At 32.4% G+C, this 72089-nt stretch overlaps 3 protein-coding genes across 3 annotated transcripts; 1 reads left to right on the top strand and 2 right to left on the bottom strand.

The window, feature by feature from the left end:
- Positions 1-29368: 29368 nt before the first annotated feature.
- On the top strand, positions 29369-29791 carry LOC139853647 (protein GLUTAMINE DUMPER 5-like). Its single transcript, XM_071843024.1, has one exon. The coding sequence runs from the start codon at positions 29369-29371 to the stop codon at positions 29789-29791; it is 423 nt and encodes a 140-aa protein (XP_071699125.1).
- Positions 29792-33083: 3292 nt separating this feature from the next.
- On the bottom strand, positions 33084-36500 carry LOC139852749 (ADP-ribosylation factor 1). Its single transcript, XM_071842082.1, has 9 exons — positions 36352-36500; positions 35989-36194; positions 35837-35875; positions 35661-35723; positions 34207-34225; positions 33847-33958; positions 33709-33756; positions 33479-33609; positions 33084-33391 (listed from the first exon to the last, which is right to left on the bottom strand). Exons 2-9 carry the CDS (start codon positions 36089-36091, stop codon positions 33358-33360), a joined length of 549 nt encoding a protein of 182 aa, XP_071698183.1. The 5' UTR covers positions 36092-36194; positions 36352-36500; the 3' UTR covers positions 33084-33357.
- Positions 36501-40568: 4068 nt separating this feature from the next.
- On the bottom strand, positions 40569-55113 carry LOC139852748 (chlorophyllase-2-like). Its single transcript, XM_071842081.1, has 4 exons — positions 54800-55113; positions 52592-53351; positions 41343-41370; positions 40569-40637 (listed from the first exon to the last, which is right to left on the bottom strand). The coding sequence occupies exons 1-2, from the start codon at positions 55046-55048 to the stop codon at positions 52674-52676; spliced, it is 927 nt and encodes a 308-aa protein (XP_071698182.1). The 5' UTR covers positions 55049-55113; the 3' UTR covers positions 40569-40637; positions 41343-41370; positions 52592-52673.
- Between the last annotated feature and the right edge of the window lie 16976 nt (positions 55114-72089).

Below are 72089 nucleotides of genomic sequence, written 5' to 3'. Positions count from 1 at the left end.
TTGTAATTTTAGCTCCGTTGCATTGTGCGTTGATAGTTGGTTCATGTCCCGGTTCCGAATTTTCGAACGTCCTTGCGTACTATTTAATATCTTGTACTTTGCGTTTTGCGACTTGTACTTTTGTAATTTTGAGACGTTTCTCATCAATAAATTAAACCACTTGAATTATATCTTGTTCATTTGAGCTTTTTGGTCATTTGCGTCTTCAAATCGTCATTTTCTTCTTTTGTCTTCGCACTTATTTATTTAAACGAATATCACATAAAAATAGAACAATTGCAACTAAAATCTTTACATATTGGAAGGATATTGTGCCTAAATATATGTTCATTTTGAGCACTATCAATGCCACTTGTTGGATTCTGGTAAGTCAAAATCCAAATATGAAATTGAATGAAAATGGTTATTCAGTGGTGAACGGATTCATATATCTGTGGATGTAAGTAGGATAGTAAATGACTGTTGAATCAGATTCGAAGAATGTATAGTGTAACTTATTAATGTGAAATCTAAATATTCCTCGGGTATTACCTACCCGTTAAAATATTTTCATCATTAATAGTTTGTACAAAAGAATTTTTAATTACAATCTTTATGAAAACATATATACACATATATTTTCTTCAGATGTAATACAGATTTAATGAGATAATATAATATTAATCTCATTTGTTTTACCGTTAGAACTAGAATACATAATCTCTAAAACATTAGAGATTACATAATCATCATGAAGAACGAAGATAACCGATGTAGAACAAGATGTAGAACGAAGATTATGCTCGAGGTATAGATTGCGGTGTTGAGGCGTGTGATGTTGAGGCTTATGTTATTAATGGTACTAGTGTTGCCGATGATGTTGCTGAAGCAGGTTGGTTTTGCACCATATTTTCCAAATTGATTACTCGAGAGCAAAGCTCGTTGACTTCTTTGATTACTCCGGGATGATTGTCGGTAGGAACGAGCGGATGAATAAGGTTTAGAATTTTAGATAGAATATAATCGTGACGAGATATCCTGGAAATAAGGGTGAAAATGGTGTTTCGGACTGATTCGCCGGTAAGTGTTTCACGTTCTTCACCAAGAGGTGAATTTGGTTGGTGGAAGGGATCGCCTTCTTCGCGTCTCCATTGATTAAGTCGACTACGAACCTATCAGATGAATTGGGGATGGCTGATTGGTTGATTCATTCTGGTGACGTTGCTTCCGGAGCTTAGATGAACATCTATGTCGGAATAGCTGTCGGAATCAGAGGAATTCGAACTGGTTGAGAGATCCATCTCGTACGATCAGATGGAGAATTTTCGATATGAATTAGATTATAGGATGTAGATTAGTATCCTGCAATACATAATTTACATGTGGATATATAATACTAAAATCCCATAAGTTACGGAGGAATCTACGAAAGCTGTCGGGCAAAATCTATAGTAACAGATACGCTAAGATATGAATTTTGTCTGTACACCATCGATGCACTAACTGCAGTAAGATGTGTCTAGACTAGAATGATAGGCAGGTAATTTCTTAAGGATGATAAGTAGGTAATTTTTGACACGAAATGATAAGCAAAACTTTTGACATGCAGACACGGTCGAAGTCCAGACTCACTAATGCATCTAAACAACTATCAGTTAGACACACTAATGCAAGACCTGATTCGCTAAGACCACCGCTCTGATACCAACTGAAAGGACCCGTTCATATCGATTATAAACAATTCACAATAGTTGATTACATCGCGAGGTTCTGACCTCTATATGATACATTTTACAAACATTGCATTCGTTTTTAAAGGACAAACTTTCATTACATCGAAAGTTGACAGGCATGCATATCATTTCATAATATATCAAATTATAAATGACTTAATAATAATCTTGTTGAACTCAACGACTCGAATGCAATGTCTTTTGAAATATGTCATGATCGACTCCAAGTAATATCTCTAAAATGAGCAAATGCACAGCGAAAGATTTCTTTCATACCTGAGAATAAACATGCTTTAAAGTGTCAACCAAAAGGCTGGCGAGTTCATTAGTTTATCATAATCGATCATTTTCATCATTTTAATAGACCACAAGATTTTCATTTCCATTTCTCATAAATATACGCCCCATGCATAGAGACAAAAATAATCATTCATATGGATTGAACACCTGGTAGCCGACATTAACAAGATGCATATAAGAATATCCCCATCATTTCGGGACATCCATCGGACATGATAAAATAACATCAAAGTACTAAAGCATCCGCTACAACGGATGAGGTTTGTTAGGCCCAATAGATCTATCTTTAGGATTCGCGTCAATTAGTAGACTGGTTTACTAATTCTTAGGTTACCAAGCAAAAGGGGCATATTCGGCTTCGATCATTCTACCATATAATGTAGTTTTGATTACTTGTGTCTATTTCGTAAAACATTTATAAAAGCGCATGTATTCTCAATCCCAAAAATATATATTGCAAAAGCATTTAAAAAGGGAGCAAATGAAACTCACTCTACAATATTTTATAGTAAAAATATTCATACGACGATACTGAACAAATGCAGGGTTGGCCTTGGATTCACGAACCTATATCATTTATATATACATTAACACATATACTCATAATCGAACAAGTTATGTATTAATATATATATTATTTCAATTGGTTATATTTTTATATCTATATATTTTTATATATGTTTTATATAAGTATTTTAATAACAAATTTTATTGTAATAATAATAATAATAATAATAATAATAATAATAATAATAATAATAATAATAATAATAATAATAATATTAATGTTAAAAGTTATAATAATAATAATAATAATAATAATAATAATAATAATAATAATGATAAAATAATACTAATTTTGATAAACTCATGATAATTCTTAATAATAATAGTAATAATAATTTCAATAGTAAATTGATAATTTTGATAAAAATATTAATTTCAATGGTGATACTAATTTTAACAAACATTGTAACTTTAAAAATAATGATACATTTAGTAATAATGATAATAATAATAATAATAATCCCATTACTTTTATTAATAATAATAATAATACATATATTAGTAATACTAATAATAATAATTATTATTATTATTATAATACTTATGATGATAATAATAATAGTAATAGTCATGATACTGATAACTGTGATAATAATAATAATTATAATACTAATAATAATAATAATAATAATTATTATTATTATTATTATTATTATAATACTTATGATGATAATAATAATATTAATAGTCATGATACTGATAACTGTGATAATAATAATAATTACATTACCAATTATAATACTAGTAATAATAATAATAATAATACTTGTAACAATAACAATAATCAATACTAATAATGATAATTTTAATAACCTTAATACTTATCATACTTAATAATAATACTAACAATGATGATAATACTTACTAATACTTAATTGTAATAATAATAATAATAATAGTTATAATTGTAAATATAATATTAATAATAATAATATTTGATATTATATACATTTATTAGTAATGATAATATTAATATTAGTTATAATACAAATAATAATAATAATAATAATAATAATAATAATAATAATAATAATAATAATAATAATAATAATAATAATTAAAATCATAATAATGATAATGATAATTATAAAAATAATAATTATACTCATAATAATAACATTAATCATAATAATAACAATAATAAGCATAATAATAATAATAATAATAATAATAATAATAATAATAATAATAATAATAATAATAATAATAATAATAATAATAATAATAATAATAATAATAATAATAATAATAAAAGAAAAGAAATCTACCTTAGAAATAAAAAGAATGCAACAAGCAAGGATCGAACCCGAGACCTCACGCTAACTCGACACTCTCCCTAACCATTCGTCTGCCATCAATCTTTCTGATTTATCCCACACCCAATATTATTTAATCCCTTTCTGTTTAATTCCCTTATCCTTCATCTTCTCAAAAAAAAAAAATTAAAGTCGACCAGGAAATAAAAAAAAATAAACAGAGACTTAATTTGTTTATTTTAGAATGTGAAATCGATTCATAAATGTTTTATAATTGAGATACAGAATTAACGAACGCAAAAAGAAAAAAAAAATCATGAACAGCAAGAACTGGTTCACGTAAAAAAAATTAAATTCCAATATCAAACTTGATTTTCAAGAACGTTTTAGATAAAAGTTACTACATGAAATAGTTTGTAAATGACTCCTAGAAACTTTCTCGATCATCAATTGCATCAGAATCATCAATATGATTATGAATTTTTATGAAGAACAAAAGGTTGACTTTTCTAAATTTAAACTTTGACCTTGAAATTCATCCTAGTTTTATCGAATTAAAATCTGAAATTGAGCGTACACATTCATGATAGGAATAATAAAAGATTTGCATTCTTACTTTTCTTCAATTTGATCCGAATCAGATAAAATGTTAAATGGTTTTTGCGATTTTTTTTTTGACAGGAAGAAAAAATAAATATAAAGACTCTGCTTTCTTTATCAATTCGCAGAGTAGATTATATGATGCGGTTTGATTGATTGTTTCCACTATAATAATTGATCAATGTCATATGGTAGGGTCGATGAACGTCAACAGCTTCACGGGTTTAACAGAAATACAGTTAAGTTTAAGGAAATATTGAATCTGGAGGTGATATCTAATTATGCGTATAAATCTGTACTATATATAAATAACTGGATTTTCTTTTATATTTGTTTAGATATTTATTTATATAGCTATATTATATATATATATATATATATATATATATATATATATATATATATATATATATATATATATATATATATATATATATATATATATATATATATATATATATATATATCTGTTTATGTATATATCTATTTTATTAAATTTCATAATATTAGTTATTAATATAATTCTATTAGTAATTTTAATAAGAATTCTAATAATAATAGAAATTTAATGTTGATAATATTAATAATAATAATAGATAATAATAAAGATAATAAATATTATAAGAAATGAATTTATTGATGAATATAATAACTTTTAAATAAAAATGATTGTTTCTAGTAATAATATTAATAATAAACATAATAACCAAAATTATAATTTTTACTACTAATTATAAAAATAATGATATTAATAATAATAATCTTGATAAAGTTAATAATAATAATACATAATCATTTGTAGTAACTAAAATTGTAATCTTACAACTAATTACGATATGAATAATGATAACAACAATACTAATAATACTAATAATAATAATAATAATAGTAGTTATATAACAATTCCATTATATCAAATTTCATATTTATATATTATACAAATTAATAATAGTAACATTGTTATTAATATTAGATACATATTCTAATAATAGTAATGAAAGTAATAATAATCTTATTATAACAACTATATTTTAATTTATTAATATATTATTAATTATGTAATATTTAATAATCATATAATATTTTATATGGTAACTCTTATTGATTCTTTATTATTTAATTTTTATATATATTATTATACATAGATCTCATATGTCTTTATATATATATTCATTTCAAATTGTACTTAATTATTTTGTAACTCATTTTACATATCTAGTTCCAATGTTTACATTATTTTTATAATTTCAAATTACTACATATATTTACATTTATATATATACATATTTATTTACAAATAATTGTTCGTGAATCGTCAAGAACAGTCGAAGGTCAAATGGATATATGATACAGTTCAAAAATTTTACGACTCAACATTACAGACTTTGCTTATCGTATCGAAATCATTTAAAGATAAAGTTTAAATTTGATCGTATATTTTCGGGTCGTCACAATATAATCAAAAAAGTTAATATCATCTCATTAGATCGAAATGTATACAAACTAATTCATTATGCCCACCGACTCTAACACGTCATCTACGAAAACAAAGTTTAAAACCTAACACCAACATAAAACCAACAAATCAGGCAAGATATAATTTGGAATTTACTTCACAAACTTAGTGAAATGAAATGTGATAAAGAATTTAATACCTATTTAGCAACAAAAAATCAAATGTGATGAATTCATGGCAACTTGTAGAGTTACTTAAGATTCAACTTCAACTAAACATTATAAATAATATAAATAATATAAATAACAGGCATTAAGGTTTTGCGTACACTAACCTGGGAAAAATCAATATTTGATGAATGAATAAATTACGCAACGCCATGGTATCCACTTAAGACTTAGAAGCTGGAAGTAAGTGATGCTCCAAGTGATGCACTAAGAGATGAGCAAAGTCAGCACCGATAATGATAGGATAATCCATGTATAGTGGTATAATGTAACTACATTTCTCACAAATAATTCATCGACCACATTTTATGCATATTGATTTTCATGTAAGTAAGTTTACAGCATATTAAAACAATCACGAGATTCAAAACAATACATAAGTAAAAAAAACATAACATCATACCTATTCATCCATCACCACAATCACGAGATTCAAGTTTGACAATCCACAATTTATGGATTGTAAAGCCTATAAAAGTCGATACATATTCAACAATTAACAAATAACCAAAACAGTAGATAGATATCAAGCCTGAGATGCTGTAACAAAAACAGATCTAAAAATTAAACTTACTAAACAAATAAAATGAACATCGGTAATCTAATTCAAAAATCAAGTGAAAACTAATTGTTGATTATATACCGAATCTAAATAACATGTGCTTTATAGTGTAATGTATTGTAGCAGTAGCAGTAACAATTGATCTACCAATTGTTTGACACTTTTTTAAGAGCATGTGCTATAGTGTAAATGTATAGTGCAATGTTTGACACACATCAAAAGTTTAATATTATAAATTTTTTTACCCTGTTTGACTTGTAATATAGTTTAAGCCAAAATGAGTTGATTTTGGTTTCAAGTTTAATTTGGATTGACCCAGTTTGACTTGTAGGACCTATAATGACTTTTTTGGACATAGTTTGACTTGTAAACTGCTCAAAAGTTGAAGCTACAAATATCAACAGTTTAATAGTAAACAAATGTCAAATGATAGTCAACCTATGTGAAATTAGTAGATTTTAGGTTAAAATGTGTTAACAGTGAACAGATGTCATTAATGAAATATATGTTATTCAGAAACTTGCCTCATATTTGTGTTTGTCTGTAAGTCAGCTGCGCCATTGGAAGTCGGTACCATCCCAAATTCGGCATTGCCCTTCATAAGACAAAAACAAAGCCAAAACTAATACAACTTATTAGATACCGCTTCATGACATACTGTGTAGAACTTAATAATCGAATTTGTTATTCAATAAAAACCAATGAAGCAAAGGATTCATGTACAGCCTGCTGTTCTAAATATAAAAAAAACAACATAATCAACCCAAAACTCATATAAGAAGGCAACTTTGACCCAAATCATCTTTCAGCCATAAATTATGAACCAAACCCTATTGCAGCAGTAACCTTGACCCAAACTAATATAGCAGTGATCATTTTGACCCAATATATCAACACGGATGTAAAAAATACCCAAATCAGAAATGCAGAAGTAACATTGACCTAATCTCAGTACACTATAGTAATTATAACCCATAATAATACTATAGTGATATTTATCACCGAATATAACACCAGTAAGTAATAGTATAATTAATAAATCTAACCCAATAATACTATAGTGTACTATTTTCGTTACCTGAAAGCAGGGGTTTGAGGCTCTAAAGTAACAGTTCCACTGCTTATATTGCTACATGAAGTTGATTCATCCGATATTGAAGTTCTTATGTTCGCGTAAACAGGAGGAAATTTGCATTTAAAAGTAGGTACTTGCATATTTTCCATTGAAAAAGGATATGATCTCTTCACGCCAACCATCTGTTAGTTCATATGCGAATTTAAAACAATTTGTTTCAAAAGTTGTAAGCTTTAGATAATGACCAACATAACATAAAAATTTAAAACTTACCTCTGGCAAACTGGTGAATACCTTTTGCTACAATAGCTTTGGTTTGAAAAGGGCTCCATTTGAAAATTCACCTGCATAGAATTCAAAAAAGTTATAGTTTTTATATACTTTTAACTATATAGCCATAAAATATATAATAAATCAATATATTATACACAAACGAAGTGAAAAACTATAGAGGTATAATATGACTGTTAACTGTATGAAACACAATACAAAATAAAAAACAAAAATATTGATACATGTTCTTCAAAGTTACATATCAAGAGACGGTGATAATCCACAATTGAAATTCGTTCATCTCCCATTTCTTTAATCAAAGCTAACCTGTCAAACAAATGCAAACACCTTAAGGTAGATACTCTGTAAATGGCAAAAGACATATGACCACCAGCAACTCTACATTTAATATAAATCGAAAATAGAAACAAAACAATTCGAAACTTATATCATATATACCATCGCTGCCACATGAAGATTTTTTGATAACTTAAAAACAACAAAAACCCTAACTTGATGTCGAAGATGACTTTTTACCGAGCCTAAGTTTATCGACATATGAACATAGATATTAAAATCGAATTTACCTGCAATCGTCTTGACTAATTCAAACCCTAAATGAATTGATTACCTTATCTAATCGTCTTGACTTGTTCATGGTTTAAGTATTGATTTTCTCTTGTAAAAATTGAAATTAAAGAGTAGAATCTGTATCCGTTCATTGGTAATATATCCCTAAAACAACTTGATTAATAGTAGAAAGATATATAATGAAAAAACTAAAGCAACTTGATTAATAGTAGAAAGATATATAATGAAAAAACTTATAAATACTTAACCTGAAGCATAAATACTTAACCTGAAACATACTTATTAGCAGCTTGACGCATGCACGCACACACAGAAAGACACACACACACACATATCAAAACATACCTCAAAGCCAAGAACATGCACTGAGATACAGTCAGGGTAGTTTTCAATTGATCATTAGGTTCCTGTTCATTAAAAATGTCATAACTGGTAACTATATGGTTCAAGAAATAAACCTCTACTTTTATATTACTATATCTATGCTTTTACATAATTGGCAACAAATAATGTTATTATATACAAACCTATGATTTTACATCAACAACCTGCAAACAACGCAATTTGGGACGAAAATTGACCTACCCATCGCCCCCAAACCTCGATAAATATTAACATTATATTTATTGATGAATATTAACATTGTATATATTGTTTGCTTATGAATCTTTTTAGATGTATTTCTTTTTTGCGTTATGTTGTGTCATAAGAAAACAATATATACAATGTTAATATTCATCAATAAATACAATGTTAATATTTATCGAGGTTCGGGGGCGATAAATGGATGATGAAGGACCTGCTAAGGTACATATTTATATTTCATATGTTTTAAACAAAATATTTTTGTCATAGTCGTATGAAAAATTCTTAATTAAGCATGATAGTACAAACCTCAGGCCTCTGGTCGATCTCTATCCATTCAAACATAGAAAAATCCGTTACCCACAAGATAGAATGCTTGGACTACAAATCACACAACAATAAAATACAGTCCTTTAAAATTCTCACTGACATTAAATCGAACACCTTGAGTGCAACAAAAAAGCTTCAAAAATCTCAAAATAATTGATTAGAACAATTTACCTGACTAAACCGAAACACAAGAATCCTTACACCTTCAAATCATTCACACTTGAATCTACAACAAATTCAGGTCGCATAAAATTGTATCAAATTTAATCGAATGAATGATGTGTCGATGAATGTACCTGGATGAAAATAGAGGTTTACGTGTGGAGCTAGTTGTTGATGGATGACCTAGATAGCAATAAATTCAAGCTACAACCTAATTCGAACTAAAAACCTGAATCACCATTAAACCTTTGGTAGAAGGTTACTTTATCTCTCTGTTTTGAAGCTGCAACAATTTCTTCAATATTTGGATACTACAAAAATCAAACACAAACTATAAGATCATATATTTTGAAACCTTCTGTGTGATAAAGACATTCATTCATTAATTTATTATTGATATAGCTTCGATACTAAACAAAAATATACCTTTGATGGACATTCCATATATGTAACCAGATGCTTACCAGACATCTAAGAAAGTAAGAAACCATCTAACTGAGAATCAATTATTCAAAACAACCATATTGAATCTAACTCGTGAAACCCTAATAAATCTCCCAATAAATCAAAATATATTAAATACTTTAATATAGAACGAAATCAATTAAAACTGTAAAAAAATCAAATACTGGAAACACTTACCTTTTCATTTTCGAAGCGTTTCAATGGTCAAAACGAATGAACCCTAGAATATGCCGTTGTTTTCTTTTAACGGATGGAAAAATTAAATTCCAAATTTTAATTGTTCTTATCCATTTCAGTGTGATTGCATTTCAAATTTCGTCGACGATTTGGGGGAGATGTAGGGTTTTTTGAAGAGTACATGTACACAAACGAATAGAATACGAAAACCTTAAACGAAGAGAATACAAAAAGAAAATGAGAGATTGATCGAAGCAAAATATGAATCACAGAACCTAAAAATCTAAACAAAAAAGATGAAATACTCACCCGTGCGATTGATTTGTGTCGATTGAATCTGTGGTATGAGCAGAAAATAACCCCTAATTTTTGGTCTGGAAGCCGTGTGTTTTTTCTACTTAGGGCTAATTTCGTCTGATTAGATCCTAATCCTAAGGATTGTCACGTGATTAAGGGAGGAATTAGAAATGGATGGCTAGGATTAGAGGTAGTCAACAAATTGGATGGTTAGGATTTAATATTTTTAAAAATTGTCACTCAATTGTGTGTTTACTTTAATATATAGAGAGATTTATTTATTTTTTAAAAGGAAATGCCCCCATGCAATGTTGTAAAAAATCCTATTACTTTCCGATTAATCTTTGATTACTCATTTTTAAGAGTAATTTCTTTCAATTTTTGAAAATGCATTTAATTAATCGGTCAATATCGATTGATGAGTCAAAATTGAATTTGGTAATCAAAGTCAGTCAAAGTCAAAATTGGTCAACATTTTGATATGAATTTAAACTAAAACTTTAGAGTTTTTGAACAAAATGATAAATTTTAGGCAACTATGTTAAAATTTATGTTTATATTTATGATTTTTTTTTCTGAATTTACACATATAATTAATTTACACATATAATTTTTGATATTTAATATATAATTTTTTAAAGTACAATCCGATTAATCCCCGAATTACCGATTAATACTTTCAAAGACCCGATCGATTGACCCTCGAATAATGAATTTTGCAACCGTGCCCCATGTGTAGTTAATGGGAGATAATAAAAAGTAGTTTGAAATCTTTTTATATCCATAATATAATATTAACTAGAAAAAGGAGCTCGCGCGATGCCGCGGGGCCTTTGGCTTTTCATAGTTAACGGAACGTATTATAGGTGTGTGTATATGTATTGAATATAGTCCGAGGTATTGAGCATTTATTTTAAGTACCCTTTTCGCGTATAGTTAGTCCCGATGTGTTCGTAAGATTTTTTTGAGTTGAACGGTGGGCTCGAAAAAATTTAACTCGCACCGAGCGAGAAGATAGGACCCGCTAAAAATTCGGGTGGAGTTATTTTCTTTTATTTTAATAAAATTGTATATTTACACTTTTTACCTCTGAAAAATTGTAAACTTGAAGGGTCGTTGTGTAAATTGAGGCAAAGGTGAGGGGCCGATTGCAGTGTGAACGCAAATTTAAAGCGTAAAATAATTGAAACTACAAGAAAATTGGTGGGTTTTAGCATGTAGGTGTAATTAATATATAATATTAATTTCTGGTTATGCCAAATTGTTCAGAAATGGAGTGTAACAAGAGGGTGCGCATAATTCGCAATTCACCCTGTACCATTTGTCGCGCTCGAGTGGCTTGATTACCTGAGCTTTACCCTCTATGGGGAGACAATGTGCTCGTTGGGGGTTTCCTCGCTAATCGAAAAAAAATAAAAAAATAAAAAAGTAAAAGGATAAAATTGTAAATTAAATAATAAATACAGTGTAATAATGTAATATTTTACACCGGATATTTTTGTTCGGAAATAATTAAAGTGAGACCAAAAGATACAGTGTAACAGTGTATTTTATACGGAGTTATTTGCCCTTTTATATATGCCATCACGTCGCCACAAATCATGCTTTAGTGTCATTCTGGTTTTTCCTTAGGTGACAACATCCAAACCCCACTCTTCTATTCCCTTTCCCTCGAATATAATACATTTCACAACGAATTTCATTTATTCTTTTTCTTTATAATTCCAAACTGTGAAATGTAAAAAATTCAAACCTAAAACTAAAGAACGATGTAAATTTTAAATAATTTAATATATTTTTACATCTGTCTCAAGAGGTTGAAGATAAAAAGACGATAACATATGAAACAAGGTACAATTAAAATGTACCAAAAGGTGATTAGCATTAAAATAAGTGTTAGTGGGATTTGGTTTAGATTTGTATCTCAAGTTTTGTGGTCTAAATTAAAATAGAAAATTGCATGAAAAAATATAATAATGATTGAAGTGAAGTTAAGTAACAAAAAGGCAAAAGGAAAACAAAAAAACAAAAGAAAGAGAAAATGAAAGCTTCAAAATGAAAAAAACAAAACAAAAAAAAAAAAAAAAAAAAAAAAAAAAAAAAACAGACCAAAAAGTGGCATGCACAAGGGAAACCTAACAAAGAAAACTAACCCGAGTGTCAGAGTATTAGAAGACATGCAAGACGTAATCACGTGAACATGGCTATTATCACTTACTTGAAGGAAAAGTTGTTTTTTTGAATAGTGTAGATATTGTTTTAATAATGTGTTATTATAATTTCTGTATTTATCTGTAATTTGTATCTATAAATACTGCAATATATCGAACCCTCTAATTGTGAAGAATTATTTTCTAATATGGGTATAAGAGCTGGAAACCCCGAGACCGAGTTAGACCCTCACGTGTGCCGTCGACTCTACACCGCCGACAGCTTTCCACCATCGTCGTCTCTTATTATTCTTTAATATGCTATTTCTTACCAGGTAAGACCACCATGGCAGCGCCTTCCTAACCTCTGATGTGCTCGGTTTGTCTACCACCTATATCATTAGGATACCCTTAGAAGAAGCACCATACGTCGTGCTCGGTTTGCTCATCACTCATGAAGTTTGGACAGTCTTAGAAGAAGCACTATCAAGAGCCTGCCTAATCCGATATTTTGAATCGTTTGGAGACAAGCTTCGTGTTGGACTGTCATATCTTCGCGGGGGGTTAGAGTATTAGAAGATAGGCATGACGTAATCACGTGATCATGGCTATGATCACATACTTGGAAGACAAGTTGTATTTTGAATCGTGTAGATCTTGTTTTCATATTGTATTATTTAGTTTCTGTATTTATTTGTAAACTGTATCCATAAATAGTGCAATATATCAAACCCTTCGAAGTGTGGAGAATAATTTTCTAATACGGAGGAAACGCTTTCAGCAACGAAACCATCCATTAAAAAGCCAATCTTGCTCAAATACGTCGCTTAATAAGTTTACCTTCACTTGAGCCAACCGAAGGACTTTACCTTATTTACACGAAAACAAGAACTCTTTAACTGATCCATTTGAAGAATTTATCATTAAGCCAAAACAGTTAATAACATCTCTTATGAAATTAGCAATAGTATGAGTTCTACTTTCATGTTTATTTATGAGTATTTAGACTTAGAAAAACACATTTATCTTATTAACTTCAAAATTTGATTTGTTAATCCATATAAAGCTAGGAAAATGGTTGTTTGGCAAAACATAGTATTTTATTTGAGAATATAGCAAAGGTTGAAAGTTTAAAATTGACAAATGACATAAATAAATGATAAATTGTAACGACCCTGGATTTTCCAACGTTTATTTATTAATAATTATTATTATTAATACCTATGATTTATTGAATGTATGTTATTACATTTACTCGTTACTGTGATTGATCATACATGACTTTGAATGCTCGAAACGTCTTTGTGAGACACGAAACTTTCACGAATAATATTTTTAGAGTATTATTTACATTCATGATTGATTTTATTAATCATTTTAATTAACTATGGTTATTAGTTAGTTACTTGGGCTTTAATTGGATTAACTTGTTAATTACATACATAATTGGGCTTTTAATTGTACATGGGCTTAGAAGCCCACCCCACTCACTTTAATGGACTTAATTAGCCCAACCTACTTCTTTAATGAACTAGTTTGTAATATCCCGCGTTTTTCCGTTAAATTTATTTTTAACACTATTTTTTTTTTTAAATAAAATCTTTCGTTATTTAAATTCGTAGTTTCCGTTGACCAACGTTCTTAATTTTTCCCGTTATTTAATTATAACATCACTCGTTTACTCGAGCGTTTTTAAAATATTCGTTTGGTTAATTCCCGCACCCGCTTTGAAACTTGAGGGACCGAGGTTGCCAAGTGGGCAAACTAGTTGACTAGGTCAGCTAGTCAACCCACCTTATCCATCCATTCATTTCACCTCCCACCTTCTTCCTCTTTTCTCTCTACTTCCCTTTCATGAACTCAAACACCCATCCTCACAAATTCATCATCTAAATCCGATTGGAGAAGCAAACATCAAAACAAATTACTTTTTCGTGATCCTCTCTTCATCCTCTACATTTTGGTACCAATTTCATCAAGTTTGGGTAACATTTCTAAAACTCTAGATTTTCTCTAAATTCGTGTTTTTATACTTGAAATGGTGTTAGTTAGTGTCTATGGCTCGTGTGTAACATGAATATATATTTTGTTTGCTCGATTTGTTGTTTTGAGTAACTAGTTTGAACATTTGAAATGGGTTTGCTTAATCTTGCATTTTGGAAGATTAAATGTTGTTTGATTGTTAAAGTTCATGTTTTAATTGTGTTACTAGTATCACTAGCTTCGTTTTGATGCGTAGGTTGATTAAGAAAACTTCAAACACATGATTATTGATTTTTGTGAAATTTGGTTAGGGTTTGATAGACTTTGAAATGAACTTTTGATGCGTTGAATGCTTGTTAATGTTGTTAGTAAGTGTTTAGATGCAATGTATGCTTAATTACCTTCGAAGCGGCATATCGTATGTGTAAATTGAATTCCCGAATCATAAAATACGTTTTACGAACTTGAAACTTTGAAAATAAACCTTTCTTGATCAATTGACGAGTTTTCGGTTATTGTAATTGATGTTTTTGCTTGGTGAAAGGTAGTTAATTGTATTCCTTGTCAAAAGAGCTTTCCAATGATATAAGATGCGTATTCTAAGTGTTTACGGTTTGCGTTTTGTGCTAAATTGAATTTTGGATCAAGACTTAAACTTTTGAAACTGACCAGGTACCAGGCCACGCCTAATGTCGCGGCGCGACACCTCTGGCCGCGGCGCGGCAATAGCCGTGTTTGGGTTCTGACCTACTTTGTCAAATTTCGAAAAATGTTTGCTATGCTACGCACCTCTGATTCACATGTAACTTGTTCTAACATGCTTATATATGAATAAAAACCTCAGAAAAATAGTTCGGGACCCGACCCGACCCCGTTGACTTTTTCGTTGACTTTGACCAAGTTTGACTTTTAGTCAAACTTAACAAAACACTTATACAATCGTTCTAATCTTATTTTATACTTGATTCTTGCATGAAACTTGACAACGTGATTCACATGCTATATAATCGAGTCGTAATGAGCCATAGGACTAATCGAACACATTTCGCCCGACCTTGTGTCGTAACCGGTTAATTGATACAACTTACTTGTTTAGGTCAAGACTAAGCAACTTTCATGCACACGTTTACTTTGTGAAGTACATTTATACTCGTGCACTCGAGGTGAGATCATAGTCCCATCTTTCAACAACTTTTATACTTTTAAATTATGGGATGAGAAACATATACAGTTTTATACTACATACTTTTATACTTTGAACACAAGTACAAGGAAACAAACATTTCACAGCGAGTTAGAACAAAAATCCTCAATTCGATTATCATTAGTTACACTTGCAGGGTGTAAGCGAGAACTTATATTGTGTGGCCATACGGGTTTGACAAACCCTCATTACGGACGGTTCGCTACCGTCTACGGATGAAATATATTTTCGAGAAACAGTGTATGTTCTAACACTATTGTGATGGGGTTCTATGGGAGGAAACGTTAAGTCTTGATAATTGGGTGCTCGCGAACAATACTTTTGGAATGCAAACGATTTTGATAATCAACTATGGGAATACTAAATCTTGTGGTTCAAAAACAACGTTTACAAATACACCTATGATTTCACCAACGTTTTTCGTTGACAGTTTTCTATATGTTTCTCAGGTTCATACATGGCTATTTGATACATGCTTCCGCGTACACTCATACTTGCTTGGGGTCAAGCATACATACATGCATACGCTAGTGATAGCACCTTTGGATTCAAACATGTTGTTTACATACTTACGCTATTTATAGCAAACCGTGACTTTCAACTTATATTATGTCGCAAGTTATTTCATTTATACTTTACAACTTTTGTAAACTTAAACTTGTTGTCGAACCGTTTGGTAAACTAAACTTTGTAAGTTTTGTACATTTCAAATGAATGCGACATAATTTTGGTCAAATGAGTCTCATATAGGGACTACGACCACGTAACGGGACCTAAGTTAGCGGCGCCGTCAATGACGATTTTGTCGGGTCGCTACAGATGGTATCAGAGCTGGTTTAACCTTAGCCGTAAAGGTAGTCACGCGCGCCGGCTGTTAGGCCGGGCACCCATACTGACTATGCTTTTTGGCGGGTTAATCGTAGAGGGGGTTCTCACAATGTTACCTGTGACGAAGCATTGGCTCTTACCCCTTGCGATCCCTTGGAATTTGAGGGTTGGCAGTTTGGCAGAAATGCGGGCCGTAAAATCAGTGTCTGAGGTACACTCAGTGGTCACCAAGCGGTTAGCTGGAAAGGCACTGGGTGGGTTTCTACCCCATCTGTAGCTACTTGCAGGGTCGCTACAGATGGTATCAGAGCGTTGGTTGTAGGGAACTAGGATATGCATTAGTGTGTCTGACAGAGTCGTTAGGACGCATTAGTGAATCTAGACTACAACTGGATAGTTAACCATTGCATTCTGACATACGTTTGCTATAGATAGCACTTACTTGACTACTTGTGCATTATACTTGAATCATTCTTAGGCAAACTTCTTAATGGTACCAAACTTTCATCATACGAATCGGTATTCTACCACTTTCTGGTAACCCACGTTAATTTCAAGATTCATACACGAAAGGATGACAACGACTTCATTAGTCACACTTGTTCGGGAACTCTGTCTTCCAGATTGTTATTTCGCCACCGTTTCAACTTACTATCGGTGCCACACCGGTGTTTCCTTACTATCTACCACTTCTTGTTACTACCATCACTACTCTAGGTGAGTATCGTCATCACTATTTATCACTACGGTTGCGTACTATTCGTTATCATGATTCGTTACATTTCTCATACCGGAATACATTATTGTTTGACTTGAACCGCATTAACGTGAACAATCATTTATACACTTCCCTCGGGGAACGCTTGTTTAGAGTTGCACTAATTCTTTCGATTCAATACGAGTCACGTTAGAGATGCCGTTACACTTTGTTCATATTAGATCTTCACGGTTACACGAACTCGAATCTATGGAGTGATGTGGGAATGGAGGTATGAGTTAGCGTAATATAACGACACTCGATCAACGTGGTTATATTACGGTAATTCATACCAAAGTTCTAATGACACGTGATGGTGGTTGGACTCGATCAACCTAATCACCACCATGTGCCATGTACATGACTTCATTTTCCTTGTTTGAACACCCGAAAACTCCGAGAATACTGATAACAACCATACCCGGGACACATCGTCGATTATTATCGAACCATACTTATGCTTCCGAATGAATGACGAATTCTTTCAACTTCAAACATGTGTTATACGCGTATACTATCTCGTTTTCTTACGATTTTATCGACGAACTACAATATGCTTGTTATGCTCACATCGAGGCGGAAACCTCTCTCGCTTTACACTCGCACTTTCGTATAAGGAAATCTTTATTCTAAATTCTCAATGGAGGGAGAGACTCCTCACGTTATACTAGTATTCGCCTCGAGGGTGAATATTCCTAACGAACGTTTTCGGAAACCGATAAATCTTTCGCGGCGCGAAATTTCTTGAGAAGCTTGTTCTAACTAACGTTTTGGAGTCCTAACGAACTTGTTCAATATACCTTAAAGAGATGTACCTCGTTTCGGATCGAGATCCTCGTTTCACTTCTAGATTTTGGAGTGCCTCACAAAAAGTCTCGGGACCACGTTTAGACATGAGTACCGCACATCAACCACAACCCGACGGACCGAGCAAACATACGATTCAAACCTTGGAAACCGTAATACGAATTTGTGTTATCAACTTCAAATTTACTTGAGAAAAGTTTTTGCCTTTAACCAAATTCTCTTACAACGATGGTTATCATTCAAGTCTTAACGCCATACCCTTCGAGAACTCATATAGCCATAATTGTCGTTTTCTTAATCGTTGAACCGAAGTAGGTGACAAGCAAACCACCGGACCCGAACTCATTCATAAAGTAACCATTAAAATCGTTCCAATCAAAGAAAGGCTCGAGACGGCCCGTAGTCGCCCAAGGAGATATGCCAATGTTAGACGTAAACCTTTCGAATTCCATGTGGGAAATCGCGTAACGTTTAAAGTCGCGCCTTGAAAAGGTGTAATCCGTGTCGAACACGTAGAAAGCTAAATTCGCGATATTTTGATCCTTTTAAAATCTTGGGGCGTTTTGTACCCGTTGCTTACCGTTTCGAACTTCCGACTCAAACAAATTCCGTTCACCCTACATTCTGTGTATCAAACTTAAAGGCGTGTCTTGCGAAACAAGAACTTATTATCCTCTTCGACGAACTTACTATCAACGATAAACTTCACTTCCTAGGAGGACCGGTTGAAACTATAAATCGTGAAGCCAAACTTTAAACCAACGTAAAATTCCGATTGTCAAGGTTCGTTGAAATGCCCGAGGAAGTACCTTCACGTAACCGTAGAATTTGCAACGCAAGGTGTCAAAGAAGAAACAACAACCACTACTTCCAACTAAATTTCGGGACAAAATTTCTTTTAAGGTGTAGGTAATGTAACATCCCGCGTTTTTCCGTTAAATTTATTTTTAACACTATTTTTTTTTAAATAAAATCTTTCGTTATTTAAATTCGTAGTTTCCGTTAACCAACGTTCTTAATTTTTCCCGTTATTTAATTATAACATCACTCGTTTACTCGAGCGTTTTTAAAATATTCGTTTGGTTAATTCCCGCACCCGCTTTGAAACTTGAGGGACCGAGGTTGCCAAGTGGGCAAACTAGTTGACTAGGTCAACTAGTCAACCCACCTTATCCATCCATTCATTTCACCTCCCACCTTCTCCCTCTTTTCTCTCTACTTCCCTTTCATGAAATCAAACACCCATCCTCACAAATTCATCATCTAAATCCGATTGGAGAAGCAAACATCAAAACAAATTACTTTTTCGTGATCCTCTCTTCATCCTCTACATTTTGGTACCAATTTCATCAAGTTTGGGTAACATTTCTAAAACTCTAGATTTTCTCTAAATTCGTGTTTTTATACTTGAAATGGTGTTAGTTAGTGTCTATGGCTCGTGTGTAACATGAATATATATTTTGTTTGCTCGATTTGTTGTTTTGAGTAACTAGTTTGAACATTTGAAATGAGTTTGCTTAATCTTGCATTTTGGAAGATTAAATGTTGTTTGATTGTTAAAGTTCATGTTTTAATTGTGTTACTAGTATCACTAGCTTCGTTTTGATGCGTAGGTTGATTAAGAAAACTTCAAACACATGATTATTGATTTTTGTGAATTTTGGTTAGGGTTTGATAGACTTTGAAATGAACTTTTGATGTGTTGAATGCTTGTTAATGTTGTTAGTAAGTGTTTAGATGCAATGTATGCTTAATTACCTTCGAAGCGGCATATCGTATGTGTAAATTGGATTCCCGAATCATAAAATACGTTTTACGAACTTGAAACTTTGAAAATAAACCTTTCTTGATCAATTGACGAGTTTTCGGTTATTGTAATTGATGTTTTTGCTTGGTGAAAGGTAGTTAATTGTATTCCTTGTCAAAAGAGCTTTCCAATGATATAAGATGCGTATTCTAAGTGTTTACGGTTTGCGTTTTGTGCTAAATTGAAGTTTGGATCAAGACTTGAACTTTTGAAACTGACCAGGTACCAGGCCACGCCTAATGTCGCGGCGCGACACCTCTGGCCGCGGCGCGACAATAGCCATGTTTGGGTTCTGACCTACTTTGTCAAATTTCGAAAAATGTTTGCTATGCTACGCACCTCCGATTCACATGTAACTTGTTCTAACATGCTTATATATGAATAAAAACCTTAGAAAAATAGTTCGGGACGCGACCCGACCCCGTTGACTTTTTCGTTGACTTTGACCAAGTTTGACTTTTAGTCAAACTTAACAAAACACTTATACAATCGTTCTAATCTTATTTTATACTTGATTCTTGCATGAAACTTGACAACGTGATTCACATGCTATATAATCGAGTCGTAATGAGCCATAGGACTAATCGAACACATTTCGCCCGACCTTGTGTCGTAACCGGTTAATTGATACAACTTACTTGTTTAGGTCAAGACTAAGCAACTTTCATGCACACGTTTACTTTGTGAAGTACATTTATACTCGTGCACTCGAGGTGAGATCATAGTCCCATCTTTCAACAACTTTTATACTTTTAAATTATGGGATGAGAAACATATACAGTTTTATACTACATACTTTTATACTTTGAACACAAGTACAAGGAAACAAACATTCCACAGCGAGTTAGAACAAAAATCCTCAATTCGATTATCATTAGTTACACTTGCAGGGTGTAAGCGAGAACTTATATTGTGTGGCCATACGGGTTTGACAAACCCTCATTACGGACGGTTCGCCACCGTCTACGGATGAAATATATTTTCGAGAAACAGTGTATGTTCTAACACTATTGTGATGGGGTTCTATGGGAGGAAACGTTAAGTCTTGATAATTGGGTGCTCGCGAACAATACTTTTGGAATGCAAACGATTTTGATAATCAACTATGGGAATACTAAATCTTGTGGTTCAAAAACAACGTTTACAAATACACCTATGATTTCACCAACGTTTTTCGTTGACAGTTTTCTATATGTTTCTCAGGTTCATACATGGCTATTTGATACATGCTTCCGCGTACACTCATACTTGCTTGGGGTCAAGCATACATACATGCATACGCTAGTGATAGCACCTTTGGATTCAAACATGTTGTTTACATACTTACGCTATTTATAGCAAACCGTGACTTTCAACTTATATTATGTCGCAAGTTATTTCATTTATACTTTACAACTTTTGTAAACTTAAACTTGTTGTCGAACCGTTTGGTAAACTAAACTTTGTAAGTTTTGTACATTTCAAATGAATGCGACATAATTTTGGTCAAATGAGTCTCATATAGGGACTACGACCACGTAACGGGACCTAAGTTAGCGGCGCCGTCAATGACGATTTTGTCGGGTCGCTACATAGTTAGCCCACTAACTCATGTAAGTGTTACTTTGAAATGGAACTAGTTAGTTTATTACATAAGAATCTAGTTACCACCTTATCCCCATGAACTAACACCTAATAACCAACTTTTAAGGCTTTACCATGCATGGACTAGTGAACAAATCTCTTCCTCTTGATTCCCCCCAAAACCGTCGGCCAAGGTGTACACAAGGGGAGGATTATTTCATTTTTTTTGACTACTTGTTCACTAGTATCTTTCACTTATCTCTCATTCCAAAAACACACACAATACTTGCAACTTTCTTTTCTCTCTTTTCTCTCTAATTCTTGTAAGTAACTTGAGCTTTTTCTTTCTTCTTTCCTTGCTAAAACCGTAGCACTCTCATCATCATCATCTTTGTTTGATTGTTGATTACTTGTTAGTTGTTGTTACTTTGTTACTTGTTATTATTTACTTACTAGTTTTCAAGAACCAAACTTGTTAGTTTGTTCTTCATTTATCTTGTATTTACAAGAACACACAAGAACATAAACTTTCTAGTTTATGTTCTACACTTAATATGTTAAAAGATTTTAAGTTCATGGTTGTAGAATCATTACTTGTAAGTCATGTTTGTAAACTTAAAGTTTACATTCTTAAATATCAAACTTTGGTTTGAATCTTTAAAGTATGAACAACCCACGAACTAGTTACTTGTTTACCTAGCTTGTTTCTTTATATTATGCATTTTAAATTCATGTTTGTTGGTTAAGATTGGTCAAGTGTTACAAGTTAACTTTGATCTCATTAATCTTGAACTAAAATTAACTTTAAATAGTTCAAGACACTACTACACAAATGAGAATGCAAACCCCCAATGCAAACCGGTTTTTACCTTAACCCCTAAAAACAGGTTTGCAAAGTGAAAGGAGACCGGTTTTAAAAAATTCGGAAATGGGGAATCGGTTTTTACAAAAAACAGGTTTGGAAAGTAGACTTTGCAAACCTGTTTTAAAAAAAAACAGGTTTCGACTTTGCAAACCGGTTTTTTAAGAAAACAGGTTTGGAAAGTAGACTTTGCAAACCTGTTTTTTTCTAAAACCGGTTTGCAAAGTGCTCATATACTTATGCATTTCCGAAATTGGTGGCGGGAATGTCAAAATTATGAATAATTCAAAATCTAGATCTGCAAACTCACTTCATTTTTACCAAACTCACTTCATTTTTACTCATTTTATCAAACTCACTTCATTTTTACCCACAAACATACATATATCTCTCTATCGATCTATACGTTCATCACCATCACAAGATCGATCGAACTATCTCTGTTTCTACGCGATAAGGTAAAACTTCCTCATCTCTTTCAAGTTTCATCGATCTTCATCGTGTACATCGTAAGTTTTTAATCGTCATCCTTCGATCTAATTTTTTTATGTTCCACAAGATAAATAACTATAAACAAGTTGAAGATGAACAAGTTGAAGATGAAATTTCTAACAATTGTGAACAGGTTCGATTCATATATTTGTTTTGCTTATTTGCTTTATTTTGTTTATTTGTAACCATGTTCACTTTGTGTATTTTGATTTGAGTATATGGCGTTGTTTGTATTCGAAGGATGAAGATCGATTACCGGAAAGGATGAAGATTAGCGAAGATGAAGATGCAGATTAGCGAACGATGAAGATTAATTAGCAAAGATAAAAATGCAGATTAGCTGTAAATCATTTTTTTTTTTAAATTCAGAACCCAAACCGGTTTTAAATAAAAACAGGTTTGCAATGTGGACTTTCCAAACCCCTTTTATTATAAAAACCGGTTTGGATTCCCAGCTTTTCAAACCGGTTTTAAAACCGATCTGAGTCTTCCAAACCCCTCCCTTTGCAAACCGGTTTTAAAACCGGTTTGCAATGCCTTAAAAACCGGTTTGGAATCTCTGTTTTTGTAGTAGTGAGAACATGTAAGTAAGCTTTCTTTAATTATAACTTCATACACTTGTGTTAGATTTAACTTAATAACTTTAGATCTAGACTTTTGGGTCTTGGATCTTCAAGATCTAACTAAGAACTATGTTCTACAACTTAAGATCTTGATTTTATAAGTTTATCTTCAAGTTGTAACTTAATATTAGTTTTAAAGTTCATGTATGTGTTAGATCTAAGACTTTGATGTAACTTTGGTTCATCGAACTACATACAACACTTAAATGAGTTGTGCTACATGTCTTGGACTTGCACAAATGTTATGATGGTGAAACCTTGGTTAATATGATGTAAACACATCAACGAGTTGTACACTTGAAGCTATATGCATCAAGGATGAGAACCGTGATAAGCATCGAACACCAAGAACCCACCGGACCTACTGTTTTACTGTTTCTGTGTCTGACCCGTACAACCTGGGCTACTATAAAGATTATTTTCAGATATCTCTATTCGAGTAGATAACTTTTCATTTAGGACTCGTCTTAATCCTAGTTACGGTTTAGGATTTATGGCCCTCCGATCGTCACTATGTCCTTTTAACGTTGTGCTGAAAATTCTGACCTACTCGCACTTAGACCGTCGCCACGGTCAAACGAAGACGAGTTTGCTTCTGGAATTTTTACCACAAATAAAGGACTCATATACGGAGCCATGGCCACTGGTCTCACCTTATTTCAGTAGGTATTGAGGTCGTGGTGACTGACCGAAGTCAGCCTTTGTTTTTAAACTTCTTTCATAAACAAAACTTACTTTATACCTTTCGTTTGATGATGAATGATGATGACCCTTAAGACCTTATTTACATACTTATAAACCTATTGGGACGATTTACTGACTTATTACTATTTGACTTAGGTTGAGGACCCGTTTGGACAACCTACATACTTGCTTATTTCGCGACTCGACTTTACCGCTACTTTATCATTGTGAGTTATAGCATCCCTTTTTACTTTAACTATTTTGGGAACTGAGAATACATGCGCATTTTACGTTTTACATACTAGGCACGAGTACTTAAACTTTATATATGTGTGGGTTATACAACGGCATAAACATTCCCTTTAGCTCGGTAACGTTTAGTCATTGGTTTTTGAACCGGTGAACGCGAATCTTAGATATGGATCCATAGGGTTTGACATTCCCACTCGGGCTAGTAGCGCTAGCATTTAACGGGTGTTTAATACTTCGTAAACATACGCACTTGCCAAGTGTACTTTCAGGGGGTATAAACGTTAAGTTAGTTACCAAGTGCCCACGGTTAACATATACTTTATCATACTGTTTTGAAACGCTCTTTGTAGCACTGAAATCTCGTGGCCTACCTTACATACTGTTATACTTAAACTATAGCTCACCAACCTTTGTGTTGACGTTTTTAAGCATGTTTTTCTCAGGTGCTTAAGGTTGCTTCCGCTGTGTACTAGTCTTGCTGTAGACACCCGCTGCTCTAGAGTTATCACCGCATGAACTGTTTATCTTGCATTCATAACTTTAATACTTTTGAACAATGATTTGTAACGACCTAAGGGTCACGTACTACTACTATTTGCTTCTGTTCATTGAAGCATACTTTTGATTGTAAAACATTTGAAGTTGGTTATGACGTCACCTTTTATCATGAATGCAAACTTGTTTTGAAATAGCATATAGTGTTTGACCTTGTAATGATCCTGCTGTTGATGATTTGTACACGATGGTTTTGTACGGGGCATCACATAAATTATAGAGAGAGTAATATATATATATATATATATATATATATATATATATATATATATATATATATATATATATATATATATATATATATTCATTAGGGACGGGGTATTACTGGCTAATTTTGTCAATAAACAATAGAAACAGATAAAAGAGACAATTGATGAGTGATCAAAGTAATCAATAATAGTTATTGAAAGTTGAGATTAAATTCAATAGTCTTTATTTTTCCAACTAAAATTTTTGAAAAATGATTAGCTAAAATCAACTTTGTTATTATATATAATATAAATATAAATATAATATAATATAGATTTTAGAGGATAATAACATCTCACTTCTGGTATTATAACCTTTTTTTTTGTTTTGTTATTAAGTCATGTTTTTTAGATTTATGTGACGTGTATGTGAAAAATAAGTGATAGATGAATTACTCTTGTTTGATATTACCAAATTAACTTATATGTCAGGAAGTTACAAAAAAATTGTTTATAAACTTCAAAATATCATGACCAAAATGTAATTTTACACATATACTGTATGAATTTTTATAAGACACGTCTTAGTATTAGATTAGATTAAAAAAAAACAAACACCTTTTTATTACTTATTACGGACAAAATTTCATTCATCGTCCCTGAACTTTACATCGACTTTGACTTCCGGTCCTTTTTCTTTTTTTTGTGCATTCCGAGTCCCTAAACTATGAAAAGAGTACATCCCTCGTCCCCCCGTCTAGTTTCTGTCAATTTCAGCCGTTTGTTCAGTCATTTGCAAATCATGTGAGGGTAAAAAGGTTATTTTGTCTTAAATGTATTTAATTATTAAAGGTTCACCCATTTTGGCTTATTTTGGCTTGTATGGAAAAGGAGGGACAAGGAGAATAAATTGTGGGACCCACCTGCCAAACTTCACAAATATTACACTCAATTCACCCGTAACTACTGATGTTGCTGTTTCTTCTTCACACACACACACATATCATATATATATATATATATATATATATATATATATATATATATATATATATATATATATATATATATATATATGTTGCTGATGTTGATGTTGCTGTTTCTTGTTCACATATATATGTGTGTGTGTGTGTGTGTGTGTGTGTGTATGTTTTTAAACAGTAACATTATAAGTTTTCGAACACCAAGAACAGAGTGTGGCCGAAGATGGGTGGTTAGCGGCGGTTGGTGGTGGTGTTAATGGAAAACACCTCAAAACTCCATGAAACTTCATGAAAAGTCTCAAATAGCTGCAGTATCAACCATTAAACACATCTCCATTCTTAGATTTTGCAGAAACACAACCAAAATCGATGAACAATTCGATTTTAGTTTCAATTTTTTTCAAAATAAAATATGCAGATCTCAGTGATGACAACGAATTAGCTTCTGGTATTTTGAACACACCTTCACGAAAGGATTACCAAGCTTTCCATTCAAACACAATTTTCAATTTTGTTCTCGATTTTCAAAACCCAAAAGTCAACTAAAAAGTCAAACTTTCAAAAAACAAAAATTGGTTTTTCAGCAGTTGAGATGTTGTTTTTGGATTATCTATATATGAACCTTCACGTTTGACTCGAGTGAATCCGAATTTTGGTGGTGGTGATTGTAAATGTGATGAGATTGAAGAAGATGAAGAATTGAAGTGGGTCCATTTGGGATTTTGATTTTTTTTTCCTAAAGAATGAGTGGGTGATAAATGGGATTTAATAAAAGATGATAACTTTGTTATGTGAAGAAGAAGAAGACATAATTACGCTCCTCATTCCTGTAGTTTAATGACCTTTTTACCCTCACATGCTCTGCACGTGATAGGAGGGTAACGGAAAATAGACAAAAAAATAGACGGGAGGATGAGGGATTTACTCTTTTCATAGTTTAGGGACTCGGAATGCACCTATAAAAGAAAAAGGACCGGGAGTCAAAGTCGATGTAAAGTTCAGGGACGAAGAATGAAATTTTGTCCTTATTAAGCTCATTAAGTTGAAGTTCAGATCAAACATAGTCTAACTTAAATGCTCTTGAATAAATTAAGGGAGTTGATCCGTACACCACCTCTATTAATTATTTTTGGTGGTGTATGGCAAAAATAAGGTGTTGTCTCCCATTAACAACAACTAATCAGCTAAAACCCTAATTTCTGCCAACAATCACATTCGATTCTTAAGGTTTCAGATTCTTAAGGTTTCAGCTGATTAGTTGAAACCCTAACTTAAATGCTCTTAAATGCTCTTACATGTGTGGCACCAACGACTCAGCGCATCCCAATTTGATCTTGAGAAATCGTAAAGTTGAAGCGGCGATAAACACCAACAGTTACGATTTGAGACAAGAAGTTACACCGACTACCAACATCAAAACAAAAATCGACGACGTCTCACTTCACTATTTTGTATACCTAAACAGATACAATAAAATTACAACAATCGCAACATTGGCTCAATGAATCTGATGGAAGTCACAATTTGGAAAACTACAACAATCGCAATAACCTTTGAATGAATCTCTTGGGAGTTGCAAAAAAAGTCGGAGAGTAGGTGAGAAGATAGGAAGAGTCTACAAGCAATATAAGAGCAAGGCCGTCCATAAAACCCTAATAAGGCGATGACGAAAGGGTACAATCGCCACAACCATGGGTAAAGGGATGGAGGACGGAAAAAATTGGCAGAAGGATCCAGGCGGTGGTGAAGAAGTGGAATGTGAACGGGGTTTGAGAGTAATATAATTATGTGGAGGAGTGAAAAGACCAAAATGTCCCTGTAATATTTGGATTTTGGAATAAATTAATTCAATGGAACCGTAAAACGACCTACTCTATTAATATATGAGAGTTGATTCGTACACCACCTTATTTTTGCCATACACCAACAAAACAATTATTTAGACAGTTTTATCCTTTCTTTGAGAAGTTAAGGGGAGTTGGTGGTGAACAAAAGGAAGAGTAAAAATGTACAAAAAATTTATTTAGTGGTGTATGGTAAAATAGAGGTGGTGTACGGATCACCTCCCTTAATATATTGAGTAATTTATTAGACCTCAAATTATCTCATTTGTTCAAGATATCATGAAACTAGACTATTCAATTTCTTGTTATCATTAAAGATACAAGAATCAAGTGATACTTTGTTTGATTGCATCTGGAAATCAACAATTGGGTCAAGCAGAAAATAAAATGGTACTCCGTAATAGTTTGAATTCATGAAGAGCGATTGGCTGATTGCTTATATAATCAATTGGAACGAAATTCGTTAAATTGATCTATCGTAATTCTTCATTTAGTTAATCTAAACCTATTTCGATCAACAATAATGCTCAAATAGAGACCATTGTTAGGCTCAATCATTTTTCAATACAATTTAACATGTCTAATTTTCGGTAACAAAAACACATGTATATTATTTGTGTACAATAAAACATAATTTCACGTACACTTCCATCAAGTCAAATATCAAAAACTATATCCAAAACTTTTCTATAAAAGATGTTAGAAATTTTAGACTACGTAACAATTCGATCAATCTAGTTCCAAAAAATACTACTATGACTTTGTAGTATTTAATGTATACACTTCAAATTTAGGTTTGCTATAAACTAAAATTAGTCAGTTCCCAATATTCCATATTTGTTATTGCGTTCCAAAATGAACAATAAAAAGATGAACAGAGAAGCGCACTAAATCTCTTTTCTTGCAGGAATCCGACTATATATTCCATTAACCATAAGGATTAGATTTTCAATAAAAAGATCTATTAACCAATACAATATATTATATAATCTAATACGTTATACGTAGCATCTAATAAAAAAAAAAAAAAAAAACATAAAAAAGCCACTTCTTGTCTGTTGTCTATAAATTCCATTAGATTGTACCACTTCTAATCATATTCCAGCTACAACAATTCACATTCAATCTAAGCTAACCTAACCACAAGTATTATGAAAGCAACCGCTTTAACCGCTACACCGTCACCATGGCACACACCGGTGCCATACTTGTTGGGAGCCCTGGCTGTCTTATTGGGTCTCATTGCTTTTGCTCTCTTGATGCAAGCATGTTCTTACTTTAATCTCGCTGAAGACATCCAAAACGCGCCTAATGAAGAACGTGATCTTGAGGGTGGCGACTCAAAACTTGACAATCATAAGAAAAAACTAACAGTTGATTTTGAAGAGAAGTATTTAGTAATCATGGCAGGACAAGCGAGACCGACGTTTTTGGCAACTCCCATTTCGAGTGGAAGTACATTGTTTGTTGGTTGTAGGTGCCAGAGAGAATTGATGGTAAAATCATCGACGTCGAACGTAGAAATAATCGAGGAGATAAATAAAGATGGGTTCAATGATCATCAACTTCCTTAATCGTTAAGCATGCTAGTGTGCTCTGCAAATATTTGAATGTGTGTAAATAGTAGTGTGATCAGTTTTGAAAGAGAGAAAGGTTCTTATAAAGATCATATCATATGGCTTTAGTAATGTCATGTGATGCTTATGTTTTGGATGTCAATTAAATTATGAAAAACGATTCTTGTGCCTTAAAAAATAAGTCGAATTCTCGATATGGATATAATAGATTGGTGAGTAACAATGATAATGATTGTTAAAAAAGAAAAAAGAAGTGAGGTTGTTGAAGGTAAACACATTATCAAATTTTGAATTGAATGACACTGATTAGACTAATTTTAATGGTAGAGTTATTTTTTTATTTTATTTTTTTGGTTGGTTGTTGCAAAAAAACATGTGTATAGGCAGTGACATGTTAGCCCTGTGTTGACTTTGTCAACCCAGCCAGCGGTCCCCGGTAGCCCACTGGAGCCTGGCGAAACACCATCACCAATTACCCCACAGCATGCCAGGCCCGAAATTCGAACCTGCATTGTTATTGTTGCAATCTTCGCATGCGTGGGACCAAGGGATCATTTGGGCCTGGTAAGAATGGTTTTTGATCCAATTATTTGGAAAATCCTCACCTAGTGGGAATCGAACCATCACCTCCCCTAAGTGAGAGTGAGTCATTCACCAACTAAGCTATTGGCCATATTTTTTTTTTTTTTTTTTTGGTTGGTGAGTGGTGCGGGTAGTTAACGTTGACGTACCATACGTGTCGAAAACATGGGAAGTAATGTGTGACGTGTTAAGTGGCGTATTGAGAAGCGGGGTGTGAGGTTATCTTAATATTTCTTTTAGTAGAAATTATTTTATTATTTTATTTTATTTAATCAGTTAAATTAAATATATGTAATTAATAAATATATAAAACACACATAATTAAAATTTAATAAATGATTACAATTATTAAAATCTCCTAAAAATAATAAAATTACATTGATTATTAAAAAGGCCTCGAAATACAGAATTACATTAATTAAAATATTAGTTATTAATGCGACGGAAATTTGGAGGAAGATGCCAGATGTGCTCGGTTAGGCCTTCACGTAGTTGATCATGACATACCTATTGCGTATTTCTCTATCTCTAGTTGCAAGATCATCTGTTCGATTCCCAGCAAAGTTAGACTAGTTATCTAGTTTGAAAGCATCTCCTTCTTTGATGGAACTTATAGTGTGGTTGATATCCTCTTGTATCATATTGTGCAATATTACACAAGTATATAAAACTCTGAAATTTTGTTTGTTTGTAAGATCGCTCAACCACTCGTAATATGTAGAATATACCTTGAAGAACACTGAATGTACACTCGACATCCTTTAGTGCACTTTCTTGAAACCATTTGAACTTTGCACATGACTCGTTAGTTGGGCATGTAATGCCTTGCCAAGAGTAGCTCAATCCGGATAAATGCCATCAACGAGATAATAAACGTGCGTTTAGTTATGACTGATGATAATAAACGTGCGTTTAGTTATGACCATTTAAAGTGAATGGTGCGGGTGGAGTTGTGACTTCCCCGATAGAACCAAATAATGATGAATGGATTAAAACAATTTTTTTTTTTTTTTTTTTTTTTTGTGTAAGCGAAGAACCCTCCTATGAACGAGCACATTGGCTCCCTCATAGAACGTAAAACCTCGGGTAATCAAGCCCCCCGAGCGCGAGACCTGGTATTATGTGAACACTCTAGTCACACTCATTTTTTGAACAATTTGGCATAACAAGGAATTGTTGTTATTGTTGGAACATGCTAACACTAGAAAATGCGTGACACATTCACATATCATATGAATTAACAGCTTCAAGCCTTCAAGTATGATATATATATATATATATATATATATATATATATATATATATATATATATATATATATATATATATATATATATATATATATATAAGGAAATACATGGCTTGGTCTCATACTAACTAATGTGGACAAGGTCTAACATGTGCTAAAAAAATGAATTTTATGTGTTAGAGATAATCACAAAATAGGACTTGATGGTCACTTATTATTCATGTGATTATCAATCAATATATATGATATTATTGAATACATAATAACTAAAAATAGTTTATAAAAGTTATTAAAAAATAGTAAAATAACGTGTTTTGTTCTACAAGTGTACTGATTAAGTTATTATCAACTGGAGCAGGATACAACAAACTTCTGTCAAAGTTGAATTTCTTAGGAAAGTCAAATAATCGGTATATGTACACGAATAATACTTTGAATCGCGTTTTATACATTTTGTATGAGTAGTATATATTTGGAACTTTGTATTTAATCAAATATTATACTCCAACAGAAGACTCGAGGGAATGAGATAATTATCAAATCTAAGAATAGAACCATGTTCAAAGAAGTCCATTGTCTAATTTTCTATTATTGTTGAAAAGTTGCAAATCTTTTGATTTTGTGGCAAACCTGCGCCCTTTCTAAGAATACAATTGATTAATTTAAGATTAAAAAGTAATAAAATGAGATTACGATTTACGCGTCAATTAGCTCTTCATATACGGAAAGGCCGGACAGTTTTAGATGCCAAATATCTGATGTTTGTTGGATAAGACTATTTCCAACCCTGCCTATGACATCACAGGTAAATTGATCACCTTTTAGTGAAAATGTGAATTTTTGACTGTATTTGACCTCCGTTAATCCAAAATGTCAAATTTTTGTGTTAAATATTGGTGGGATGATGTGGAAAAATCTGATTGAAATTAGATGAGAAAAGAATAACTTAATTAATAAATATAAAATGTAAAAATATGTGATTCGATGGTTAAACGTCTCACGCTCAAACTTGTATCCGTTAAATAATCAACTAACGCAGGCATCCGTCAAAGTTTGACGCCGGTTAACAGCGTCAAATTTCATCAACTCGTGACACATCGGCTGACTAACGCTCCGTTAGAATAAGCCTAACCTAATATTATATTGTATTTATCATAGTTCTCGTTAGTTAATAATGTCTTATATATTTGTAAAATAAGTTTATTATGAACAGACATTTCTAAACCTTTTTAAACTATTATGCTTGATTACCTTGAATTTAATAGTAGGTCAACTTGCTGGGTACAAAGTACAAAACCCATGTCTCACTTTGAAAATTAAAAGAACATAACGTTTGCATATAAGCTGACGGTTTATTATTTCCGTTACCAATTGATTTTAGAGCGGAGTAAAAGGGAAAATTTTTGTTCATACCTAAAGAACATCAATCTACCCAACATGTAAGCATTTCCAACTACGTAACAACAAACACAAACATCCAGCGACAGAAACATAAGAACACATAACCTTAGGTATGGAAGTGTAGAAGAAGTAATAATAACAGATATAACAATCAAACTACGACGAAATTGAGATGTATCAAACATTAAAAATGGGATATGAGGCTACAGTTTAAATGTTTTAGTAACACATCACTATTTGGCCTCAAGACATTACTACTCAATTGCTAAAGACCGTATTAAAGAGATGAGTAAGTCACAAACATGTGCATGATGCACACGATGAGAAAGGTTTAGCCACCGCCAGACTTAAGTGTGTTGCTCAACCTGCCATTAAGATAAAACGTCACTTGTCAAGTTTATACAGCAACATCACTCCATAAAGCGTACAAACAAAATTCAGACTTTATTTACCAGTCTAAGCCCTCAAAAAGACCTTCTCCCTTGATTGCAGAAGTTTTAAATATAGACCATTGACGGTTTTTAATCTTGTGCAACTCTAGTGATTCTGTCACGGCAGCATCATCAAGTGCACCAGGAAGATCCTATGTAAAAAGATATATTTCACCAATCATTATTATAGGATGATAATTCATAAATAAATACAAGCAAAATCATTTTAGTTTCGTTTTAAAATATTCAACCTGCTTGTTGGCGAATATGAGAACAACGGCACCTTTTAACTCTTCCTCCTATATTAAGACAAAAGATATGTTTCATGTTAGAGGAGGATACTAATCAGAACTTAGCACAAAAGCTTTTATATAAAGAAGAAAAAGTACCTCTAAAATTGCATGAAACTCTTCTTTAGCGATTACCAGTCTTTCAGTGTCACTAGAATCGACCACATATATTATCGCTTGAGTATTTGGAAAATAGCATCTCCAGTATGGCCTAACAAATACTCGAAATATTTATTAATCTGAGAATATAACGCTAACAAAATCCAACTTAACAACAACTTTAAGCATGCCACAAGCTATCCGATGTACATATTTATTAATATAATGACAAAAGAAATTTAAAAAAAAAATTGGCAATGTCGAAAATACAGTTAGCCACAAGCTACAAAATATTTTTGCAGTATTAAGCCATATTTGACTGAAAAATAAAGTAACATGAAAAGATCAATTATAGACTACCTGATGCTGGTTTGTCCACCTGTATCATAAAAAAAGACTAGCATCAGCAAGAAATACTGGAACTAAAAGAAACAATAATATATGAATATTATTCAAAGATAAAAAGAACAAGTGGGAGCATTGCTATGTAAATGGTGCTTAAACATGAATTTTTTAAAAATATTCAAATGTGACCATAAAGCTTTGATGGCATATTACTATAAGTGCGTAAACATTAACTCTCTGTTTTAGCAAATGAGTGCTTTATAATAAATACATACGCGAGCACACTTTTTTGACAATAAACTACAGAGCTTGACACTGTGATGTAATTTGTTTAACCTCCAAGATTTCTAAAGTGAGTGAACTTTCCTATATATAATAAATAATATTAAGATAGTAAAAGTTGTTAAGTTGGGCCAAGTGAGCTGATAAATCGGGGAGTAACCGGGTTCCGGGAGTAGTCCAAAGCGACTCGGCCTAAATCGGGCTACAAAGTCGGAGAACGGTAGTCAACATCAGTCAACGGGAAAAACTCGAGCAAACTCAGATTTATTAAGTCAAAGTCGGTCAAAATTGGTCAACGTATTAATATAATATGGCTTAAATTAGAATTTAAAAGTCCAAGTGAAAAATGGAGGGCTGGGCCGTTATTTCTTTTTTTGTACGTCTGCGATACCACACATATCTGGGTTCCAAATGGGTACTCCTATAATTTAGGGTCTATAATAATTCAATCCCGTATTTACACAAAATTTTGGATTTATTATTTGAATGTCAAAAAAAGTCCAATCCGATCAGTCCTTGACTTGGCTGATTAGTCATTACAAGATCTCGGATGATTACTCCCCACCTAGCAAATTTTACAACGTTGGTTGTACTTTGGACCATTTGGTTTCATTAAATATTTAACGACATAATAATATGAAAGTAGTGAACTAGTGATGCCGAGGCAGAAGAGTCTAGATGGGTGTACGGGTGATAAGGAAGGCCATTCGGAATGTACGACATTATCAAGCGGCTCTTATACCATTATCTCATAGGTCAGATTATCGTCGTTTTTCGGGTCATTGGTCAAATCAGATTACTAGACAACTGGATCAAATCTGACCCATTGAAATTACCAAAGCCCTACATCTCAAAAAATACTTTATCCTAAAAAGATGAGATCAGTGTGTAGTATAATAATAATGGCAATGGCAATAGGCAGTTTGTCCCAGAACTAAAAAGGTAGAATACGTTCATGGGTACTCAACCTAAGCTTCATAACACTTCGGCATTATGTATTCCACTATCATTAAGGTGATAAAGTCTTCTAGCCCTCGAACATCAGTTTTGCATATATGCTTAAAGGAACTCTAAAAATGAACAGCCTATTTTAGAAATGTACACTGTTTCCAGAGAGTAACCAACCTAAATTAAGTATACTTCATTCTTACTATAAATAAAAACCATTGATCAGTTAGCAAACATACCCAAATCCCATACTTGAAACTTTATATTGTTGTATTGCACCGTCTCCACATTAAATCCAATCGCTACACATAAAGACCACATCAGTTCACCCATCCAATAAACAATAACACAAAAGTTATAAACGTAAGTTGCATTGCTAATCGAACGCAAATTTGAAAAGATGAATAGAACCAACTTGGTATAGTGGAGACAACTTCGCCCATCTGAAGCCGATCTAAACACATCAAACCAAACACCATATAAGCGTTAAAAATCAGTAGAGCAGCTAAGTTGTAGTATATAACAACAGACACAGGATAATAAATATCATAAAGATAGAAATCATACATAGAATAGTGGTTTTGCCAGCATTGTCAAGACCTAAAACGAGGATCCGAGCTTCTTTGTTACCGAAAAGTGACGAAAACAATCGGGTAAACACTATCCCCATGTATCTTCTATTCTACTTATTATTACTATTATAGTATCATATACACCAATATATATTCGAACAAACCCTAAATTCCAGATCAGATCAAAATCCTTAAGCTACTCTGCAAAATAACACTAAAATTTTGAATAAACAATAATTAAATGAAACTTCGTGCATTTCACGTGAATAAAACATGATTTAAGTGTTTAAATTTAAGAAAACGGAAGCAATTGTGCAATGGAACGATTTTTAGGGGCTTTTAAAATGAGAAAGCGTACCTTTGAAGCGGAGATTTGGATATATCAATTGCGTTTGGTTAAAATGGATTAATGAAGGATAACATGAGATTAAGGATTGGAATTAAAGTAACGGATCTCGATCTGTCACACACAAATTTTTGTAAATTTTGATTTGTTTTGGGATTTGTAAAATTTGTACTGGTAATTGGGAGATGTAGAATCATGAACAATGGGATGGGATGGGATGGGATGGGATGGGATGGGAAGAAATTATACAAATTTAATCCTTCATGTTATGCTATGCAGTTTTAGTCCCCAGAATTTACATTTACATTATATATTATATAACTATATCTAAAAAATATTGCCGAAATGAATAGCGCTATTCATTTTTTTACTTTCCGCAAACTTAGCCCCCTAACTTTTATTAAAATACAAATGGAACACCCACTTTACTAACTTTTTTTTTATTAATATTCAATTTTCACAAACTTAACCCCCTAACTTTTATTAAAATACAAATCGAACTCCCACTTTATACGCAATTTTTTTTCAAATTTCACAAACTTAACCCCCTAACTTTTATTAAAATACAAATCGAACCCCCACTTTACTAACTTTTTTTTATAAAAAAATAAAACCCGAACGCTAAAAGAAGCAACTTTCACAAAAGGAACAACCCTTCAATGTTAGATGTCGAAAAAAATTCTTTTTTACAAAATAGATCAAGACTTTTTTTTTAACTCGCATTCAAAACGGAGCCCCCGGCGCGAAGCGAGGGCTCCACAACTAGTATTAACTAATCGAGAAAAGTTATGAACAGTAATCAAGGGCATTTTTTACTTTTCATCTTTTTCATTTAATTTTAACTAAATTTCATTTTACCGCCCCACACTTTTTTGAAAAATTCAAATCGACCCTCCAAACAGGGGGGTAAAGTGTCAAATAACCATTTTCATAAAAAATCTTAGATAAACTCCACCCAAATATTCAACGGATCATATCTTCTCGCTCGCAACTAGTTAAATTTTTCCGACACCATCGTTAAACTCGAAATAATTTTAGGAACACAATGTCACTAGCTATATGCAAAACGGACGCTTTTTAAAAAACGCTAAATATTTGGGGTACTTTTCATACACGTTGATTTTGCGTTAAATTTTTAAAAGTCGATAATTCCATTGCGAAACGCGGAGATGCACATATATTGTTAATTTAAAATAACATTTAAATCTCTCACGGGTTATACCTTTTAGTTCGACTCGAGTTGCGCTTCAACGACATCATCGTTAGCCACAAAATAATTTTACTAAACGCAATAAAATACATTGAAAACCGAACCCCCGGCGTGAAGCGAGGGTTCGATAACTAGTTACCAACTATTAGACAAAACTTATGAATAGTATCAGGGGTATTTTCGTCTTTTCATCTTTTTCCCTTTTTCCTTCTTTCTTTCAAGTAACGCCACAAAAGCCCCCTATACTTTGTTCAAAAATTAAAATCGGCCCTCAACACAGGGGGTTAAAGCGTCAAATCAAAATTTTCATAAAATATCTTAAATAAACTCCACTCAAATATTCAACAGGTCATATCTTTTCGCTCGCAACGAGTTAAATTTTTCCGACACCATCCTTAAACTCGAAATAATTTTATGAACACAATGTCACTAACTATACGCAAAACGGACACTTTTATAAAAAAGCTAAATATTTAGGGTACTTTTCATATATGTTGATTTTTCACTCGCAGGCTCCGTAACTAAACACAATAAAATACATTAAAAATCGAACCCCCGGCGCGAAGCGAGGGTTCGAAAACTAGTTACGACCATATGTTACACGTAACTAATACTCGAGTTCAATTACTTTTTAAGTTACTTTCTTTTAGTTAGCTAGATAATCATAAACTATAGTTGATTTTTAAAGGCCAAGCTCTCATTTCGCACTTTTGCTTGTTGGGTTTGTATGTTTGCGTTGTTGTTTACCTTGACTTGGAATGCTATAACAAACTGTTGGATCCGAAAGAGGGGTTGGATGGTTTGGTAGTGGTTGTCCCTTTTGTCAATAAAGCGGACTGTTGTGTTTGGTATGTTTGGTTAGAATTCCTCAGTTTCCAGCTCGGCTTGCTTACATCGAAATCTTAAGGACGTTGCGAGCCAATTTTGCGGTTTTTTTTTTAAATAGTAATTTTTGTTAGGATATTTTCAAAAATAGAAAAAGTAAATATTTTTTACAAAAATGGTAAAACCCAAGTTTGAAACTTCGGTTTTGCCAAATCCGAAGTTTCAAACTTCGGTTTGTGTGCTTTTTGACCATGTACAGAGAATCCGAAGTTTCAAACTTCGGATTTGCTTTTTTGTTTTTATCCCTATGCGGCTATGCTTATATAATTAATGGGTGATGATATTTTCACTTTTATTTTTCACTACAAACTTATTATTATATTAATGTATTATTATTATTATTACCGACTATATTATTATTATTATTAAAATTTAAATATTTATATATTCTATAAAGTATTAAGTTTGGTGGATTAAAAGAAACACCCACTTTTGTGGTGGGACCCACATAAAATTACCTTGTGTATGAAGCTTCATCTTCGTCAAAACCTATAACATAATACATATACATCTTTCATTGTCAAATCTGAACATCAAAACTTAAAATAAAACTTCAAATCTTAAAATATACAGAGTAAATATAATAAATAAATAAATAGACAACATTTTCACCAATTTCTCGTTCTCAAATATGCTTCACATCCACGAAACCCACCACGAACAACAATTGGCTAAAGATTAACATGATGGAGGAGAAAGATAGTGGGTCCATAACAATGAAATAAATAATATACTCCATTTATAATGAATTTATAAAAAAAATTAAAGTGAAAATATCATCACCCATTATTTATATAGGCATAGGGTTAAAAAAAAAGAAATTCAAAGTTTGAAACTTCGAATTCCCTGTACATGATCAAAAAACACACAAACCGAAGTTTGAAACTTTGGATTTGGCAAAACCGAAGTTTCAAACTTCGGTTTTACCAATTTTGTCAAAAAATATTTACTTTTTCTTTTTTTGAAAAGAACCTAACAAAAATTACTATTTTTTTTTAAAAAAAATCGTGCAATTTTGCGTCGTCTTGAATGTGGCTAAGGCCTCGCTGAATTTTAAGAATATCGGCTCTTTATCGCGTTTGTAGAGTCTAGTTGCATGAAGCATGTTTACGAACTCGTTACGTCCGAGGTGGATGCCTTGGGCACTTTTACCGTTCATATTTGGGTTAGTGAGGTCACTGATGCGACCTTTAAAGATAAAATGTTGATAGATGGGTTTTCTACATCACACAAAACCTCATCACTCAAATTTAACACTCATCATAATTTTTCTTTAAAATTTGACATTGTCACGTCATAGTCAAAATTTCCTATCTGCCGTCAAAAACATCAATTTTGCCTCCACGTCATAGTCACGATAACGCGTGGTCTAACCCTTAATCAACTCTTGCACAAATTTCTCAAACGTAATCAAAGATAACCAACATACAACAAATTGTATATATCTAGTGAACAAGTTGATACTACTTATACTACTTATAACGAACTTTTTTATAAAGTATCTAGCCTTCAAGACATATGTAACACGTACTCTTCATCCTTTAATTCTTGACTCAACATTTGACTAGTCTTGACCACCATCCAAAGTATACAACATAAACTATCAATTTGTCATACAAAAGATTAATACAATCTATCTCAGAAGATGTCCAACATTAAGATTAGAATTATCATATATTTTAACACATACCCACTCCTCTCCCATGGCATTTAGAGCTCCCGGAGTGGTCATGCGTCCCCCCTCCGTCCCACACCCCGTCACTTAAATTGCCACTCCCCACATCCGTCTCATAGCTCCGTCTCACTTCTGTCAGTCACCCACGCGACGGGATTTTATTTCTTGTTTTAATAAAATAATAATAAAAAATACTCAAGTGACACACCAAGTCACCACTCCCCACTTTTTCTGACTCAGTCAGTCACGCCTAACATGCCAAGTGACCTAAGTCACCACTCGCAGTGCTCTTATGTATGTAATCATTTTACATTCAATTGTATTAGACATGTTCTAGTGAGTAAGGACTTTAGCCATAGATTGTCTTCAATGTTTTTCTATTGCAGCTAATTAAAACTAGCTATACAATCAACATTGACTAGACAACTCAAAGCAAGATGTCAATCTGCTATTTCATATGAATCATCTTCATCCTAGAATATATACTTTATATAATTATCATTAAAATCCCAAACAAAACATAAATATGAATTTTTTTTTTGAAATAGTAATATTTTTTAATATGTTTACAAAACTAGAAATTTTGAAAAAAACTTTACAAAACTAGTAAAACCGGAGTTTCAAACTCCGGTTTGGCCAAATCGGTGTTCTAAAGTCCGGTTTCTATCTACTTTGTCAACATGGCAGAGTGACATGGCAAACCGGACTTTGAAACACCGGTTTGCCACGTGGCTTTTTTTTTTTTTTAGGATTCTGGGATGAGCTCGTTTATTTGTTTAGAAAAAATTTTTAATTATTTTTGCTAGATTTAAGGGATGAATATTAATTATTAATAAGGTAATTTGAAACTTCTTTTAATGTAGTTTGAGAAGTGAAAATTCAGATAGTTATTACTCCGTAATTAATAAGCTAATTCTTTTAAGGTATGAATATCAATTATTAACAATTAATTTTTTTTTAAAACAAATAAACAAGCTCATCCCAGAATCCTAAAACTATAAAAAAAAAAAAAAAAAATGCCACGTGGCAAACCGGTGTTTCAAAGTCCGGTTTGCCATGTCACTCTGCCATGTGGACAAAGTAGATAGAAACCGAACTTTGGAACACCGGTTTGGCCCAAACCGGAGTTTGAAACTCCGGTTTTACTAGTTTTGTAAAGATTTTTTCCAAATTTCTAGTTTTGTAAACATATTAAAAAATATTACTATTTCAAAAAAAAATTCACATAAATATTCAGGAATAATCATATCACATCACATATGTAATGACCCAGAAATTTCGACTAAATTTAAACTTAATCTTTGTATGATTAACATTTCCGACACGATAAGCAAAGTCTGTAAAACTGAATCTTAAAATTTTTGAATTACTTTTATATATTTAAATACCCTTCGGTTGTTTTCGACGATTCGCGAACAATTATATGTAAATAGATACATATATACTATAACATGAAAAGGTAACAATGTATTAATTGTTTGATACCGTACATTAAACTTATTGGTTTAAATATCTATTTGAATGTATATGATAAGTTGAAATATTTATTATTAAAATTTATTTATAAATAACTTCCAATGTGTATTTAAAAACTGATTTATGTATATTAAAAAGATATATACATATATATAATAAACGATAGTAACATTCGTTTATTGATTCAATTGATATTTAGATAAGTTAACTAAAGCGTTTAAGATGAACCAGTTAAACACTAATTTGTTACAGTGTTTTCAAATTGCCACATTACTCAAAATGCTACAGTGTTTTCGAAAATCACTATTTACTACAGTGAAATTGACTTTGCTACAGTGAATTGCTACAGTAAAATTTGACTTTGCTACAGTAAAACGCTATTATAAAAATGTATTTTAACAAATAGCGAGACGATGATTTATAGAAGTAAATGATCAAAACACTCGAAAGTTTAAGATACACTTTGAGTGATATAATTAAGGGATAATTTAAGGCTATTGATAAGGCTAAAAAGGAACATATATTTCATAGCATTATCCCCCAAGAAAGACAGGATTTTAGTTGTAATTGTTCCATATTCAAGTAATATTCGTTTATATTTAATAAGTGCGAAGACAAAAGGCGAAAACGAAGAATTGAAGACGGAAAGGTCCAAAATGCTCAAATGTACAAGATACAATTAAAAAGGTTCAAATTATTGATGAAGAACGTCTAAAAATGACAAGAGTACAAGTTGCGGAACGCAAAGTACACGATATAAAATAGTACGCAAGGACGTCTGAAAATCCGGAACCGGGACCCGAGTCAAGAAGAAACGCCCGACGCAACGGACCAAAAATATCTAGTCTACTATGCACAAGAATAAAATATAATATATAAATAATTATATTAATTATTTATATATTTATATTTATTTTATATTATGTCGACAAGCTAGGAGCCAAAACAATGTGAGCTGTCCCTGGTCCTCATGCGAGTCGCATGGCCAGAAGGCCATTTCCATGCGAGTCGCATGACTCCAGATTTCAGGCCAGGTTCTATAAATTGCAACATTTTCTGCCGAGTAAAGAAAGAAAGAAAAAACACACACATACATATTACTCCGTATTTATTTTATTTATTATTTATATTATTATTATTATTATTATTATTATTATTATTAATAAGATTATTATTAATCTTATTTTTTTTTATTAGTGTTATTATTTTTGCGATACAAAAATAATAATGTACATCAAATATTACGACGGAGTGCTGTCCAAGTAATTTTCAAAATGAGTTTTCGAGCAAGCTAGAGCTAAGGAAATTATGGGTTATTGCCAAGGAGGTTATGGGTAATGTTCGGGGGTATTTTTTTGTGAATCAAACCTCGTGTTTATCATCTCCGATGCGTCTACGTGCTTTCCTGCAATATTGTATATCAATATTAAACAGTGAGTTTCATTTGCTCCCATTTTAATTGCTTTTGCAATATATATTTTTGGGCTGAGAATACATGCGACTGTTTATAAATACTAAAAATACTAGATTTATATGCGTGAGTTTCATTTGCTTCCTTTTTAATTGCTTTTGCAATATATATTTTTGGGCTGAGAATACATGCGCAGTTTTATAAACTGTTTTACTAAATGGATACAAATACTAAAACTGATTTTGTGTGAGTTTCATAAGATCCCTTTTACTCTCTACATTTTTGGGCTGAGAATACATGCAAATGCTTTATTAACCGATATACAATATTTATATGTGTGAGTTTCATTTGCTCCCTTTTTAATTGCTTTTGCAATATATATTTTTGGGCTGAGAATACATGCGACTGTTTATAAATACTGAAAATACTAGATTTATATGCGTGAGTTTCATTTGCTCCCTTTTTAATTGCTTTTGCAATATATATTTTTGGGCTGAGAATACATGCACTTTATTTTAAACGCAATGGATACAAGTACATACTAAATTCTACACCGAGTTTGAACCGAAAATCCCTTAGCTTTGGTAACTAGTAACTGCCGGTTATAAGAACTGGTGGGCGCGAGTAGTAGTATATGGATCCATAGGGTTTGATGTGATGACCCAGAAATTTCGACTAAATTTAAACTTAATCTTTGTATGATTAACATTTCCGACACGATAAGCAAAGTCTGTAAAACTGAATCTCAAAATTTTTGAATTACTTTTATATATTTAAATACCCTTCGGTTGTTTTCGACGATTCGCGAACAATTATATGTAAATAGATACATATATACTATAACATGAAAAGGTAACAATGTATTAATTGTTTGATACCGTACATTAAACTTATTGGTTTAAATATCTATTTGAATGTATATGATAAGTTGAAATATTTATTATTAAAATTTATTTATAAATAACTTCCAATGTGTATTTAAAAACTGATTTATGTATATTAAAAAGATATATACATATATATAATAAACGATAGTAACATTCGTTTATTGATTCAATTGATATTTAGATAAGTTAACTAAAGCGTTTAAGATGAACCAGTTAAACACTAATTTGTTACAGTGTTTTCAAATTGCCACATTACTCAAAATGCTACAGTGTTTTCGAAAATCACTATTTGCTACAGTGAAATTGACTTTGCTACAGTGAATTGCTACAGTAAAATTTGACTATGCTACAGTGAATTGCTACAGTAAAAATTGACTTTGCTACAGTAACTTTGCTACAGTGGTATATTTTATGGATGATTTAAGACTATATTTTGACAAAGGTACGATTCACGAAACGTAAAGTACAAGTTTTCTCAGCGTACGAAAGGGCGTTCGAAAAACCGGAACCGGGACATAAGTCGAGTGACAACGTACGACTTATCGGAACAAAAATTACAAGTCAACTATGCACGTGAATTTAATATAATATATAATTAATTAATTTAAATTATATATATTATATTTATATTTATTTTATATTATGTCGACAAGCTAGGAGCCAAAACAATGTGAGGTGTCCCTGGTCCTCATGCGAGTCGCATGGCCAGAAGGCCATTTCCATGCGAGTCGCATGACTCCAGATTTCAGGCCAGGTTCTATAAATTGCAACATTTTCTGCCGAGTAAAGAAAAAAAAAAACACACAGATACATATTACTCCGTATTTATTTTATTTATTATTTATATTATTATTATTATTATTATTATTATTATTATTATTAATAAGATTATTATTAATCTTATTACTTTTTTTTATTATTAGTGTTATTATTTTTGCGATACAAAAATAATAATGTACATCAAATATTACGACGGAGTGCTGTCCAAGTAATTTTCAAAATGAGTTTTCGAGCAAGCTAGAGCTAAGGAAATTATGGGTTATTGCCAAGGAGGTTATGGGTAATGTTCGGGGGTATTTTTGTGAATCAAACCTCGTGTTTATCATCTCCGATGCGTCTACGTGCTTTCCTGCAATATTGTATATCAATATTAAACAGTGAGTTTCATAAGATCCCTTTTACTCTCTACATTTTTGGGCTGAGAATACATGCAAATGTTTTATTAACCGATATACAATATTTATATGTGTGAGTTTCATATGCTTCCTTTTTAATTGCTTTTGCAATCTATATTTTTGGGCTGAGAATACATGCACTTTATTTTAAACGCAATGGATACAAGTACATACTAAATTCTACACCGAGTTTGAACCGAAAATCCCTTAGCTTTGGTAACTAGTAACTGCCGGTTATAAGAACTGGTGGGCGCGAGTAGTATTATATGGATCCATAGGGCTTGATATCCCCGTCCGAGCTAGAGCACTAGCCTTTTAACGGACGTATGCTATTTGAGAAGCGTACACGTTGGTTTGCGTGTATTATTAAGATGATTATACAAAGGGTACAGATTATATATACGTTAAGTTTAGTTACCAGGGTGCTCAATCTTGTAGAATATTTTGATAAACGTTTCTGGATGAAACAACTGAAATCTTGTGATCCACCTTTATATACAGATTATACGAAACATTAAAACTATGAACTCACCAACCTTTGTGTTGACACTTGAAGCATGTTTATTCTCAGGTTTCTAGAAGTCTTCCGCTGTTTGCTCATACGTGATACAAGTTATGTGCTTGGAGTCATACATGCTATATACAAGAAACTTGCATTCATCAAACCATTACCATGTATCTTATTTTGACTGTATTGTCAACAGATGTATTATTGTAAACCATTTAAATGGTGATTGTCTATACGTAGGAATCATCAGATGTAAAAAAAAAAAACCTGGAATTTATATATTCATTTATGAAATACCTTTTCAAACGAATGCAATGTTACAAAACGTATCACATAGAGGTCAAATACCTCGCAATGAAATCAATGAATGACGTGTTCGTCCATATGGATTTGGAGCGATCGTCACAGTTGGTATCAGAGCGTTGGTCTTAGCGAACCAGAATTTGCATTAGTGTGTCTAACCGGTTATTGTTAGGATACATTAGTGAGTCTGGACTTCGACCATGTCTGCATGATAAAAGTTGTTGCTTATAATTTTTTTTGTTAGAAATTACCTGCTTATCATTCCTTGTGTGGAAAATTACCTGCTTATCATTTGTAGTCTAGACACACCTTATTGCATGGATTGCATGACTAGTGTATAGACAAAATGAATATCTTAGCGTATCTGTTACTGTTACCTTTACTTGACAGTTTCCGAAAGTTTCTCCGTAATTTGCGGATCCTTTGTACTATATAAAGGTATTCTATGTAATTAGAATATCATCCGATATCCGAAAATCATTTCACATCGAAAATTATTTATCTAACCGTGTAAGATGAATTCTGCAAGTAATTCGGGTTCTTCGGATTCCGATATGAGTTTCCACCTGAGTTCCGAAAGCAGTGTAACCGGAATGAATCAACCAATCAGTCACCACCAATTCTGGATGAATTGGGGATGGGTTCGTAATCAACTTAATCGATGGAGACAAGAGGAAGGCGATCCTTTCCACCAACCGAATTCACCTCTTGGTGAGGAACCTGAGGCACTTACCGGCGAACCGGTTCGAAACACTATCTTTACCCTAATTTCCAGGATATTTCGCAACGATTATATGATAACTAGAATTTTAAACTTTATTCATCCTCTCGTACCAACCGCCAATCATCCCGGAATAATAGAAGAAGTTAACGAGCTTCGCGCTCGAGTTGTGGCTTTGGAGAATATGATGCACAATTTGCAGGCATCACAGGCAGCACCGGTAGCACCACCAGAACCAGCAGCACAACCAACAACAGTACCAGTACCACCAACAACAACATCCGCACCGTAAACCTTAACCTCATAATCTGTCCCACGAGTATCAACCTCATACGCACCGTAGGCACCGAAGAATACTAATAACCATAAACGATGAAGTATTAATTCATAACTTCATTGGAGAAATATCCTGCGACGATTATGTAATCTTTAATATAGAAGAGATTATTCGTTTCTAGTTCCAACCGAAAATCAAATGAGTTTAATAACTCATTAAATCTATATTACATCTGAAGGAAATATACATACATATATTTTCATAAAGATTGTAATTGAAAATCCTTTTGTACAAACTGTTAATGATGAGAATATTTTAACGGGTAGGTAATACCCTAGAAATATATAAATTCCACATTAATATGTTACACTATACATTCTTCAATTCTGATTCAGCAATCATTAACTATACTGCTCAAACCTATAGATATACGTATCTGTTCATCGCAGAATAACCATTTTCATTCAATTTCATATTCTAATTTCGATAGATCAGAATCCAAGTCAAGATTAAACGAAAAACATCACTCTTAGATTCCTACATCTTTCAAAACCATGCTTCGAAACCCATGCTTTGAATTCAGAACAGTACTAGAACATCATATGATTATATTTTGCATTCAAACCCATCGAAATTCTTGGAAACACTTCAACTAATGAACAAACGAGAAGACAAACCAACTACACGATATCTACGAGAAGAAAGATTTGTACTTATAATCATATATCTGGAAAGCTCTCGAAACCTAAGTAAAACTTTAACACGTATCTGTGATAAATCCTTCGGCATTATTATTACTGAAAGTAACCTTGCAATTCCTTTTTAAAAGTATCCAGTATTATCACCCATTCAACTAGTCAACGACGACCTTTCAGACTTATAACTTTGGCATATACGTTTTTGTTACTGGGGAACCTTTTATGTTCCACCATATTAGCAGTAAATGTACCAGCGACTCCGTCACTCTGCTATTTGAAACTCTCCGGAAATCACTATATATACATTGAAACCCTATCATGTACTCATCCACATCTTGTAACAATAGTTGCCATTCCAACTATCAGGAATTTGCAATCAGTATTTTGAAATCTTGCAGCACGTCTACGCCAACAGTTATATGTGTACATATAACGTCTACCTCCTCGAATTACATACTTCGAATGTGAAGTTTTTGAAAAACACCCCAAACTATGAAACTAGTTCTCTGAAATTGGAACAATGCTGAAGAAGCAGCAAAAACTGTAAACGACCTTAACAGTCAAAAGTTTGATGATAAAGAATAATATGGTGGTAAAGCTGAGAAAAAGAGAAGGTTTGAAACTGGAAAACGGATTGAGCAAAGTATGAAGGAGGGTTGTGGATAAATCACAAAGACTAAACCTGCCTTCAAAGAATACAAATGATTCAGTATCTGCTGAAGTCATTAACGAATACCTTGCTCCTGATACTAAACCCCTACGGACAATTTTCTTCATCATCCTTCGATATTAAAAATTCTAAGATATTATCATATCTTTCATTATAAATATCTTCGATATTTCTGAAGATATCTTCATAACTATTATCATCCGAAATTATTTATCTCTTCACGCTATCTGTGTTACATCATAAAAGAAACTATTTTAGTTTCTAATTTATGAAAATTTTGAAAAATGGATGTTTTTGAAGTAGTGTTGGGAACTGAAGCATGAGTTAGTATAATATAATGACACTTGATCAACGTGATTATATTACAGTAAGTCATGCTGAGTTTCTAATGGAACGTGATAAAGGTTCACAGATCCCACCCTCATAATGAACCATGTTACATAACTCTTTTATTCTATTTAACCTCTAAACATATCAAGAAAATATTTTCTTGATGACTCGGTCTTTTCCGGATATTCTGGTAATTTGACAAATCAAGATCGTGCCATTACGATTACCTTCTTAGAACATTAACTATGTTCATTCTGAAATGTATAGCTACGAATTCTGGACCAGTATCCGCTTGACTTAAGGTCGGGAAGAGAAAACGAAAGCATGAAGCTCCGAAATATAATGGAAAATAAAAGCCAGATAAAAACACATAAATTTACAAACCGTGTATATCAATGCGTATAGCAATATAAAGACACGGGAGAATGATAAATACAACTATCCCTAGAGCATAATAGAAATAAACAGATTCTTCTGGTGGGAGCTGGAAAAGAAGGATGAGTGTGGCAAACGTCAATATTAGGTCAAGAACCAGAACTGGATTAAACATTTTCACAATCTTTTGAATGTATTAATTGGGAAAGAAAGTAGAAGTGGTGAAAATAAATGAAACGGAAGAGGTCAATTTATAGCGAAATATCAGACATAGCAATCGAGGTAGATTACGCATTTAATCAAAGGAAATCATAATTTCCTTAATTCCCGAAGAATCAAATCTTATTTAGATAATGAAGATTTTCTATTCCTTAAATTCCGGAAATCAATCGTTACTACATCAAGAGATAAGACGCATCTCTATTCTCCATTTCACTTGATTACGATAACTTCTCTTTTAAGCTCTGAGTAATTGGATTGTTTTATCCATATTACTCAACGGTAATAAAATTCTATTTATCAACTCATATTCGTCATGAAAACATTTTTATTGTTAGCCATGACGACCTCACTCAAATTTCGGGACGAAATTTCTTTAACTGGTAGGTACTGTGATGACCCAGAAATTTCGACTAAATTTAAACTTAATCTTTGTATGATTAACATTTCCGACACGATAAGCAAAGTCTGTAAAACTGAATCTCAAAATTTTTGAATTACTTTTATATATTTAAATACCCTTCGGTTGTTTTCGACGATTCGCGAACAATTATATGTAAATAGATACATATATACTATAACATGAAAAGGTAACAATGTATTAATTGTTTGATACCGTACATTAAACTTATTGGTTTAAATATCTATTTGAATGTATATGATAAGTTGAAATATTTATTATTAAAATTTATTTATAAATAACTTCCAATGTGTATTTAAAAACTGATTTATGTATATTAAAAAGATATATACATATATATAATAAACGATAGTAACATTCGTTTATTGATTCAATTGATATTTAGATAAGTTAACTAAAGCGTTTAAGATGAACCAGTTAAACACTAATTTGTTACAGTGTTTTCAAATTGCCACATTACTCAAAATGCTACAGTGTTTTCGAAAATCACTATTTGCTACAGTGAAATTGACTTTGCTACAGTGAATTGCTACAGTAAAATTTGACTATGCTACAGTGAATTGCTACAGTAAAAATTGACTTTGCTACAGTAACTTTGCTACAGTGGTATATTTTATGGATGATTTAAGACTATATTTTGACAAAGGTACGATTCACGAAACGTAAAGTACAAGTTTTCTCAGCGTACGAAAGGGCGTTCGAAAAACCGGAACCGGGACATAAGTCGAGTGACAACGTACGACTTATCGGAACAAAAATTACAAGTCAACTATGCACGTGAATTTAATATAATATATAATTAATTAATTTAAATTATATATATTATATTTATATTTATTTTATATTATGTCGACAAGCTAGGAGCCAAAACAATGTGAGGTGTCCCTGGTCCTCATGCGAGTCGCATGGCCAGAAGGCCATTTCCATGCGAGTCGCATGACTCCAGATTTCAGGCCAGGTTCTATAAATTGCAACATTTTCTGCCGAGTAAAGAAAAAAAAAAACACACAGATACATATTACTCCGTATTTATTTTATTTATTATTTATATTATTATTATTATTATTATTATTATTATTATTAATAAGATTATTATTAATCTTATTACTTTTTTTTATTATTAGTGTTATTATTTTTGCGATACAAAAATAATAATGTACATCAAATATTACGACGGAGTGCTGTCCAAGTAATTTTCAAAATGAGTTTTCGAGCAAGCTAGAGCTAAGGAAATTATGGGTTATTGCCAAGGAGGTTATGGGTAATGTTCGGGGGTATTTTTGTGAATCAAACCTCGTGTTTATCATCTCCGATGCGTCTACGTGCTTTCCTGCAATATTGTATATCAATATTAAACAGTGAGTTTCATAAGATCCCTTTTACTCTCTACATTTTTGGGCTGAGAATACATGCAAATGTTTTATTAACCGATATACAATATTTATATGTGTGAGTTTCATATGCTTCCTTTTTAATTGCTTTTGCAATCTATATTTTTGGGCTGAGAATACATGCACTTTATTTTAAACGCAATGGATACAAGTACATACTAAATTCTACACCGAGTTTGAACCGAAAATCCCTTAGCTTTGGTAACTAGTAACTGCCGGTTATAAGAACTGGTGGGCGCGAGTAGTATTATATGGATCCATAGGGCTTGATATCCCCGTCCGAGCTAGAGCACTAGCCTTTTAACGGACGTATGCTATTTGAGAAGCGTACACGTTGGTTTGCGTGTATTATTAAGATGATTATACAAAGGGTACAGATTATATATACGTTAAGTTTAGTTACCAGGGTGCTCAATCTTGTAGAATATTTTGATAAACGTTTCTGGATGAAACAACTGAAATCTTGTGATCCACCTTTATATACAGATTATACGAAACATTAAAACTATGAACTCACCAACCTTTGTGTTGACACTTGAAGCATGTTTATTCTCAGGTTTCTAGAAGTCTTCCGCTGTTTGCTCATACGTGATACAAGTTATGTGCTTGGAGTCATACATGCTATATACAAGAAACTTGCATTCATCAAACCATTACCATGTATCTTATTTTGACTGTATTGTCAACAGATGTATTATTGTAAACCATTTAAATGGTGATTGTCTATACGTAGGAATCATCAGATGTAAAAAAAAAAAACCTGGAATTTATATATTCATTTATGAAATACCTTTTCAAACGAATGCAATGTTACAAAACGTATCACATAGAGGTCAAATACCTCGCAATGAAATCAATGAATGACGTGTTCGTCCATATGGATTTGGAGCGATCGTCACATTTGACATCCCCGTCTGTTCCAGGTATAGAAAGAAACTCTAGCCTGAACTATAAAACAGACGTATGCTATTTGAAGTTAGTACACGTTGGATTGCGTGTATTGTACATGTTGGTTGCATGTTAAACGAGGGGTACTTATTATAAATGTTAAAGTTTAGTTACCAGGGTGCTCAATTTTGTAGAACCGATTGATAAACGTTTCGGATGAAACAACTGAAATCTTGTGATCCACCTTTTATGTAAAACCTATTGATAAACGTTTTGAATAAAACAACTGAACTTTTGTAATCCACATTGATATACGGATTATGTGTAATATTAAAACTATGAACTCACCAACCTTTGTGTTGACACTTGAAGCATGTTTATTCTCAGGTTTCTAGAAGTCTTCCGCTGTTTGCTCATACGTGATACAAGTTATGTGCTTGGAGTCATACATGCTATATACAAGAAACTTGCATTCATCAAACCATTACCATGTATCTTATTTTGACTGTATTGTCAACAGATGTATTATTGTAAACCATTTAAATGGTGATTGTCTATACGTAGGAATCATCAGATGTAAAAAAACCTGGAATTTATATATTCATTTATGAAATACCTTTTCAAACGAATGCAATGTTACAAAACGTATCACATAGAGGTCAAATACCTCGCAATGAAATCAATGAATGACGTGTTCGTCCATATGGATTTGGAGTGATCGTCACAACATATCTAAGAATATAATGCTCAAGTGACAAGATTTTCTAGAATTATAAGTCAAATCTTTCATATAACTATGAACTGACCAAAATTCTCACAACAGAAAAGCAGATTTCTGAATCGCAACAGGTGCATTTTCATCATCTTTTATAGCCATTAAATAACTAAAATTCCCTCCTAAAAAACCTTTCAAGAAAGCAACAACAACTCCTCCCACAAATCTCCTCATAGGTTCTCTAGACTTTCCATTTTTACACAAACAATGAGTAGCCTTACCTCTAATCCCTTTAGTCTCATCATCAAGCATATCAAGATGCCCGTAATCTTTCGCAACAAAATAACAAGCTGGTTTACAACATTCATTATAAAAGTCTTCATGGTTCACCCCTTTTGGAGCACAAGCTGGAAACAACGGGTTCTTTCGCACTTCACCTAGGCCCGAACCAATAACCATTACAGGCATTTCAAGATTAAACGAATTTGGAATGTAAGTGAGCACTTTCGGAGGAGTTTGTTTCCCTTTGTCCATTCCATCAACTGGATCAATCCCAATCAATGCAGAATATTTCAATTTCATGTCTGTTTTTAGTCTGTTTAACATAAGGGCAAAAGCGACTTTTCCTCCACGGCTGTGGCCTGCAAGGGCTAGCTTTTTAAGATTTGCCATTACTTGAGATGGAAGGAACTTCGGGAGGCCTTCAGGTAACCAGTTAGTTATTTCAGCCACGTACTCGACTTCTTTAGTCGCATCAGGTCCAGTCACGGAATATAACTGATTTTCAGGTATATATAAAAACAATTAGTAGTTAATTACAGTACATAATAAAATATGTTTTTATGTTTATATACTTGCATCAAATTATTAAAGAAAAGTAGCTGATTGACCCGTTCTGACCCTACTAGCATGACCCGACCCGAGACCTATCAGATACGTTTTTAAAACTGACACATTTAACTTGTTACCCAACCAGACTCGCCCCGCCCAATTTGTCACCTGTCCCGTGACCTTATCACTTGACCCGTCCATTTTGCCACCCTTTTTATAAAACACTCATGTTAAATTAGATGCAAACATTATGGACAATGTTCTATAGCGAGCGTATGTATAGAGTTTTATGCACTTATATCTCCATTTTTCATGGTAATATGTAGAAGCTTTAACCTTCATCAGAACCATATATAAAAAGGTAAAAATGTACATATCATAAATGTGTAGTAATAATCTATGTCAAGCTTATAAGTGTGAAACCTTTCTCTGTTCTGAGGCCACAGTTTCAAAAATGGAAATATAATTAATTAATTTGCACATACTCTTTATTCACACAAGCTTAAGCTATTGAGCATACAGGATCAATTCATTTTTTTGGTAAAGGTAAATGGTAATTCTGATGGGGTACTAAAAACAAAAGCATAAATTGAAACAAAAAGGAACAATATATTAAAAACATAATTCTTTGATTCTTTCCATAGTAGTGTTGTTAACGTTCATACAAGTATTGTATAATTAACAATTTGTTTTTAAACAACAAACACACACCCATTAAATAGCCCACTACGGGACTCTTATTATGTTGGTGATTTTAGTGTTATCAACAATTATTTTAGTTAATTGAGATTTACTAGAAAGCAAAAGCTTATCGAATTAAGCTCAATGACGAGTTTGGAGAGTATGGGGTGCACGCTCGTTCGAGTTAATTCAATAAGGTATTGGAAATTACATCTTTTCATGGGAATGTAACCACGGATAAGTTACATCTGTTTATGAAGAGTGATGTCATTCCTAAATGATGTAAACGAAGAGTTGCATCTTTTCGTTGTTGAAAGGTTGCATATTTACATTAAAGGGTTACATCCTTTCGTCGAACATTTTCACCTCTTATATATAGAGGACTTTGTTTTCATTCTAAAAAAAAGAGAAGACACGATCTCTCTGATAATTTGATTAGTGATTTCATTGCTAAAAACACTAATTGAATTCTTGTCTCGTCTCTGTAAAGATTTCGTGAAACCGAGGCAATCGTCGGGTCGAAATACTTTATAGAGAGAGTGAACACACGATTAAGAATCAATCCGGTAAGTCAATTTATACCCATTTTCTAACATATTACACAACCTTTAGCTATTTAATAATCAAAGTTAATATACGACCGTTATATACAACACGTTTGTGCACATTAACGACGTTTTTTGAAAATTCTAAAAAAGGCGAATGAAAAAAACCTTAGGGACGACGAGAATGAAGCCGTGCGAAGCGATTTGATGGCTAAGCTGAGAGTAAAAAGAATTATTGAGAAGATAACCATGAAGTAAAACAACTACAGGGTATTCTCCTGCTTCTAGTGGTGTAAATATAAGCAAAGGTTTTGGAGTGAGTGCTTCATCTGGTTTCACAAGCTGTGTTTCATGCTCCCCAAATGCAAACACATCTATGTTTGAACATATAGCTATTGAAGAAGAAGAAGGAGACATTACTTGATGAATATTCTTCTAAGCTTCAAGATATATTTTTATAAGGTTGTTGAGTTGGGATATTTGTAAGTTTAATGGGATAAAGTTCACTACTTGATTGTGTGGTGTTCACAGGTCCACTTAGATGCTTAATGTGAATGGAGAACATATGGGACTGCCTACTTCTTGATTAACAAGTCAAGTGAGTTCTTTTTCTACAGATATGTACGTTATGTATTGTATGTTGTACATATATTTTTGCTATAATTGCTACATGGGTCCTTAGATGTTTGTAGATAGGTGTAAAAGGAAATATGGACGTACACCGATCTCTCTATAATTGTCCATTTGTCCTTGCGCATTTTGGGAATATATATGTTTCACCCAATAATTGGTTTTTCCGATGTCTACGTTTGATCGTTACTTTAGTTGTGTCATTTGTTTGGCTAGTTTGAATTTCTTGATATATAAACTGTATTTATTTATTGATTTTCAGATCATTGATTTTAAGATTAAGAAAGGTATGTTTCACTGTAGGAAAGCCCACTTAGAGTTGGTGGCACGTCTCATCAATCAAGTCAAACAGGGTCGATAGATATTTACGAGTTACTATTTACGGACTATTTCATGATATACTCCATGGTTCATAAATATTGACCCACTCAAATAATTCAACGAGTAACGTATTAACACAACATTACTTACTTTTGTTATTCAATGTTGTCACATTTAATTCGTATATAGAAATATATCCACTCTATTTCAGCTTTTCAATTAGTTGAGTATAACACCTTAAAATATATAATCTACCATACGTCAATTCACATAGAACAAATCAACGCATGTATTTGACGAACATTTACAAATGACATAAAGAATGTCATGTGGGTTAATACAAAGTTTTACATAATTGAATTATGTGTAAATGTATATATGACTATATGACTAAACCAATCGAGGAAGATATTCATTGGTTGTCTGAAAGTGTAGCTTGACAGAGACATGTGTTTCATATTGAAACCCACAAACCCCAATCATTAAGGGTTTGATGCATGTAAAATACCTCCTTTGATACCTCATATATGTCGAGAATGAGGATCGAACATGTGCCAATATGATACTTCTAAGGCAACTGTTACCACCAAACCACCGGCTCGTTAGTGTTTTTCAAGAATGTTAATGTAGAAAATCGGGTATGAAAACAGATAATCGGATTGGTTCCTGAATCGTGAAACACTTTCTTAATTAAGTATTTCGCCTCTCACAAGCCTCGGGTTAACACGAAATCCTAATAGGGATAAGACATGAACGATTTTGTTTCAAGGCAAGAAGAAATCAAAATCACGAATTAGAGAGTTTGTGTGTTTTATGTGTTGTTGGTTTGAATGCAGAATGTCAAAACCGTTTGCAAAAATCTGATATATTGGCCAGTTAGTATTTGAAAGGTTGTGATCTTTTATTTAAGCGGGAAAAGCTGTTATACGAAAGGGTATAACACTTGGCTGGTATTCTGTCCAGATACACTTTCCAACATAACGTATAGCGTAATGTAAATTCCCAATTCACTAGGGGCGCTGCTGTGACGACCCGAAAATTTCTGACCAAATTTAAACTTAATCTTTAAACCAATTAATGTTTCCGACACGATAAGCAAAGTCTGTTAAGTTGAAATTCAAAAATTTGGAACTGTGTTCATGTAACCTTCGACTTTTCCGGACAATTCACGAACCACTATTTGTAAATAAGATATGTATATAAATATATGTATATATTTGAGATTGATATTTACATATATATAAATGTTTCCAACATGTTAAGAAATCAAACTTGTTAAGACTTGATTAATTGAAACGGATTTTATGTAAACGTTTGACCACCCAGTTTGTCCGACGATTCACGAACGTTAAAACTTGTAAAAACGACATGATATATATATATATATATATATATATATATATATATATATATATATATAACATGATACAATGATAAGTAAGTATCTCATTAAGTATATTAAAAGTGGGTTATATACATAAAATGAGACTACTAAATTAAGGAATTCGAAACAAGATATATATGTAACGATTATCGACGTAATAACGTCTTAATTAAATAAATACATATGTATCGTATTAAGATATATTAATACACTATGTTTAACATGATAAAATGATAATTAAGTATATCATTAAGTGTATTAACAATGAACTAAATACATAAAACGAGACTACTAACTTAAGGGTTTCGAATCAATACAAACATGTAACGATTAACGACGAAATAACGACTTAATTAAAATGTATATATATGCATTGTATTAAGATGTATTAATACACATTTGAAAGACTTAAAGACATATATCAAAATACTTATACTTAATAATGATAGTTATAATCGTATTTCCATTCGTTTTCATCAAGAATTTTACTCATATTCATACGGTATTTTCACCCATATAATACCCAGCTTCTAGATGTATGTACTATTGGTATATACACTCTAATGATCAGCTCTTAGCAGCCCTCAATTAGTCAACAAACATGTGAAACCAACCATTAGACAACTAACATGACTTATGAGGAAGAAAACAAAACAAAGAACTCCTTTTAACCCCACTCACCATTCACCACTCACCATTCACTTCATTTCATTTCCAATTTCTTTCTAATTCTCTCTCAAAACACACACACCCCCTCAAGAACGAAATTTCCAGTAAACTAATCATCATCTTCATCAAAAACTACTTTAAGAATCAAGCTATAATCATCATAGGAAGAACACTTCAAGAACACTTCGAAAATCCTTTTTTAGTTTGCTAGATTACTTTCAATCTTGCAAATCCATTTCAAGTGATCATCCAACCTCAACAAATCTTCATTTATATCAGTAGGTATTCTTTCTAAATCAAGGTAATAATTATATTTAAGCTTTGATTAAATTCTATAAACATAACTATCTTTAATCAAGTAGTAATCTTACTTGAACTTGTTTTCATTCCATGATTCTACTTCAAGAACTTCCAAGCCATCAAAGATCCTTTGAAGCTCAAGATTAATTCTTGTCATTTACAGTAGGTTTACCTACTAAACTTGAGGTAGTAACGATGTTCATAGCCTTGCTCGATTCTTACATATATAACTATCTTATTCGAAGAATATAACTTGTAATCACTAGAACATAGTTTAGTTAATTCTAAACTTGTTCGCAAACAAACTTAATCCTTCTAACTTGACTTTAAAAACAACTTCACAAATGTATTCTATCCATATGATATGCTAACCTAAGGATTTAAAACTGGAAAATACGAAGAACACCGTAAAACTGGACATACGCCGTCGTAGTAAAACCGGGGGCTGTTTTGGGTTGGATAATTAAAAGCTACCATAAACTTTGAATTTAAAGATTTTTTTTCTGGGAAAATTTTATTTCATATGAACATGTTAATATATCCAAAAATCATGGTTAAAATCAAAGTAGAAGTATGTTTTTCAAAATAGTCATCAAGATGACGTTTTTATGACGAAAATGACTACCTCTTTCAAAGATGGTTTGTAGCCTATAAATCTGACTATAAATGATAAGGCTAAAAAGGAACATATATTTCATAGCAATATCCCTCCTAAATAATAGGTTTTCATATGTAATTGTATTATATTTTCATTGTAATTGTTTAAATAAATAAGTGCGAAGACAAAAGGCGAAAACGAAGATTTGAAGACACAAACGTCCTAAAAGCTCAAATGTTCAAGATACAATTCAAAAGGTTCAATTTATTGATGAAAAACGTCTAAAAATGACAAGAGTACAAGTTACAAAACGCAAAGTACAAGATATTAAATTGTACGCAAGGACGTTCGAAAATCCGGAACCGGGACATGAGTCAACTATCAACGCCCGACGCAACGGACCAAAAATTACAAGTCAACTGTGCACAAGAATATAATATAATATTTAAATAATTATATAAATTATTTATATATTATATATATTTAAAAATTATGTCGACAAGCTATAAGACAAATGATCCTGAGCTGGATTTTCAAACTCCACGACTCGCGGAGTTTGAAGGCAAAAAACTCCACGACTAGCGGAGCTGTCAGAAATCAAAACTCCTATAAAAGGTCACGAATTCTGCGAGTAAAAATAACATAATAATAATAATACTCCCTAGTATAATATATATATATATATATATATATATATATATATATATATATATATATATAATATAGATTAGTGTTATATTAAATTAGTTCGGGTTATGTAAAGGTTATTTTACGGGTTTTAAAGTCGGAGCTCTATCCGTGTAACACTACGCGATAAACAATCAATGTAAGCTATGTTCTCCTTTTTAAATTAATGTCTCGTACTTAAGTTATTATTATGCTTATTTAAGACGAAGTAATCATGATGTTGGGCTAAAAATATTAAAATTGGGTAATTGGGCTTTGTACCATAATTGGGGTTTGGACAAAAGAACGACACTTGTGGAAATTAGACTATGGGCTATTAATGGGCTTTATATTTGTTTAACTAAATGATAGTTTGTTAATTTTAATATAAAGATTTACAATTGGATGTACCTATAAATAACCATATACACTCGATCGGACACGATGGGCGGGGTATTTATATGTACGAATAATCGTTCATTTAACCGGACACGGGAATGGATTAATAGTCTATGGAATTATTAAAACAGGGGTGAAATTATGTACAAGGACACTTGGCATAATTGATAACAAAGTATTAAAACCTTGGGTTACACGCAGTCAATATCCTGGTGTAATTATTAAACAAAGTATTAAAACCTTGTTACAGTTTAAGTCCCCAATTAGTTGGAATATTTGACTTCGGGTATAAGAATAAATTGACGAGGACACTCGCACTTTAAATTTATGACCAATGGACTGTTATGGACAAAACCAGACGGACATATTAAATAATCCAGGACAAAGGACAATTAACCCATGGGCATAAAACTAAAATCAACACGTCAAACATCATGATTACGGAAGTTTAAATAAGCATAATATATTTTATTTCATTTTTCCTCGTACTTTTATTTATTGTCATTTTAATTATTGTTATTTATTTTATATTGTTATTTAAATATCGTCATTTACTATACGCTTCGTTTAAAATATAAATCGACAAACCGGTCATTAAATGGTAAACCCCCTTTTATATATTATTATATATAATTATATATATTTTGTACAAATATAGTTGTTTAAAAATATAGTGTGCAATAAGCCCGCTCCCTGTGGAACGAACCGGACTTACTAAAAACTATACTACTCTACGATTAGGTACACTGCCTATAGTGTTGTAGCAAGGTTTAGGTATATCCCATTTGTAAATAAATAATTAAAACTTGTGTAATATTTCGTCGTATTTCGTATTTAAATTAATGCTATTTCGTACACCTCGCACGACATCAAGTTTTTGGCGCCGCTGCCGGGGAACTTGGCGAAACGCTAGATTTTTAATTTATTTTTGTATAAATATATTTATATATCATTTTAGAAAAACAATATAAAATTATAAAAAAAAAAAACGGAAAATGCAAACTCCACGACTCGCGGAGTTTGCAGGCTTAAAACTCCACGACTCGCGGAGCCACCCTGACAGACGCACCCAGAACCCTAATTTGGCATTTATTACGAGTATAATTTAATTATTATTATTAAAACTTAATTAGGTTTATATTTAATATTAATATTTAGTTTTAGTTTTTAAATTAATTTGTATTTTAAATATTAATTAGTATTATTAAATATATATATAAATTAATACTTTTATAAAATAAATAATATAAAAATAATATTTTTATAAAAATAAATAATTTTTATAACTTTAAGTTTATTTTTATATTTTGTATCTTTTCATTTGTTTTAGCGTAATATTTGTATATTTTTCGTTCGTAGCTAGATTTAAGTTCTAGTATTTTGCCGTAGCTTATTTTTATTTTCTAGATTTTTAGGCTTTGCCGTAAAATCCCTTAAGTGCTTTTTCTTTAGATTAAGATTTAGGCGCTTTGGAATTTTGCGACGCCGTTTTTCGCTTTAGTTTTAAATAGATTTTAGTGCCTTTAAGTAATTGCCGTTTTCTGAATAAAATTGCATTTACCTTTAGACCTTTAGGCGCAACTTTTTAGATATAATTTTTAGACTTTTAAGTTACGACGCGCTATTTTCTTATTTTTATTTTTTGACGTTTTTCGACGCACATTCTTTTTCTTTCTTATTTCTCGACGCTTTAGTTTTTAGGACTTAGAAATTTTCTCTATTTCTTATCTAATATCTCAAACGGAAAGAAAAATTATTTAAGTGGTTAAATTAATGGACGTTGACAATTTTCTGCTTCGTAGTAATAGTTGGATTTGTTAGTGGCTGAGTTGTGAGCTTCCGATTTAAAGGGTTCTGGCTCCCTGCTGCATCTTTTGGCTATTCGAAACGTGGGCAAAAGCAGAAAAGTCTATTAATTGGACAACTTATATAAGTTTTTCTATTTTTATAACTAATAGGATAATTAGTAAATGCACCACATTGTAGCTAAAATTTGGCCATCGCAATAAAATGGAAAATTTTGAAAACAAGGCTATGGAAACCCTTTTTGATATCTAAAATCAATTAAATCAATACTCTCAAACGAGTGTTGATGACAATTCGTTCGGTCAATCTTGGATCACGAATGACGAAACAATAACTGGTTGTGAAATCTGTGGAGATTATCACTCAACATGGGAATGTTTTTATTACGTTCCTATGGAAAATTACGCACCCACGGAACCTGAATGGAATGATTATGAAGAATACAATTCAAATTGGGATTATTCTCAAGAATATATCCAAACTCAACAACCAGTAGACGAGGAAAATTACGTGTCTGAAAATTTATTAGACAATATGAAAATCAAACTCGAAGAACTCAATGCTCAAAATGAACAAATGAGAGAGTTTGTAAACTGGCAAGCTGAAACTCTATCAGACTACACACCTGTTGATCTGAGGAGTATTGTGCAAAAAAATCTCATATCATCGAATTTTGATGAATTCGAGAGCTCCGAAATTACCAACTATCCCGATGATACTTTTTATTCAGTCTTACCAATTTCACAACATATCGACACATTAGCCTCTACCGACGAAATCATCGATCCATCTATGGATGAAGAAGAAGTAAGGAAGACAAATTTGTACTCTTGGGAAAACGATAACGTTGAAAATTTTACCCCCGAGACCAAAATGGAGGGACTGATAAGTACCGTTAATGAAGAAGAATCTACTCCAATCCCGAAATTCACCATTCCACAACCTTCCAACCCAATATTCTCAATAGACGAGTCATCTACCAAAGATGAACTACGAGCTGTAATAGATAATGACACCTCGGATTTCACCCAATTGGATAATAGAGGTGAAAACTTTGATCTTGAGAATAAAAGGAAGGAAACGTTAGAAATTGTCCACCCTATAATATGTATGTCGGTGTATATCGATCCATTTGACCAAGAACCAGAAAAGAGACATATCCATTTACTAAAAGCTACACTTAAAAAAGAATTAAGTAGTGACGATCGGGTGGGTCTAAACTTTAAACCCATTAATATATTTTATACCACCCGAGATGTAAATAACTGGCTCACTATTTTAATTCGTGGAACTTATTCTACCGACTTCACATGTCGTCAGCTAAGTGTGGGGAAGTTTAACTCCACTTAACGTTAAATTCAGGGTTCGGGTTAGTGCATAACTCGTTAAATAAACATGCATAATAAGTAAGAGTAAAAGACGCTTTTTCAAATATTAGTAAACAGTTCAGAAAAGCAGCCGTTTTTGAAAGAAAAAAAAGCATGTGCGATAAAACAAGAAGGAATGAACGATGAGGCGCGCCATCTATCATTCGACAAGCTTTGTAATTACAAACTGGGTATTTTCAATCACTTTTCTACACTAATCACCCTCATGAATTTATAATTAGAGTCTGATTTCATGCAAATGAGGGCATTGCATGATCTCAAGTGTGGGGAAGGGTTATAAATTCTCTCGGGTTTATACTTGATTTATTTGCCAAATTTTATGAAAATTTGAAAAATTTTCAACTAAATGAATTTAAAATCATGTTTATATATATTTATGAACGGTGAAAACTAGGTGTTAATACCGAAATTATCGTTACCTGGGAAAGGACATAAATTGAGAAACACCCTAAAACGATTGAATTCATTTAAAATGGAATAAAGGAGAATAAAAAGGCAAAGAAAGAAACTAAGTGTGGGGAGAATGTACCAAGTTATTCAATTAAAAACTATCTATCACATGTTTCTGTAAAGTTTATTACAGGTGCTTTTATTTTGGACTAAATTAACTATTTTACCCGATGAAAGAAAAGAAAATATGGATCTACACGATGAATCAATTCCATCATTAAAAGGAAGTAAAGTCTTCAGAAAAAGACACGCGCTTCTTGATTTAGCTCAAGAAGTTGTCGTCCAGACCAGTTGTAGGTTGAAGAAAAATCTAGAAAAGTCATCACTAAAATCAGCAGGAAATCCACGGACCTCAGCATCAAACAGGGTCGCCAAGTGGTCAGACTTATCCTAACCATGAGAGGGTCTGTCTCGTAAAATGGGGAGGGCGCCGTGCAAATTAGCTTGATAAGACTAATGAATCAGATCCCCAGAAAGGATAATCTCCTTAAAGATTAAAAATCAGCTTTTAAGCCTGATATTACTCAATCCTTGAGATTGACTTTAAAGATTGAGAAATTCAAATTCATGGAATTCAATGATATCTAAACTCGAGCTTGAACGAGAAAGTATTTTGATCAAAATTAAAACCGATTTGTTTTCTGAAAACCTATTTTCAATGCGTTCATTACCATTGAACGTAAAATCCTAGGAATTCACCTGGAATTCATTAGGTCACCTGAACCAAATCGGGTGTCAACCGTAAGAACGGTGGTTGCATAGCATGGTCGAAGACAGGACCTTGTGCCAGACCGAAAAATTATAAGGGTGAGCTTTACTATTGCTCCTACCAAGGATAGTAATTGCATCCGACACGTTATAGACCATAATTAAAAGCATGTCAGGGGACATTGCCTTAACAGTTGCTTGTTCAACGCTTTCCTTTACAACCGGAAGGTAGTTTACCGAAAGGTAATATACGGAGCAAGTGAACTGGACGTGTTGCTTTCCTAATACAAGGTTAGCAAGTGGGTAACACAAAACCACAAGTGTTGAGCTAAAATTTTCAAATCTGAAACCCACAAAACCCACAAAAATATTTTGCAACACCGGTGAAGGGTTATTCCGGAAAACTTGTCTAGGGTAAAAGCTAGATTGAATTTTCAAAAGATCAAATGTTTTCATAAAGATTCAATTTCCTAACGGATCTAAATTTTCATAGTCATGTGGGACTGTAAACCGCCTTTCAAATGTGCACTTTGCTATAGAAACCGAAAGTAAATCGGCTATTTAATTGCAAGTGTCGTTGACCAAAACCCGAGGCAACTGTGGATGACACACCCACCTTTAACCATGGTTCTATCATTACTATCATTGTTTATACCACCATATCAAAATCACTGATGTACAAAGTGTGATGAATAAAAAAGTGATTCATGTATGTTTTTATTTCAAGTTCTGTATTGCTTGAGGACAAGCAACGCTCAAGTGTGGGGATGTTTGATAAGGCTAAAAAGGAACATATATTTCATAGCAATATCCCTCCTAAATAATAGGTTTTCATATGTAATTGTATTATATTTTCATTGTAATTGTTTAAATAAATAAGTGCGAAGACAAAAGGCGAAAACGAAGATTTGAAGACATAAACGTCCAAAAAGCTCAAATGTTCAAGATACAATTCAAAAGGTTCAATTTATTGATGAAAAACGTCTAAAAATGACAAGAGTACAAGTTACAAAACGCAAAGTACAAGATGTTAAATTGTACGCAAGGACGTTCGAAAATCCGGAACCGGGACATGAGTCAACTATCAACGCCCGACGCAACGGACCAAAAATTACAAGTCAACTGTGCACAAGAATATAATATAATATTTAAATAATTATATAAATTATTTATATATTATATATATTTAAAAATTATGTCGACAAGCTATGAGACAAATGATCCTGAGCTGGATTTTCAAACTCCACGACTCGCGGAGTTTGAAGTCTAAAAACTCCACGACTCGCGGAGCTGTCAGAAATCAAAACTCCTATAAAAGGTCACGAATTCTGCGAGTAAAAATAACATAATAATAATAATACTCCCTAGTATAATATAAATAAATAAATAAATAAATAAATATATATATATATATATATATATATATATATATATATATATATATATATAATATAGATTAGTGTTATATTAGATTAGTTCGGGTTATGTAAAGGTTATTTTACGGGTTTTAAAGTCGGAGCTCTGTCCGTGTAACACTACGCGATAAATAATCAATATAAGCTATGTTCTCCTTTTTAAATTAATGTCTCGTACTTAAGTTATTATTATGCTTATTTAAGACGAAGTAATCATGATGTTGGGCTAAAAATATTAAAATTGGGTAATTGGGCTTTGTACCATAATTGGGGTTTGGACAAAAGAACGACACTTGTGGAAATTAGACTATGGGCTATTAATGGGCTTTATATTTGTTTAACTAAATGATAGTTTGTTAATTTTAATATAAAGATTTACAATTGGATTTACCTATAAATAACCATATACACTCGATCGGACACGATGAGCAGGGTATTTATATGTACGAATAATCGTTCATTTAACCGGACACGGGAATGGATTAATAGTCTATGGAATTATTAAAACAGGGGTGAAATTATGTACAAGGACACTTGGCATAATTGATAACAAAGTATTAAAACCTTGGGTTACACGCAGTCGATATCCTGGTGTAATTATTAAACAAAGTATTAAAACCTTGTTACAGTTTAAGTCGCCAATTAGTTGGAATATTTGACTTCGGGTATAAGAATAAATTGACGAGGACACTCGCACTTTAAATTTATGACCAATGGACTGTTATGGACAAAACCAGACGGACATATTAAATAATCCAGGACAAAGGACAATTAACCCATGGGCATAAAACTAAAATCAACACGTCAAACATCATGATTACGGAAGTTTAAATAAGCATAATATATTTTATTTCATTTTTCCTCGTACTTTTATTTATTGTCATTTTAATTATTGTTATTTATTTTATATTGTTATTTAAATATCGTCATTTACTATACGCTTCGTTTAAAATATAAATCGACAAACCGGTCATTAAACGGTAAACCCTCTTTTATATATTATTATATATAATTATATATATTTTGTACAAATATAGTTGTTTAAAAATATAGTGTGCAATAAGCCCGCTCCCTGTGGAACGAACCAGACTTACTAAAAACTATACTACTCTACGATTAGGTACACTGCCTATAGTGTTGTAGCAAGGTTTAGGTATATCCCATTTGTAAATAAATAATTAAAACTTGTGTAATATTTCGTCGTATTTCGTATTTAAATTAATACTATTTCGTACACCTCGCACGACATCAATAAACCACCACTTTTTCAGTTTAGTTCTATAAATTAGAGTTTAATACAAAACCATATCAATTTGATTCACTCAAAACCGATTTGTAACGAAGAAGTTGTGGGCAAAACAATATTGGTTAAAAATGGCTAAAATGACTACGGGATTGTTTTTATAAAATCTATACTAACCATATCCTAGCTAACTTTTTCTATATTATACATGTATTTATACATGTCTTGACTATTTTCCTTGTACTATATTAGTCTTGGTTAATCTAGAGACAATATACAATATGTCAGATAAATCGTAAGACACATGTACACAATACGTCGAGATTACTTCAAAGACAATAGTTGTACAATGGGTCGTGATTGAGTCTTAGACAATACATATACAATACGTCAGATAAATCGTAAGACATATGTACACAATACGTCAAGATTACTTCAAAGACAATAGTTGTACAATGGGTCGTGATTGAGTCTTAGACAATACGTCTTGATTATTCCAGGGTAATATTTTGGACTATATATATGGACTACTAACATTGGACTACTAACGTTGGACTACTAACTTGACAACTTAAATCATCAACACCTAAATAAAAATATGATGTGAGTATATTTCTATCATACTTTGATATATATATATATATATATATATATATATATATATATATATATATATATATATATGTATATAATTATTATAGGTTCGTGAATCGATCCGTGACTAAGTCTGATTTTCGACGAATTGAAAATATGTGAAAGTGAGTTTCATTATTCCCTTTTTACATATATTTTTGGGCTGAGAATACATGCGCTGTTTTATAAACTGTTTTACGAAATGGACACAAGTACATACTTAACTCTACACTGAGTTTAAACCGAAAATCCCTTAGCTTTGGTAACTAGTAACTACCGGTTATAAGAACTGGTGGGCACGAGTAGTTGTATATGGATCCATAGGGCTTGACATCCCCGTCCGTTCCAGTTATAGAGACCCTAGCCTGAACTATAAAGCGGACGTATGCTATTTGAGTTTAGTACATGTTGGTTTGCGTGTATTGTACATGTTAGTTGCATGTATATTAAAACAGGGGTACTTATTATATATACGTTAAGTTTAGTTACCAGGGTGCTCAATTTCGTAGAATATTTTGATAAACGATTTGTATGAAACAACTAAAATCTTGTGGTCCACCTTTATATACAGATTATACGCAATATTAAAACTATGAACTCACCAACCTTTGTGTTGACACTTTTAGTATGTTTATTCTCAGGTCCCTAGAAGTCTTCCGCTGTTTGCTTATACGATAAACAAGTTATGTGCATGGAGTCATACATGCTTTATTCGAGAAAACTTTGCATTCACAAAATCATCACCATGTATCTTATTTTGACTGCATTGTCAACGGATGTATTATTGTAAACTATTATTTACGGTGATTGTCTATATGTAGAAATCATCAGATGTCAAAAACCTTGGATTTAGATATTCATTTATGGTGTGCCTTTTCTAAAGAATGCAATGTTTACAAAACGTATCATGTAGAGGTCAATACCTCGCAATGGGACCAAATGTTATTGTATTCGTTCATATGGATTTGGACGGGCCATTACAGTTGATATCAGAGCGTTGGTCTTAGCGAACCAGGTCTTGCGTTAGTGCGTCTAACTGATAGTTGTTATGATGCATTAGTAAGTCTGGACTTCGACCGTGTCTGCATGTCAAAAAGTTTTGCTTATCATTTCTTGTCGAAAATAACATGTTTATCATTCTTAAGTCTAGACATGTCTTACTGCATTTATATCATAGATAGTGTATAGATAAATTCATATCTTAGCATATCTGATACTGTAACATTTGTCTGACAGCTTCCGAAAATTCCTCCATAATTTGCGAGATCCTTTGTACTCTTTATAGGTATTCTATGAAAATAGAATATCATCCGATATCCGAAAATCGTTTCATATCAAAAATACTTTATCTAACCGTGTAAGATGAATCCTGCAACTAGTTCAAGTTCCTCAGATTCCGACAGCTATTCCGATATGGATTTCTACCTGAGCTCCGAAAGCAGTGTAACCGGAATGGACCAACCAATCAGCCATCACCAATTCTGGATGAATTAGGGATGGGTTCGTAGTCGACTTAATCAGTGGAGACAAGAAGAAGGCGATCCCTTCCATCCACCAAATTTCCCTCTTGGCGAAGAACCTGAAGTACTTACCGGCGAACCTGTCCGAAACACCATCTTCACCCTCATTTCCAGAATAGCTCGCAACGATTACGTCATATCTACTATTCTAAACCTTATTCATCCACTCATTCCGACCGCCCATCATCCCGGAGTAATAGAAGAAGTCAACGAACTTCGCGATCAAGTAATCAATCGGGAAAATATGGTGCACAACTTACAAGCACCAGCAACACCACCGGCATCACCAGTACCCCCATCAACAGCACCTGTATCACCAGCAGTCTCACCATCATCAGCAACACCTGCAGTACCACAAGCTCCACAAGTTCTATAACCACCACATATATCAACACATCAATCACCAATAAGAATATTATACTATCGAGTTATGAAATATTAACTCATTCTTTCCAAAAAATTTATATATATATATATATATATATATATATATATATATATATATATATATATATATTATATGAATTTTGAAACCAAATTATATCTTTTCATACTAATCTGATACGTGTGAATTTTGAAGGGTAAATACTACTCGATTAATTCACATTACTAAAATGCCATGATATACATCCTTCGTTAACAACCTAAATCTCTGCATCACCTCAAAGAATTCTATCCCCTAATAAACCAAGTGTATTATTCAATTATAATTTTGATTTTACACTTTCATTTTAGATGTACCTGAAACGTTTTAGAAAATATCATTTGTACCTTACGAAGTTCACAAGAATTCCACGAACACCAACATCTTCCACCGAGAAATATTTAAGTTCACAATTAATATGTTACATTGTACACTCTTCAATTATTCGATATTCATTATCTATACTCACTACTTTCACAACGATATACATTCTTCCATAGAAATCAGAACAACCATTTTCATTCAGATTCAATTACATATTCTAATTTTGACATATCATAATCCAAGACATAACAGATGACATCACTCTTAGATTCTTACACCTTTCAAAACCATACTTTGAATTCAAAACTGTACTAGAACATCACTCTTATTCATAAAATCCAGAAATATATTCAAAATCCTAAATGAATTCATTTTAAACATCTCATGTATATCAACGATTACAACCTATGTTCAAACCCTTTATGATTTTTGAAAACACCTCAACTATTGAACAAACGAGAAGATGAACCAACCACACAATATCGATAGAAGAAAAGAGTTATACTTATAGTTATACACCTGGAAAGCTCTCAAAACCTAAGTAAGACTTTAACACGTATCCGTAATAAATCCTTCGGCATTATTATTACTGAAAATAACTTTGCAATTCCTTTTAAAGTATACAGTTTTGTCACACCTTCAGCAAGTCAACTTCGACTTTTCATTCGGACAAGCCTTAATTAAACCTTGACATATACGATTGTATTTCTATCGTTGTTACCGGGGAACCTTTTATAATCCACCATATTAGCGGTAAACGTACCAGCGACTCTGTTACTCTGCAACTTAAGCCTCTCTGGAAATTACTATATTTATTCCTTGAAATTTTATCATGTACTCATCAAACACCTTGTAACGATAGCTGCCATGCCAATGCCGAGAAGCATCAATCATTGATTCCGCAGCGTTTCTATGTCAACAGTTACATATATACATATGACATCTATCTCCTGGACTTACGTACTCCAATTCTGGAATTCTGAAAAGCACCCAACCTGTGAATTAGCTCTTCGAGTTTGAAAATGCTGATGAAGCAGCAAAAACTGTAAGCGACCTTAACAGTCAAAAGTTTGACGATAGAGAATAGAGTGTTGGAAACGCTCAACAGAAAAATTGATACTGGAAAGCGGATTAAGCAAAACTATGAAGGAGACGGTGAACAAATCACAAGGACTAAACTTGTACATAAAGAATCCAGATGATTCTGTATCCGATAAAATATTTAGCGAATATCTTGCTCCTTACTTATTCTATATTCTTGCGAAAGAATTTTCCTCATCAACCTTCGATCTTAGAAATTCCAAAAATATCACCATAAATATCCTCGATATTTTTGAGGATATTTTCATAATTATTCTTGTCCGAAATTATTTATCTCTTCGTGCAATCCGTATTACATCATATAGAAAACTGTTTTAGTTTCTAAATTTCTATAAACTTCGAGTTTAAATTATGAATGTTTTTGAAGTAGTGTTGGGAATTGAAGCATGAGTTAGTATAATATAATGATGTCTGATCAACGTGGTTATATTACAGTAAGTCATGCTAAGTTCTAATGGAACGTAATGATTCACAGATCATACATCATCATGCGCCATGTTACATGATTCTTTCATTCTATTTAACCTCTAAACATATCAAAAACACATTTTCTTGATAGTTCTATCTTTTTTCGTGATACCGGTATTTTACCAAATTAAATCGTGCTATTATAATTCCTTTCTGTTTAAAACATTAGTTATGTTCATTAGAAATTTCGTACCTACAAATCGAGACGTCTTGATTACTTTACTTAAAGTTGAGAAGAAAAGCATGGAGCTCCGATATATATAAGTAAAATATAAAGCCCAATAACAAAACAGAAATTACAAACTGTGTATATCAATACGTATAGCAATATAAAGACACGGGAGAATGAGAAATACAACAATCCCTAGAGTATAATAGAAGTAAACAGATTCCTCCGGTGGGAGCTGGAAAAGAAGGATAATGGTGGCGAACATCAATATTAGGTCAAGAACCAGAACTGGATTGAGCATTTCCACAATCTTTTGAATGTATGAATTGGGGAAGAAGGTAGGGATGGTGAAAATAATGAGACGGAAGAGGTCAATTTATAAGGGTAATATCAGACAGAGCAATCGAGGCAGGTTACCGCATTTAATTAAAGAAGATCCTAATTTCCTTAATTCCCGAAAGATCAAATCTTTTATAGATTACGAAGATTTTCTTTACATTCCTTGAAACCCGGAAATCAACTGTGACAATGTCAAAAGTTAAGAAAAAACTTTATTTTTCTCAATTCCATCTTTTACGATAGCTTCATTCATACTCTTCGCGTAATCGAATTGTTTTATCCATATTTTCACAAAGTTGAAAAACTTTATATTTATTGAACTCATGCTATTCATAAACGGAACTCGACTCATTCAAGGTATTCAAAATACTCCATTAATCCATTTTATTATATTCTTTTGATGATGATTTTATGAACAATCGAGTTCATGATGAGAATTCAAGTTATATCATATTCCTTGATACGAGAATATTCTGGTTTTCGTTATCAACTTTCCTTAACCA

The sequence above is a fragment of the Rutidosis leptorrhynchoides genome, chromosome 6 (assembly GCF_046630445.1).
Source record: "Rutidosis leptorrhynchoides isolate AG116_Rl617_1_P2 chromosome 6, CSIRO_AGI_Rlap_v1, whole genome shotgun sequence".
In the NCBI taxonomy this organism is placed as follows: domain Eukaryota; kingdom Viridiplantae; phylum Streptophyta; class Magnoliopsida; order Asterales; family Asteraceae; genus Rutidosis; species Rutidosis leptorrhynchoides.
The sequence above is the reverse complement of the archived record's forward strand: the minus strand, read 5'-3'. Positions and strand labels throughout refer to the sequence as shown.

What these genes read in the sequence shown, in the direction of transcription:
- LOC139852748 (XM_071842081.1), bottom strand. Translation starts at nt 55,048, where the DNA reads ATGTCTCCTTCTTCTTCTTCAATAGCTATATGTTCAAACATAGATGTG. An exon ending in TCATTCTCGTCGTCCCTAAG is followed by an intron (nt 53,352 to 54,799) that starts GTTTTTTTCATT and finishes CCTGAAAATCAG; the next exon opens with TTATATTCCGTGACTGGACC.
- LOC139852749 (XM_071842082.1), bottom strand. Translation starts at nt 36,091, where the DNA reads ATGGGGATAGTGTTTACCCGATTGTTTTCGTCACTTTTCGGTAACAAA. An exon ending in TGGCAAAACCACTATTCTAT is followed by an intron (nt 35,876 to 35,988) that starts GTATGATTTCTA and finishes TGATGTGTTTAG; the next exon opens with ATCGGCTTCAGATGGGCGAA. An exon ending in TCATATTCGCCAACAAGCAG is followed by an intron (nt 33,610 to 33,708) that starts GTTGAATATTTT and finishes CTTTTTACATAG; the next exon opens with GATCTTCCTGGTGCACTTGA.
- LOC139853647 (XM_071843024.1), top strand. Translation starts at nt 29,369, where the DNA reads ATGAAAGCAACCGCTTTAACCGCTACACCGTCACCATGGCACACACCG.